Below are 72,089 nucleotides of genomic sequence, written 5' to 3'. Positions count from 1 at the left end.
CCCTCCTGAAATTTCACTAGAGGGGGGGTGAATAGTGAAATACGATGCAGATCGATAAAATAAAAAATAAGGCAATAAGGCACAACACAATAAACACAGGATTTATACTGGTTCGACCGAGTTACTGACCTACATCCAGACCCCAAGTAAAACACTTGAGCCTTCCACTATAACATCCGAGTTACCAGATAAATAGTACAACACCCTCTTCCTCAGAGGTCTACTTCTCTCAACAGAGAAGGGAAACACCCTCTTCCTCAGAGGTCTACTTCTCTCAACAGAGAAGGGAAACACCCTCTTCCTCAGAGGTCTACTTCTCTCAACAGAGAAGGGAAACACCCTCTTTCCCAGAGGTCTACTTCTCTCAACAGAGAAGGGAAACACCCTCTTCCTCAGAGGTCTACTTCTCTCAACAGAGAAGGGAAACACCCTCTTTCCCAGAGGTCTACTTCTCTCAACAGAGAAGGAATACAACAGAAATCAGAAAGTTACAACACTTTCCTATAGAACTTTCAGAATGATATGTAGAGTATGAATGCACGTATGAAGATTCTCAGAATGATCTTTTTCTTTTCTTACACACTCTTGTATTTTTCTGAGAGCTTTTCTTGACTTTTTCTCTTTCTTTTTCTAAGCTCTTTTCTCAGAGTGTCGAGCAGGATTTTTTCTCGTTGAAAGCTTGCTTGTCTTTTCACACTGTTGTGTTTGTATATATATAGTCTTTAGAAAACTAGTCGTTGTCTTTTTGAAATGATTGTCCTTTTGGGATATGAGAAGTCAGGTCATTTTAAAAGCAACTTAGTGTGAAAAAGATAAGTGTACTATATTGTTTTTTCAAAAAGTCTTCTTTCCATACGAAGTATTTTTGGAGTACACTATTCGTTGGTGTATTTTAAATGAGTTATTCTTTGTATTAGGTCTTTTCTCATAATAAATGTTCTGTAGTATTTTTGAACGTTGAAGTGTAGTTTATCATGTAGTTTTGTCTTTACTCAATTTAATGGTTTGTAGTACATTGAACGTTGGAATATATTCTATCATGTAATTTTGTCTTTACTCAATTTAATGAATATTAGTATATTAATATTTTTCTTACAAGTCGTCACTTATAATAAATGTATGTAAGTGTGATAAATGTTTGTTGAGTACTTTATTTATAAATGGTTATTTCTTAAAAGCTTTTTGGAATATCATTTAATGTTTACAGAAGGAATGATGACTTTAAGTAAGTCGACATTCTTGAGTGTGGGTTTTATTTATAAATAAATAGTCATTTCTCAAATGCTTTTTGAGGTGGCATTTAATGTTTAAAGAAATAAATGGTCATTTCTTATTTTAATAAAATAATATTTATTTTCTCAAATCATCAATTCTAAAATGAATGGTTGTGAAGTACACTAAATGCTTGAGTAATACTTATATTACAAATAGTCATTTCTCAAATAAATGCTTGTGTATTATCTTTTCATAATTTGTCTTTTCTTACATAAATGTTTATGTATTATGAACCAAAATTTCTTACGTAAAAATTTGTGTATTATGAACTAATGCATTTTGTCTTTTCTTACATAAATGCTTATGTATTATGAATCAATACATCTTTTCACATTTTATCTTTTCTTACATAAATGCTTATGTATTATGAATCAAAATTTCTTACGTAAATGTTTGTGTATTATGAATTAATTCATTTTTTCTTTTTCTTTCATATTTGAAATCATTAGCTTTTATATCTTTTCAAGTTGTCTTTTTCATAAATGCATGTTAGAAGGTACAATTAATGCTTTTGAAATCATGAGCTATTATATTTTGTCAAAATATCTTTTTCATAAATGCTTGTAAGAAAGTACAATTAATGCTTTTGAAATCATGAGCTATTATATCTTGTCAAAATGTCTTTTTCATAAATGCTTGTAGGAAGTACAATGATTTGTTTCAAAAAGGTGTTTTTTGAAATGCTACAATATACATAACGTATCCTTTTATGAAAGCTTAACTTTTTGTAAATAAATGGCTTGTATGATTTCAAAGCATATAGTCTAATATGAAATATGCATGCTTCTGAAGGTTCTGTTACATATGACTCTAAAGAAGAAAAAAATCTTCGTCTTGAGGTAGCCGATCTTCTTGGATAATCTTTATGAATGTATGGCCCATCAAGCTTTTTCTTCAGAGTAGTATGATTGCATCAAATAGTTGCACTTGATCAAGTTGTCTTCACTCTTCTTAAGTAAAATAACCTTGCATCAAATACTCGTTAAATACATAGCACATCATATTCAGTCATAATATAACATATTCAGTTTCACATATGAAAGCATATCATATTTATCATATCTCATGAAAGCATATCATGTATTTATCATGTATCATATATATGCATCATGAAAGCATATCATATTTATCATGTATCATCAAAACATAGTTTCTCAACACCTCCTATCCTCCATCATGTCGCATCCCAATATAGAAAACCCATCCATCATCTCCCCCCGGCTACATCAACGATTATCTAAATAATAGTACACGATGAGGAGTAAACAAAGCTCACAGAAGAGAACGTAGTCTCCAACACAAGGTTCTAGATGTTGGAGAGGGAGAATAAGGACATATGAAAGAAGGTGAGCAATTTGGAGAGACAAATGCAATCACTGGTAGAGATGATGACCAGTGTTTATAATAAGATCATGGAAACCAAGAGGCCATCAAAGATAGAAAGTCCTCCAAGAAAAAGAAAGAGACGATTTGTATGTCATAGTCTATATGAGTTGTCAAGTGCCACTGAATAAACGATAGCGATTCTTTTTATCTCGATAATTATTTGTTGTAATTCTATAATTCTTTGTTGTAATTCTATAATTATTTTTTATAACATGACATTCTTTAATTGTTTAATTCTTTTTTTAATAATTGTAACACACAAGTACAACTGAACAGATCGTTGCAATGTTCAACCTTCATAAATAAAAGTGATCACATTTGTTTTTTATAAGAGACCACGATTGACTTGCAATCAGTTGTATATAAGAGATCGCAATTTATTTTTTATAGAAGGTGTTCTATCACGATCTGTACAGCCATCCCACCTAAACCCATCAAATAATCGAGCCAAATCTGTTTGAATATCCTATTGCGATTTTCCTTCACGAGATTTGTCCTAGGGAATGATACTTTTCATTGCGATTTACACAATGACATTTGAAAATGATGGAAAAGAAAAAATAAACAAATCAACATGATGTTTAAAGAACAAATCAAGTTAACTTGATCGATACAGACATCATTGTGTATATCGCTCTGGGCATGGGAGCATAGTAAAGAAAAAATTATTAAAGGTTATAGTCTTACTAATATATTGATTTTGTAGACCTCGGCGTGGGAGCATATTGTAGCGTTGCGGCATAAGTGTGGCCCTGCAATTTGTGGTTTTCTAAAAATTGGCTGGTGATCTAGAATTAATGTAAAGCAAGATAATGCTAAGGTCATTTTAGATGGTCTACAATTAAATGAGGTAAATGGTTTAAAAATGTTTACAATCATTTCAGCATTTATCATATAATAGTATAAATCGTTGAAATGTCTAGCATTCTTAAGTAATCATCAGTGAAGGATTTTGTCTTCGTTCGTACAAATCGTTATCGCTTTAGCATTTATCTTTCAGTACTGTAAATCATTGTAATCGTTTTCATTCTTAAGTAATGATCGTTGCAGGATTTTATATTTCTTAGTACAAATTATTATCGCTTACGCATATAACTTTCAGTACTGTAAAACGTGGTAGTCGTTTGCATTCTTAAGTAATGATCTTTGCAGGATTTTGTATTCCTTAGTACATAATGTTATGCCTTTAACATTTAACTTTCAGCATTGTAAATCGTTGTAATCGTTTGCATTCATAAGTAATGATCATTGCAGGATTTTGTATTCCTTAGTACAAATCGTTATCGCTTAATCATTTAACTTTCAGTACTGTAAATCGTAGTAATCATTTGCATTCTTAAGTAATGTTTTTTGCAAGATTTTGTATTCCTTAGTACATATCGTTATGCCTTTAACATTTAACTTTTAGTACTGTAAATCATTGTAATCGTTTGCATTCATAAGTAATGATCATTGCAGGATTTTGTATTCCTTAGTACATATCGTTATCGCTTTAGCATTTAACTTTCATTAGTGTAAGTCATTGTAATCGTTAGCATTCTTAGTAAGAGTTGTAAGATATTTAGCACTCGTTATTATAAATAATTTGAATGATACATTACAACCACATTCATTTACATGAGTATTTAGTTATAATACATCATGACCAATGGTTTGACTTAGATACAATACATGACCATCATCATCATCGAAGAAAACAGACATCATTATCAACATTAACCCACGTCCAAATAGTGATGTGCTTCAAAACAGACATCATCATCAACATCAACACTTTCAGTTTACTCAGTGGCCTTCGCTAGTCATTGGGAACAAATGAAAGCAAATCTATCTAACAATGGAGGTCATTGTCTGTTTGCAAGTTTTTTTTTCACGATGTATATTCACAACAGATAAAGGTATGGATCCCAGCAGGCAGAGAAGATACAACCCGCGCGACTAGCATATTTGTCATGAAGTATATCGAAGATTAGGCAGATATTTTTCCAACTGAAAAGTATGGTTTGCGAATGATTGAGAGTCCGACAATAGAAATAGATCAAATAGATGGTCATCAACACCCACCTGTCAATCATGCAGAATATTTGTGCTTGCTTCGATATGGCAACAAAGATTAAGGATGATTATGGTCGTTATATACTGCATAGGCTTCGATATACTTTATGATAAATACAACAGAGTCGTATGTGTCATGAATATATCGATGTATCCACAGAAGATAACCACTATAATCATCATAAAAGATTATACAAATCTTTTCTTACGGCGTGAAACAACTAGGTTATCAGTATCAAACACCATCCATTCAGCAAAGGTAGAAGGAACATAGAAGAAGAAAGAAGAAAGAAGAAGGAAAAGAAGAAGAAGAAGAAGTCGTAAGAGAAAAAAGAAGAAAAAGAAGTTGCTTTGCCACATAAAAGAAAGAGGAAGAGAGGTTAAATAGATCAGGATTTTAGATCTGAACAATGGGTTGGGTCGGGTCACTCCCCCACCTAAACCCATCACACAAATTGAGATATTGTTTAGACTACAAATCTAGGTAACTTAATAAATACAAATCTAGGTAACTTAATAAATACAAATCGACTTACACCCACAATACTTTAAGTTTCATAATTTAACAATATTTATCCTATCGCGATTTGCTGTCACGAGTTTTATCAATGTGAACAATATGTCCTATCATGATTTACACAATGACTGATTCATAAATTGTGGAAAAGAAAATAATAAATATATCGACACGATGTTTAGACTGATACGTCATATCACGTTGACTAGTTTTGTAAAAGGTAGCTGAAATAATGTTTTTTTATTTAATTAATGTGCAATGTAATTAATTTGCGTGCAGTTTTTTAAAATAGGCGGTAGGTGAAACGACGTTTCCTTTATATATGAATGACATGTCGCACAAGTTCAGGAGGATGTTGATTCACTTTGCTTCGTGATTAAGGAACAGACAAACCTGCAATTCCTTTAGAATGATGCGTTCATGAAATGAACATAGAACCTGCTTTGTCGTGAAGAGGGTATCGATATCGATAAAGGAGACGACAACAACTACAAGGCTAGCGATGTTGACGACGACGATGACAGCTAGACGACCAACAACGGCGACGAAGGAGACAACTACAGCTATACGACCAACGATGGTGATTCGGGTGTATATTTTCTAAACCTCATGACTAGTTTCTGCAATATTTGCCTCTTATATGATGTATATTTCATTTGTGTTTTATATTGTAGAAAGCAATTCCAATGTTGAATATTGAAGATTATGCTCATGTCAATGGAACATCCATAAAAAAAAGTGTGCGAAAACATTGCAAAGAGCTTCAAGAGAACATCAATTGGATGCAAGATGAATTTGCAGAAGGAAACACTATTAATAATTTTGTACGTATGAAACCACTATCAATTATATATTTACGTATGCCATGGGTATGTATGTTAATAAGTTCATATTTGTTGCAAACAAACTATATCCGATTTTGTCATGTATATTAAAAGCAACACAACAAGCAATATTAGACGCATCGTCACCCCTTATTTCATGGTATATTGGTACTCTTATTTGTATATTTTATTTTATGATTTACTGTTGTTGCTTCATGTTTTAACCTAACTATTATCACTCTTTTGTTCAACAGACGTATGTCCGTCGAAAGCCATACATCATTAGATTTCAAGATGCACTACCATGCTGGGGTAACGATGATCACTGCGTAGACTTTTGGTCAAGTGAAAAGGTAAGTGAACAAACCTCTTGTCCAAGGTTTCGGCCTAACATTTCTAACATGATTTATCTATCGATTTCTAATATATTGTAGCGATTCGCAGATATTGATTCCTATACTCTGGCAAACTGCTGAGCATTGGGTCTTATACGTGATGGATTTACTGGAAAACAACTATGGTGCTACAACTCATTGGATACAACATAACGTTATGTATTTGGTAAGTTTCTGTCTATAAGTGTATCGTATCTTTTACGGTGGCTTGGATTTTACTATATTCTGCATTAACCACAAGAAGGATTCTTAAAAGACGTTTTGGGTGTCGACATTGGCGAGTGAAGCTTGCTTTGTGCTGACCATGCTCCTTTACAAAGTAGTGACGTCGATTGTGGCATATTCGTAATGAAGTATATTGAAGCAACATACAATGGACGAGGACCTGGTTTCGATGTTGTATGCTCTTTATTATCCTCTGTTATTGGGGACTCAATTTATATATTGGTTTCACATTATATTTTTGTTGTAGTATGATATACCGGGATTCCGCACCAAACTATGCCAAAAAGTGACTGAGTTTCAAAATGCGAAAGAGAAAAAGAATCAGCCAGAAAGAGTACTTACAAGGCAACGAACAATGCGACCCCCCCAGGATTAATATGATGTACAAAGATTACTAACAGATTTTGTAGACTGTGCATACCAAATTTTGTATACCAAATTTGTAAGACTATATGCAAATTATGTAAATCTCTCTGAGTTGAAATAAAATTTCAATTTTACTAAACACACGAATAAGTTGGACTATTATTTGTCACCTCTATAGACGACTATTCTCTGTACATGTATCTCTACTTACAATTTGAGAATGTTTGTTGTAATCATTGTAATGTTTGAGAAGTTTGTCTATATGAACAAATTGTTGTAATGTTCTCCCTCGTAAATATTCGCCCTTCGTAAATGAACATCCTATAAGCGATTAGAGATGTGTACTGTTCAGAAGTCGTTGTAATTTTTACCCTCCGTGAATGAAAATTGCAAAAGGGATTAACGATGTATGCGGTTAACAAAGGCTTGTAATGTTCTTCCTTCGTAAATGAATATCCTATAAAAGATTAGAGATGTGTATTGTTCAAAAACCGTTGTAATGCTCACCCTCCGTGAATGAAAACCGCAAAAGAGATTAGGGATGTATGCGGTGAACAAAGGCTTGTAATATTCTCCCTTCGTAAATGAACATCCTATAAGCGATTAGAGATATGTACTGTTAAAAAATCATTGTAATTTTTACCCTCTGTGAATAAAAATTGTAAAAGGGATTAGTGATGTATGTGGTGAACAAATGATTGTAATTTCATCCTTCATAAATGAAAATTCTATAAGCGATTAGAGATGTGTACTATTCAGAAATCGTTGTAATGCTCACCCTTCGTGAATAAAAATTGCAAAAGAGATTAGCGATGTATGCAGTGAACAAAGGCTTGTAATGTTCGCCCTTCGTAAATGAACATCCTATAAAAGATTAGAGATGTGTATTGTTCAAAAAATGTTGTAATTTTCACCCTCTGTGAATGAAAATCGTAAAAGCGATTAACGTTTAGTGTTTAGGTTTTAGGTTTTAGGAATTAGGGTTTGGATAGTAGGGTTTAGGTTTTGGGTTTAGGGTTGAGGTAGCAGGGTTTATGGTTTATTTTTTAGGGTTTAGGTATTAAGGTTTATGGTTTGTGGTTTAAGTAGTAGGGTTTAGGGTTTAGGGTATAGGTAGTAGGGTTTAGGGTTTAGTGTGTAGGGTTTAGGATTTAGCGTGTAGGGTTTAGATAGTAGGGTTTAGGGTTTAGAAATTTAGGGTTTAGGTAGTAGGGTTTAGTGTTTAGGCTTTAGATAGTAGGGTTTAGGGTTTAGGTTTAGGATTTAGAGTTTTGGGTTAAATAGTGTGGATTTAGGGTTTATGTAGTAGGGTTTAGTGTTTAGATAGTAAGGTTTAGGGTTTAGGGTTTCGAGTATAGGGTTTAGTGTCTAGGCTTTTGGGATTAGGGTTTATGATTAGGGTTCAGGGTTTAGTGTTTAGGGTATAGGGTTTTAGGTTTTAAGAAGCCACCGCGACAACGATATATCAATCGTTGTCTTTGCGAACGATAGCGATATATAATATCACGATTTGACAAGCATTGTGTTTTAGGTTTTGGGTTTAGGTATTTAAGTTTAGTGTTTAGGGTGACGAGCTTTGTCTATGTGAATGATATATCCTATCACAATTTACAACTTCATGCCGCTTTAAGTCATAGTTGCAAATCGATATCGATGTAACAATTTATCCTATCATGATTTGTTTTGATGAGCTTTGTCTAAGTTAACGATTTTCCTATCACGATTTACACAATGACATATAAAAGACCAAAAAGAGGTTGAAAAACAAATCCACACAAGATGTGTTATCTTGATTTGACTGCTACGTCCTATCATGTTGATTAGTTTTATAAAAGGTAGATGAAATGACATTTTTTAATTTAATTAATGCGCAATGCAATTTATTTGCTCGTGCTTTTTGAAAACTGACATTATTTTTTGAAAACTGGCGGTCAGTGAAACAACATTTTCTTTATATATGAATGACACATCACGCAAGTTCTGGATGGTGTGGCTTCGCTTTGCTTCATGAACAAGGAACATACAAACCGATGGTTCCTTTATAAACGACGTGTTCGTGAATTGAACATATAACCTGCTTCATTGTAAATGGGGTATCGATATCGATGAAGGAGACGAGGAAGGAGAAGACGATAGCTACATGACCAACGATGGTGATTCAGACATATATTGTTTAAACATCATGTCAATTTTCTTCAAAATTTATCTCTTTTATGGAGTTTATGCGATTTGTATTGTGTACTGTATAACGGAATTTCAATATCGTTTCTTGAATATTCTGCTAATGTCAGTGGAACATCTACAAAAGGCGGTGCCCGAAAAGTTAGCAAAGAGCTCCAAGATAACATCAAACGGATACAAAAGAATATATAGAAGAAAACATTATCAGTAATTTTATACGTATGAAACCACTATCAATAATATATTTATGTATGCCATGGTATTTATGTTAACAAGTTCATATTTGTTGCAAACAGACTATATCTGATTTCGTCAAGTATATTCAAAGCAATGCAACAACTAATACTAGACGCATCGTCAGCCCTTAGTTCATGGTATATTGGTTCTATTTTATGTTTATTTTATTTTTTGATTTACTCTTATTACTTCATGTTTTAACATTGCTATTATCACTGTTTCGGTCAACAGAGTATCGTACGTTGATTGTCATACTCCATTGAATTTCAAGACGAACTACCATACTAGGTTAACGATGATCATTGTAGAGACTTTTGGTCAAGTGAAAAAGTAAGTGAACAAACCTCTTGTGCAAGGTTACGACATAACAATTCTAACACCATTTATACGATCGATTTGCAGATATTGATTCCTATACTCTGGCAAACTGAAGCGCATTTGGTCTTATACGTGATGGATTTAAAAGAAAAACAACTATGGTGCTACAATTTATCGGCGTTACACAGTGGTGTACGTTAGGACATTTTGCATTTCGTAAGTTTCCATCTATAAGGATATCGTATCTTGTACAGAGGTCAAGAATTTACTTTCTTCTGCATGAACCACAAGTGAAATTCGTCAAAGATGCTTTTGGTGTCGACATTGGCGAGTGGATCTTTCGCTCAACAGAAGATGTTCCTTTATAAAATAATGGCATCGATTGTAGCGTATTTGTAATAAAGTATATTGAAGCAATATACAATGGACGAGAACCTGATTTCGATGTTGTATGCTGATTTCGAGCAATATTACCCTCTATTATTCAAGACTCAATGTATAAATTGGTGTCACGTTACATTTTTGTTGCAGGTTGATATGCCTGGATTCTGCACAGAACTATGCAAAAAATTAATGCAGTATCTAATTGCGAAAGAGAAAAAAATTCAGCCGACAAGAATACCTACAATGCAACAAACAACGCGACCCCTCCATAAGTAATATGATGTACATTGACTTCTAACAAATTTTATGTACTGTACAACCAAATTTTGTATAAAAAAAATTATAAGACTATGTATATAAATTATGTAAATAACTCTAGGATGAAATAAATAAAATTTCAATTTCACTAAACATGATAAATAAGTTGGACTGTTATATTGTAAAAGGAAATCGTTGTTATGTTCGGCCTTTGTAATTGAAAATCGTAAAAGCGATTAGCATTGTGTAAAGTAGAAACAAGTTGTTTTCTTTAACGTGACTTTCTATAAGTGTATAAATCTATTTTAATCAGTGTAGCACACAATCGTCACTGAACAAATAGTTATAATGATCAACCTTCGTAAATTAATATCGAACTAGTGTTTATATAAACGACGATCATGATTTGCAATGAGGTCTGTCTTTAAGACAATGAGCTTTGTCTAAGTGAACCATAAGTACCATCGCGATTTACACAATGATGTATGAAGGTTACGTGCTATCGCGATTTGCTTTTATGGGCAGTGTCTATGTCAACACAATTTTCTAATCGCTTTTACGGGCGATTGGGGTTCAGGGTTTAAGGATTTTGGGTTTTACTTCAACGATACAAAATGAGTTAAATTCTTAATTACAAATCATTTATGTTCACAAATACAAACAAAGACATATCGTTCTCGTCGTAACTTCGTAACTACAAATCCACATGATTTACATGATTTACAACCACATTCACATAGAAAAAATATTAGTATTTAGTTACAATATCAATGGGAGGACAATTTCGTAGAACACATATCTATCTTTTAGAGACTCAAATTTTTACAGAAGAGATCACCAAAACATCTGTATCATTTATCATTGCGTCCTTTTATGTTGAGGATACATCCTCTGCAAGCAAACAAGCTCAAGGAAAATGGCAGCTCACTGCACCATTTTCCTCTGACTGAGGACGATTCTTAGAGACTCTAGCATTGGTGCGCTCTTGACAATAAGCTTCAAAGGAAAGAAACTGTTCCCTTGAAGAAGTCGAGGGGCTACATAATAGATCACACACCCTACATATTTGTCATAAAGTATATCGAAAATTAGGCAGATATTTTTCAACTGTGAAGTATGGTTTGCAAACAATGTAAGGTCTGGTAGTAGGAATAGATCAAATAAATGGACATCTGCATCACCCCCCTATCTACGAAGCACAGGTAGAAGGAACACAGAAGAACAAAAAAGAAAAAAAAATACAAGGAAGAAGAAAGAGAAGAAGAAAAAGAAGAAGAAGAAGACGAAGGAGAAAAAAGACAAAGAAGAAGTTGCGTTGCCGCAAAAAAGAAAGAGGAAGATATGTTAAATAGAATAAGGTTTTAGACCTAGACAACGGGTCAGGTTGGGTAGGGTTTTATATATAGATCTATATTAGGGTTTTACATTTTGCAGGGTTTTAGGCACGCGTACAGGCATCGACACGATGTGTAGTCTTGGTAAAGTACAAATCCAATTAACAGTTGCAAAACGTTATGAGTAAATCACTATATTACATATTGATATCATTCACATAGACAAACAAATATATGTCTTTGTTTAGTGTTTAGTGCTTACTGTTTAGTGTTTAGGGCTCACTGTTTAGGGTTTTGGGTTTAGGGTTTTGTGTTTTGTGTTTAGGGTTTATGGTTTAAGAAGCTACTGAGACAACGATATATCTTTGTTAATGATAGCGATATTTAATACCGCGATTGACGAACTTTGTGTTTCAGGTTTATGGATTTTTGGTGGAGGAAATTGGATTTAGGGTTTAGGGTCACGATTTTTGTCTATTTGAACGATATAACCTATCACAATTTATAATTTTATGTTGATTTAAGTTATAGTTGAAAATCAATTTCGCTGCTACAATTTATCTGATCGCGATTTGTGTTGACGAGCTTTGTCTAGTTAACGATTTTCCTATCGCGATCTACACAATCACATATAAAAGACACAAAAGATGATGAAAAACAAATCCAAACAAGACTTGCTATCGTGATTTGATTGATTTATCCTATAGCTTTGATTAGTTTTGTATAAGAAAGCTGAAATGACATTTATTAACTTCATTATTGCGCAATGCAATTTATTGGCTCCCATTTTTTGGTAACTAGCGTTATTTGTTTGAATAATGACTGTCTGTGAAATGACGTTTCCTTCATATATGAATGACACATCGCATAAGTATTGGATGGTGTGATTATCCTCTATTTTGTGAACGAGTAATAGACAAACTGATGGTTCCTTTATAAACCTCGTGTTCGTGAATCGAACATATAACTTGCTTCATCGCAAATGGGGTATCAATATCGATGAAGGAGACGAGGAAGGAGACGATGACAACTACACGACCAACAATGACGATTCAGGCGTATATTGTCTAAACATCGTGTCCATTTTCTTCAAAATTTATCTCTTTTTTGTTGTTTATGTGATTTGTGTTGTGTACTGTATAATGAAATTTCAATATCATTTATTGAATATTCTGCTAATTTCAATATCGTTTATTGCAAAAATATTAATAAACGATGAAATCGATTTGCACAAGAAATGACAATGCACCTTTACCACTATTTCCGCTCATGAACAGAGCGATTGCCATCTAGTTGTGACCGACATAGATGTCAATCCGTAAATTATTATACCATCGTGATTTACAAAATGACGTATGTCTTTTAGACAATGAGCTTTATCTAAGTGAACGATACGTACCATCGTGATTTACACAATGACTATGAAGGCAACATGGTGTAGCGATTTGCTATTATGGGCAATGTCTAAGTCATCGATTTTTCCTAATCGCTTTTACGAGCGATTGGGAAAGATGGTTTAAGGATTTCAAGTTTTGCTTCAACGATAAAAAATGAGTTAGATTCTTGAATACAAATGATTTCGTTCAGAAATAAAAACAAAGATATATTGTTGTCGCCGTAACTTCGTAACTACAAATCCACATGATTTACAACCACATTCGTATATAAAAAATATTAGTAGTTGGTTACAATGTCTATGAGGAGCTGAGGATATATCCGCTCTAAGTAAACGAGCTCAGTATTAATGGCATTCCACTATACCTTATTTCTCAGTAAATGAGCTTTGCTGTTTTGTTAAACTCTTAACAAATTTGACAATGTGGAAATTGGGTCATGCAAAGAGGCATGACAACTAACTTGATGGTAATACTTAAAAATAATCCACACGCAATTCCTGTGTTCCATAGCTCGCTTTCGAATTGATCTAAGCCTATTATGAAACAGAAGATATAAGACACTGCATTAAGTTTCACAAGAAATGCAAACATCCTCCCAACATTGATTACATACCAAAAGACTTGTAAAACTGAAACTATCATTCCAGGAAATCTGGTCGGGAGGATCGAATGTTACAATGTTGAAAATTACGTCTATAGAGTATTGCTGCATGTTGGAAATTACACAAGTTAGATATTGATAAGCTTCACGTAATACAATTTACATGGGAAGCAATATAATATCTTACATACTTGTTTATGCGAAGGGCTTTGTTGCTTTTGATTAGAGGTTGGTTGTTTCTTAGACCTTTTCTTGCCAACCAATTCTAGTGCACCATTTGCCTTCCGATGACTGCGATCAGAGGTAGGTTTTCTTTTGATACCCTTCGCTTGGTGAATATTTCCATCATAATCAACAACGTTCACTCCTGACTTATTGAAGATGATATTTACGCTTTGACGCAACTTCTCAAGAGTGTCAAGAGAATCGTGATTTTCACCTACGATGTTCGATCCCATTATCTTGGACTGGTATTCATGAGCTGCAACAGACTAATGGTGAATTAACTGCACGTTTTCAAGTAACTCCCTTGATGTTTTTCTCATGCATACATATGCTTCTTCGCTTTTCGATGCCAAATCTGCAATATGCATAAATGACCTACACAATTGTTGGTAATGGGAGGCTATGTGACACTTCTCATCAACACCAGATTGACTCACATTATCCATATCCAGCAGTTCAATCTTTGCTTGTCTCTTCCATCTTCGTATTAAATATGACTCAGGTATTTCTTGTATCATCTCTTGATTAAGTATCTTTAATGCATGACGACATAAAATACCTTTGAATTCATACATTTTGCATGTACATTCAACTTTTCCATTGCCAACATTATACGTGACATGTGCTTATTGCCTTTTTTTATGCTCTTCGCCCTCCCATAAAATATGGTATTTGTGTATATTCTCGGTTTGCATGAGTCCTTCTATGTTGCAATTCATGACATGTATAACCCCTTTCTTAATCCATTCAAATACAGTTAGTGTATACAGATCTGCGGGTCATATCAATATTTTCATGCCCAAAGTTACAGGGCGTGTATTGAAGCATTTCACATCTTGTTGAAGCTCATTTTGTCTTACAATGTCTACAAATAATTCATATTATTCCATGAAGTGAAACATTATTAAACATGAATACATGGTTTTCTTCAGCATGATATGCATAAATTCAGCTCTTTGTGTGCTTATCATACCTGCACAAAAGTATTATCTTCCATATGCCAATGCCCACTTCTTTTTTTTTGCATATAAATTTTGTAACCACAGGCAATCTTCAAGGTCATATATCTGAATCATTTCCTCTCAATCTGACATAAAAGTGACCTCCTCTACGCTCTCAAGTGAAAGATATGCCATAAACATAGGCAATGATGTGCATCTGGCCACACATAAAATACTGCAGCTGCAATTGCGTGATCACCATCTGTAAGTACAACTTCAGGTTACTTCCCATTCATTGCATGTGTAAATACTCTAAACAATCACTCAAAGCTTTCCTTGGTCTGGTCATACAAAAAAGTGTCGCCTAATATACAACTCTGTGAGTGATGGTTCACTCCGACAAACTGTGCAAATGGCCATTGTTCAGTATTAATCTTCACTGTCGTATAAAAAACAAACACATCATTGAAGCATTCAAAATCTACTCTTGACTTTGAATCTGACCAAAACATATTCACAACATATTTATCTTTATCCAGTTGCATTGCACTAAAGAAACCAAGGTCAATGCTTGATTTCTTCTGTAAGTAATCAACCAAAGAACATATTTCTTCATTCTTCATGTTATCTGTCATCTTCCTTCTCAAGTGGTTTCTTAGATCCATAGGTGTGAATGACATATTCTCGCGACCACCATCTATGTGCGCAAACAAATTATATGTCTTTCTTGGTGCAACGCCAGCGCTATTAGCTATTTCAGCCATTGCAGCATGCACTACAGCTACTTTACGATGTGACTTTAACATAGGAGTTATAAATGAAGCAGATAAATCATGATTATGATCATTGATTAAAGTATGAACTACATATTTTCCATTCAGAAGTCTTCTTAACACCATTCTCGCTGGACATCCACATCTTGATTCTGGCATGCTTCTTATTGAATTTTCAATTGATTTCTTCCAACCTTCCTTAGAACAAACACATGTCTTTCTCACCATGACACCCTGTGCATTTTTTGACCAAGAAAACCTTCTAACACTGAAGCCAAATTTTAAGGCATAATCATTGTAACATTTATATACAACATCCTTAATATTAAACTGCATTCCTTCTACGGGAACAGAGTCAGGTGTACTATCATGTACATTCCCAGTGCCTGCACCTTTATCAAGTGTACTATCAGGATCGACTACCTCATTATCGAATTGCATTTCTTCTGTTGAAACATTCAAGTCAAGAGTGAATCCAATGCCTGCACCCTTGTTATCATGTGCATCATTAGTGCATGTGTTCACTTCTTCAGGTGCGTCATTAATACATATGTTCACTTCTCCATATCTTTCAAATGATTGAGATATATCATCTTCATTACAACCAGATGATAAGCTCACCACTGTTATAAGCCAGATATCAATTTGCGTTAGCAAGCGCATACATTTACTATGATTTATTCAGGATGTATATAACAACAGATACTGATAAAGTTAAGCAAGTCAAATAAACGATTTAATGAATCGTAGTATAAAAGCAACTGCGGTTTGTTATTTGCTTATACTATGCATCGAGTTGTTACTTACCATGCCAATAAAAGAAATGACATGTCGTACATGTGTGTTGACGATAGCACTTCAATTATATCTACGATACTGTGAAGCGAGTTCAATAGAAATCGCTAAATGAGCAACGATTTGAATACGAAAATCGCCACCGCAAACGCGTAAAAATGTATTTCTGCACACACACATTTTAAAAATCTTTCTACAAATATCTTACAAATATATACTACAAAACACATAATATCTTACGAATCGATATACATATCGCATAATATATTACAAATCGATACGATAATTCAGCATAATACCTTACAAATCGATATTACAAAATACATAATATCTTACAAATCGATAAATATATCGCAAAATATATTACAAATCGATACAGAAATTCAACATAATAGCAAACACATCGATATTAAAAAATAAAACAATATCTCACAAATCGGTAGTATGTTACTAAAACCGTGATTTGAGATACAATGCATATACTGAGTGAATGAAGGATACCGGATAGGGTAGATGCTCTTCCTCGCATTTGTAAACAAGCATTCTTGTCAACAGGTCCCAACGTCTTACAAATATCGATAAGTTTCCAACCATCAAAAGGACAAGATCCACCTGCAATAACAAAACAACGCTTTAATGGCACTCAAGACGACATACGTTCTTCAAAGATAGCATGATGACATGGAAAGATACTCATGATGCCTTAATGACACTGGTTGGAATGTTTGCGCGTTATTGCTTTCTTCCATAATGCCTAATGACAACGAAAAAGAAGAGAAGAGTGAGATGACCGACAAATTTGCCTATGATGCCCACCAATGATCGAACCAGTCGATCGCGAACACAGAAATGTTTTGTAACACAAGGCATGAATGAGAAAGCAACAATGTGTTGTAAAATAGGTTAAAAAAAGGCGGGAACCTCGACTCGAGCCGATGATAAAGTTTGCGTTGTCAAAGGGAGCTCCTGTTATAGCAGATGACACAAAAGTTTACTGCTTAGGACGAAAACGGAACGTTTGAACTTTGAAGAGTTAACATCATACTTCCTGGATGAAAAACTTTTTTTGTCCTTTTCTCGAACCGTCATTTTTCTTTTTTTGAATAAAGGATATTTCTGTAATTTTCTTGAACCATCATTTCATGGCGAGCATAGCAGAAAAGGATACTTAAGTCTTTGCAACCACACCAGATTATGATGCTAAGTGATGCCGACACACAAATATACGAGCTTCACAAACTCTTATACATGACACTCATTGGGAACCCCAAACACGAGATGTAGCTAACGACCGTCGTCTTCGGGCGAGAGCACACACCACCCTCTCACAAAATTCCTCTGTCCCCTTTTCTACCTTCTCCCGATGAAGTTTAGGACGTTATATCTTTAGGTGCCGTGATGTGTCTAGAAGATAAGATGGCTAAACTTAGAGACGTGTGCAATCAAAGAACAAGTAAAAAGGTGAAGAAAAAAGAGAGTAACGAAGAAGGGGATAAAAATCAGACCTAAACCAATTACTTGGGGCTGAACACGACGGTGAGTCGGTAAAAAGTTCACGATGAATAATAACTGAACGTCCTCGGTTCAAACCCCATGAACGGTTTTGAGTTTTGACTATAAAAAAACAAAAAACGTCTTCTTACCTCCACAGGCTGCTCTAGTGCTTTTTGACAGTATGAGATATCCATAGGGTCATAACCGGAAAGACCCTATTATATAATTGAAGAATCAAGCCAACCTCTTAACCCGTATTAGGGAGTTCTATATTGATCAGTAATTCATCCGTTCTTTCTCGACAAAAAATTGCCATCATGGGTCGGTGAGATTTCCGCAAATTATCGTGAAATTGAGGGTATTTCGATCTGCATGCCATTGGGACCATCGCTTACAACTTTTTTTTTTGTTGGATAGGCAAAACTGGGGTTAGGTTCATCGCTTACATCTTACAAGTGAGCTCTGTTGCAAAACGTAGCGCAACGGCTGGACAAGACTAGAGTCTAGAGCATCTCTCTCTCTCTCTCCAGTGTGAGGGTTCATTATCCCCATAAAGCCGAACTCTGATCCTTTGAGCCCCTCGACCGCCTTGCATTGTAGAAGAGAGGAAGACAGACAAGAGAGAGGGAGAGGGAGAGGGAGAGGGAGAGGGAGAGGAGAAACAGGATACGTATGGTGACCGCCATCTCTCGTCCTCCCAGGAAGCTCGTAACGAGCCTCATAAGCAAAATCTTCACCAGAAACCTCGAAACGCTCCAGCAGATGTCTCCTACGGCCTCCGAACAACTCATGAACTATGAGTCCCAATATAGCGCCCACAAGTATGCTCTCTTTCTCCTCCCTTGTTATGTTCCTTCCCTTTCTTACTACTTTTGATTCTGTTAGGATCAGCTACGACCATTGTCTTCGTTTTGGTTCTGACTGGCCTTCTTGTATTGTTGGATGCTTCTCTTTTCCCCTTTCCGTCTTTAAACACCCCCCACAAAAAAAAACCCTCGAAAAATAAATCACTACAAAAAAAGCTACCATCCGATACCGATAGTATTCTCGAAGGCTAGAGGAGCGCGTGTTTGGGATCCAGAGGGCAACAGATACTTGGATTTCCTTTCTGCGTATTCGGCCGTTAACCAGGTATAACTTACCCATCTCTCTCTCTCTCTCTTTAATGAATCCACGTATGACACCATGTATTGTTTTTTTCTAACATTTTCTCGACATATACTTAACTTTCAGTGTACCGTATAGACGCTATTGTGATGTTGTTACCTGTGATTGTGGGTGGTAGGTGGGCGCTGGTAAATTCTCTTTTACTACTTTTATCCACACCTTTTGGTGGGAATGAGTGTAACGACCCCAACTCCTACCTTTGAAAAATGCGGAATATTTTTTTTTTTTTTTAAAAGAGTCGCGGAAAACTTCCCAGAGACTTGGGGTCCCTACAGTTCCAATTTCAGTTGGATAACCACACACCACAAAGCAACTTACATTTATCAATCATAACCAATCCACTGAATTCTTTTATTAATGAATCAATAATAGTAATATGTTCCATGTCAAAAATGAAATATCAAACTGCAGGAAATCAGAAGAACTAAAAGAAAATAACAGTAGAGCCACTCTGTCCGTAAGTGAAGTCGTCTGAAACAAATGTGACCCTCGTATCTCTCAGAAGCTAGTCGACTTCACTGATCACCTGTGCCTGGGAAAAACCAATAAAATAAGAGGGTCAGAAATCCGAAGAATTCTGCGTACAGGTTTCCCTAATGAATCAAATAAGAAAAAGAGCATAAATAAGATCCATGTAATATTTTGAGGAATACAATTATACTCAATTCTTAAGTCAATTAACCATTCATGCATAATTAAACAGTTAACAGTAGGGAACACGAAATATGCAACATTGATCATAACTTAATCAATAAGGCAATTAAATGTAAAATAGATCAACATCATACAATGATCAACATAAACAACTAAGTGAACAGGTAAATATGCATGAACTAATACATAGCAGGAATATGCATGATTTGTGTGCAATGCATGACCCATTTATTATCTTCCATTTAAGTTTTTCTCTTTCCATATGCATGTCCTATTAAATGCACACATCCTTAAGTTCCTCTTTTTAATTACAGTGGCCCGCGGATACACCAAACGGGTACAATCCCCGAGGTTAAGTAGGGTTCCCGGAGTAGCTTCACACACAATTTGTATTTTGTTACCGGGTTCCAAACTTAGCCCACGACCGATATCAGGAAACAGCACCATCCATCGGAACCTTGGAAAACAGCATCCAAAGTCGGGGACACCAGGGAAAACAGCATCCACTGGCGCCACTTTCTTGGTATACCAAAACAAACTCACAGCTGTGACCAACACACCACTCCCGGGTAAAGTGGCGGATTCTCCCTAAAACCGTGGCCAGGAGAAGAACCTCAATATCGGGTTCAGGGGCAACAAAACGCACACGGAGTTTTTGTATCCTCACGGTTTCCCTAAACCGCAATATCCAAGATTCCCACGCTAAAGCAGGGACATCAAGGAGAAAGTGAATTACACTGTTCTTTATTTTCTTTTATCTGGTTATTAATTCATTTCTTTTACGTTTGCAAATTTACATGCCGAATTAATAACATAAGCTTGCACATCAGCATGCTAAGCTTTTCATGGGACCACCGCCCATGACAACATAGAACAGTGTGGTAAAACAACAAATCTCACATTTGATTTGTTGAAATGCATCAAAATAATTAAAACGGAGAACAACTAGTTCTCGAGGCTCACCCAGCCCCTGATGATCCAATTTGATCATCACAATACTCATAAGCATAAATCCTCAATCACATGCCACTATGCATTCTTTTCACATGCTTTCCAATGCGCATTCATGTATGCAAGTTGTGCATGAATCAATAATTTCATAAGCATAAGCATAAATTCACACCCCCACATTAAATGCATGTTTTCATGACATGCACGTACTCATGTCAAATGCAATAGTTCATTCATGAATCAATCCAATTAAAACATACGAACAACCATGCAGTTTTGATCTAAATTCCATATGTGTATATGCACAAGTACACTCACAACAATAATTTCGAACAAGGATTATTTATCAAGTTTAAGCACCTAAGGAAACATCACCCTGAATAGGCATAACATAACCAATAGGCATATGGAACATACATAAAAACTTAATTCTATATAAGGCAGGATTTGAACTCATAACCACACATGTACATGACAAACATGTTACCTACTTAGCTAAATGCACACTCTATGAGTCAAATTGTGGATTTAAAATAACATCTAGTTTATATAAGGTTTTTCTTGAAATTGGCTATTCAAGCTTTGCCGACTTAATTGACTAGGGTTAAACCCAATTTCATTATCCAGAGACATGTGGTCAACCCAGCATAATGGTCCGTGAAAAAGTCAATCCAACTAAATAATGAATAGTATCTGAGTTTGCACGAGTACCAATCAGACTAACTGCATGACATGATTTATAACAATCTGCAGCTTAACTGCCAATAGATAATAAACGCTCAACAATATTACTATGATGTTGGCTGAACCCAGCATTATATGATGTTGTAGCTTAGAAAATCTTTTGAACTAATAATTCTACAGACAGCTAAAAGAAATAAAAAGACCTCAAGATGCAAATCTGCAGCTATAACACCAGACCAACCAACTGATCAGAATCATCAGATGCACATGCAGTTCATAGTTGTAATTCAGCAGAAAGCATATTTTTTTTTTTTTGAAAGGGTTACCTGATTTTCTACATGTAATAGTATCAGTCACGTATATTTACTTAAACAGAATTCACACCAGTCCATCTACATACATCTTACAGAAATGGGTTTCACGATCACATGAAGAATCGGTAGATGCTGCTAGATTAAACATACTAACTCTGAATTTTTCATTGATAAACTTCTCATGACAATAGGGTGTAAATATGTGTATATTCTTTCCACTCACCGGACTGTGAGACATCACCAAAACTGGTAATGAATGGGTCCAATTCATACTAATGGATTATGATATATGTATAAGTACACACACACACACACACACACACATATATATATATATATGTATATATATATATATATGTATATATATATATATATATATTCCAAACGGACCCATGTATCTCGTACATGGTCTGTTCCAGGTGTGTTGTACAAGACCAGATTTATACCGGTATATTCACTTATGGTAAATCATATCTATGCATACATAAGGCTCTTATGCATCTACGTGTGCTGTGAACATAGGCCAGAACAGAATGTGTGTTTCAAAATAACAAAAATGTGCACAGAAATTTTGTTCTCTATCTACATGCATAAAAGGTCAACATGTTTATCTTTTAAACTTAAGACTAATGAAGGCACAATTCCCATCTTACACACGTTTTTCCCTAAATCAACAGATTCAATGTACTATACCCATAAACCACCATAAATCTATTGATTCCTCATAGGTCAAGCATAAAAGAAATTCAGATTTTTATGGATTCCTTAAAAACAATACCTAAATCGTATTTAGGTTCTTTTTTCCCATTCGAGCCAAAAGAAAAACCCGTACCTTGTTGAAGATTTCTCCGACGGTCTTTCCGGCAAATCGAAGGCTGCCGTGGCGGAAACAACGAGCTAGCTGGAGTCGCCCCTTCCCTGCTACCGTGACAGGGAGTGTGGCTATTTATAGCCGCGGCCCTCGGTGGTTGTGGGTGGCCAAAGCTCGCCGGCGACCTCCACCACTCCGATGCACGCCCCCACGAGAGAGAGAGAGAGAGACGAGGGAAGGGAGAAACGAGAAAGATGAGGGAAGAGGGTGAGACCCCCTCTTCCACCTCCCTTTATATTGCCGAAACCCCCCTCTTCCGAGAGGCGCGGGGTTCGGTTACGCCAGCCGAGCCCCCCCTTCCTTTCTGGAAATGGCAGGAATCGTGCCCTAGGCACGATTCTTGCTCCTTCCTCCTTTTAAAACAAGAGCAGCCCGATGTAGGGTTTTAAAAAACCCTATCGGGTTATGGATCCGGGTCGGGTTCGACCCGGGTCCAAGAGCTTCTTACCTTTTAAACTTAAATTCTTTTTTTTTTCTTTAACGAGAGGGCCGGGTCCGGGTCTGTGACCTGCGGCTCGGGATCCAAACCTGACCGGACCCTTGCCTTCCACTAGGTCATCCATGGATTGGATCCAAATGGATCCAATCGTGGATCCCCTAAAAATTCTCATATAATATATATTTTTATATATTTTTAATCAGGTATACGAATATATAGGGTATTTTACCTATATCCAAATGGATCCTATCTGGGTATTGGATCCGAAATGTGGATCCCACGCCCATACATACATTATATACGTAGTTATCTCTTAAATAATTCGCCAAATTGAAAATTTTTGCACTTATGTAATTACATATATGTTTTATGAGATAAATACATATATAAAGACCCCTTTATGGACCCCGGATCTGCGACTTGGATCCCGGGCCCAAATCACATTGTTAAGAAATATATATCATAATATATTTAAATAAAAACCTAAAAATTAAGGTTATTACAATGAGATTCCTGGATCACTTTGAAAAGGAAGATGTGACTTCAAAAGACGCTAGCATGGCTACTGTTATAAGCTTGGGTGCGCATCTATGTCATGGATGCACTATGATCGGTAAGGCTAAGGCCAGCAGTGGAGAGTAACCTTCCTATGGTTGCTACTCACTTGGGGTCTTGGATGCTAGCAGCACGATGCCACCATGCCGTGCTCCTCTGCTAATTTGTATCTCTCTCTCTCACCCTCAAATTTAATTGGGTGCAAACAAGACTGCGAGTGCAAGTTTTGAATTCCCATTACCAGACCAAGTTGGATTTGAAGCCCATCATGTAGATCTCCATCTTGAAAATCTAACCGTCCATATTTGTCAAAATCTTATGTCCATTTTTCTTTTCTTGAGCGCGTGACTCCCATATTCATCCTTGATGATACAGGGTGAGGTTGTGGGCTCGTCCATTTTGCTTGAGAGCTGTAGCTAACGTAGTCACTCCTAATTTAACAAAGCATATGTGTGTGTGTGTGTGTGTGTGTGTCACACCATCGGGTGCATCACTATTAAGAATCGTCTTGTGAAGAATAAATATGTTTTTTTTGCCATTCTTTGGCCCCCATCTGGAACTGATGGATTTCAGTGCTCCTTTCATGCGTTTCTTCATGTGATTTTTGCCAAGTTATCCAGCTTATTACCATGCCGAACCTGTTAAACTAGACTATATAGTTACGGTTAATCTAAACTAAATAGTTATGGGAGTTTGACATACTTGGTTGTATGGCATGCTCGAAAACAGGGTCACTGTCATCCAAAAGTGGTAGACGCTTTGATTGAACAAGCAAAGAGACTGACTTTGAGTTCGAGAGCATTTTACAATGACAAATTTCCTCTTCTGGCCGAGCGTCTTTCAAGTACTCTGGGGTATGACATGATTCTGCCAATGAATACTGGAGCTGAAGGTGTGGAGACAGCATTAAAGTTGGCTAGGAAATGGGGTTATGAAAAGAAAAAAATTCCAGACAATGAGGTAAATGGAAATTCTCCTGATGGTATCTTCTAGATTTTGTTTTCTTTCCATATTTTATCTAGATATATTTGAAGAATCTCTTATGCTTATTAGAACAGTAAAACATTCTAATACATTATTGGTGAGCACTAACAAATAATCTGAATCAAGTTTTTGGATTGGAACGGTTTGCCAAATTTGAATTCAATCATATTATTTCTGCTATTGCTTTCAAAGTGTCTGTGAGAACTAGAAAAAGTTATGTCCTTGACTTAGGGATGTAATCGTATCCCGGCAGGTTTCCTCGGCATCAGTCAGGGCAACCTAGGATCCATATTCCATAAGAAACTTTGGTTACTTGAGTCTTAGGTTGGATCCTGGAGCCACCATTTGAAAATATGGTAATCACATTACCAGTTATGAGTGCATGCATGCGCTATTTGTTCTTGTATGTTACTCATGCATGCATGCATTTATTTTTCTATTTCTGTTAATTCTTCATTTTAGGTGACAGTCAGATTGAAGCAGTCTTTCAACTGACACACATCGTTTAATTTCACTGCTATTATTATTTCAAATTCTATCATATAAATGAGTTTGAGGAGCATCCTAAGTCACACGGACTCGGCTAAAAGGTCGATGCACCCGCGTCGACACGCCCCGACACGGATGCGGCTTTGGACACGGGGCGGACACGGTCAATGCACCGGGGCCGAGTCCATCCACATTTTGGACTCGGTCAATTTTGACCGAGTCTATTTTTGTCCATTTATTTTGGTAAGCTTGTGTTGTTACTTCAATAGAATTACTTTTTTATTTTTGCTTTAAAATTTACAATCTTATTATTGTTATATATATATATATAGCCGTGTCTCCGTGTACAAAATTTTTTATTGTGTTGTTACTTCAATAGAATTACTTTTTTATTTTTGCTTTAAAATTTACAATCTTATTATATATATATATATATATATATATATATATATATATATATATATATATATATATATATATATATATATATATAGCCGTGTCTCCGTGTCCAAAATTTTTGAAATTGCTCCGCACCCGTGTCGCACCCGTACCCGTACCCACATCCATGTGACATAGGGAACATCGTATTTGCATAAAGTTATCTCAACCAATGGTGGCATTCATTTAGTAAAGGTTTGGACTTGAAGAACCTAGGACTTATAGGATTTGCCTCAGGTGTGGTCCAGTGCCAGTCACAGACTTGGTGGTTTTGAACTTATCAAGTCTTTCAATGTTAATCAGAGTTCATATGCTAGATGCGTCCTATTGTTGAACTCTTTTGTTGTGCAGCACATATATTTGACATGGAGAGTTGTATATATTTGGGATGAATTTTTTGAGTCCCTCTTTGTTATTGAGTGGCGACTCGTTGCAGCATGAAACCTAGAACAGATTCAATGATTATCAAAATGTGTTACCTACATTATTGTGATACAACAATTTGAGTACTTAGATTAAAAGATTCTCGGATATTCTCACACGGATAGGATTGTTGCGTTGGAGCACCTTAAATCTCTTTTTTTGCAGGCTATCATTGTTTCTTGTTGTGGATGCTTTCATGGCCGTACCTTAGGTGTAATTTCTATGAGCTGCGACAATGAAGCAACTCGTGGTTTTGGTCCCATGTTGCCTGGTCATGTTAAAGTCAAATTTGGAGATGCAGATGAACTTGAGCAGATCTTTAAAGGTTTGCAGGAGTGAATAAATATAATGATCCGTATACTTTAATGCATCTGCTATGAACTGATGTTTGTCATGCCATCACTCCAACTTGTTGGTTTTGCTAACTTGTAGCTCAGGGAGAACAGATTGCTGGATTCCTTTTTGAACCTATTCAAGGAGAGGCAGGGGTATGTACAATTGAGATATTATCTTGCAATATAACTTATCAGACTGTATTCACATTTGAAAAATTGTCCTCTGCAATATCTTTATGCAAATTGAAAGCTAATGAACTCCATCTTGTGCATAAGCAAAGTATCTCAAGCACATTTTATAGCTTTATGCAGCTTAGCTTAAATCTAACATGCATGAGGCATCTGATACACTAGCTGAATTGATAGAGTTTCACTATATTTGCCTGCATGTTTGCAATGGAAGTGATAAGTTGTAACATGATGTTCCACTTATTTTCATGTGCCTTGCCTAAGAAAGCTAGTAATCGCTTTGGCATTTGCCTCATTTCCTATCATATACATTGTGAATGAATATTGGTAAATTAGTCTTCTCATGTGTTTGTTAAACTTTTCTGATATGCTGTGCAAGTCAAGCATGTTGTGTGCTATGTAAGTCGCCATGATTATTTCAAAGCCAATCAAGCAGATTGATGCTATAGAGATGCTATCTTATTTGCCATGCAATGGCCAGAATCCTGGCTGGTATATATGAAGAGTTTTTTTTTTCCCATAATTTCCTCTACCTTATGGACACCCAAAAGCATCCCTTATTTGATTTTCCAAAATCATTTTTACATTTCAAAATGTTGAGACCTAATGTTAGACTTCTGGAGGAGATGTTCATTTATCCGACACTTCTGGACACCGACACTACTAGACGCTTCGCTTTTTAAATGTAGAAGTGTGTAAAAAAAAGACACTTGATCTTGCATGTCTGACATACTTGGGTGTCTTAAACATGAAGTGTTTGATGTCTGACACTTCATGCCTACCTTAATTAAATTTTATTTTCTCTCATTTTGTGTCGAAGAGTCAAACCTAGTCAGGAACTATGCCCATCAACAGCCCCTGTTAAGAGTGGACTTTCCTCTCTTTTCACAATTCTGATGCATATTAAACTCTTCAGTGCCACATATAAGGGAGGGGAATCGAGATTGCCTACCTCTATTTTTTTTAAATAGTTTTTTTATTCTTTACATATTTCTTTTTTTCTCTCGCTTTATATATATATATATAATATATATATATATATATGGATTAATCTAACATTAAACTAGTTGTGTTTAACATTAGATGGATTAAACCTTATAAAAATAACTAAAATACCCTTAAAAATGATACTTTTAGAAATGCATGGCTACTTTTTTGGGCATTATTGGTCTTTTGAACTTAAAGGGAATTGAAAAGTCAAATACCTTTTCCAAAAAAGTAACCTTATGAATCCATCAAATTTACCCCTTTGGCCTAAAAAAGTAACCATATATTTTCAAAAATGTCACTTTTAAAGATATTTTAGTTATTTTAATATGGTTGAATTCATCTAATATTAAACATAACTAGTTTAATGTTACATAACCCTATATCAGTGTTGTGAAAAGCGTTAAGGCGTAGCGAGGCCCTCCACCAAAATCTGAGGCGAGGCGTAAGCCTCGAGGCGTAAGTCTCGAGGCGTAAAGCGTAAGCCTCATTTTTTTTAACTTAAAAAAACTATAAAAATATCTAAAATTATAAATAAATAAAAAATGCTTTATTGATTAAGCAACAACCAACAAGAAATAAAAAATCTTAAATAAATACTGAAAAAATATGAGATTAACATGTAAAAGTAACATTAATGCAACAATTTGATCTATGTAAGTATCTAAGAAATAAAATATGAGAATTCATTTAATAAAAAATTAACATTAACAACAAAATGCATATTAACCTTAACAACATCATGTCATAATTAAAAAATGAATGTTAGCATTAACAACCAAATGTTAATATATTTGTCCAAAACTCTTCAAAATGAGAGTGTTAACATTCACAATTATAAATGAAAGACTCCAAAAAACATATAAATGACCATATCTCTATGATATGAATTAGGACCTAGGCTCTTCTTGTGTCTCGTCATCATCAATATTTAAGCCTTCAATGTCATCATCTGAGGAATCCATATAAATAGGTTTTCCTTCATCTTTATTCTTTGTCTCTTCATCGTCTGCACTTGCTTCCTCCACACATTCTCGATCACTTCTTTTGCTTTTCTTTTTCCTTCAATAAAAAATCATGTATTAAATACTTATTTAATGTAATTAAAAAAATATATTTATATTTCATAGCAAGGTAAAAGAAATATAGCTTTAGCTCGATCTCTTGAAGACCTTTTTTGCCTAGAACCACTTTGTGAATCATGAGGTGAAGTGACTTTTTCAATATGCACATGCTCAATGGCATTTATGTCGAAGTTCGAATCCAACCATGAATCCTCCAACCAATTGGGATCACTAGGCAACACTGGATCTTCCTTCTCCATAATTCACTCATCGTCCGAGTCTATATGATCTAGACATATAGGGTCTTGGTATCCCTCCTCCTCATATTTCTCTCTCTTAATTTCATATCGTACATGTTAAGAGAAGTTGACTACTTTAGTCAACTTAGAATTTATTTATTCTTAAGGTTGGATTTGATATTTTATAAATAATGAAGGACCCAAATGTAAATTTATTCTTTTGGCTAATCTCTATTTAAACTAAAGGAGATTAGACCTAATATGATTTTGATGTCCTTCCCTCTCTCTCGTTTCTTATTCTTCTATTCACGCTTGCTGACTACATGGTATCAGAGCCATCGACCTAGGGAGTGTGACTTCGGGTTCTGCACCAAAGCTCACATGAAGGTCATCAGATTCGAGGTGTGCCTGTTTTAATTTTTTTTTGAGGAACCATGTGGAGTTGATCTGATAACTGATCTGTAGTTTGACAGGAGTCATGACTCAGATCTGTAATCCGATCTAAATGTCGTGATGAGGCCATGTGTTTCTGTCGACCAGATCTGGTGGGTACAGGTCTGGGTGTTGGGATGATGCCGTGAAGTGGGTGACAGTCAAATCTGGTAGTTGCTGGTGTTGAGTGTCAAGGGTGAATATCAAATACAACATATGGTCGTGGATCTGCATTCTAATTTTTTTATCTGATCTGATCATACGTTCTGGATTGTTCAGATCTGATCACAGATCTGGGTGTCATGGTGTAGATCAATCATCGTCGTGGATCTGCATATCATGGAGCAAATCGTAAGTTTTGGAAGAGCTCAGATCTGATCTCTTAGTGGATCGAGAGTGTAGATCTGAACAACTATAGTGATGGTAGTTGACCAGATTTACAAAACTGTGACAGATTTTTTTTGGTGCACGTGGAAGCCTATTGTAGCAGCGATATTGGTTGTGAATCCTGAGTTAATTGTTATTCATTATGGGTGAAGTTCCAAAATCTGATTACATGACTGAGGTTATTGGGGAATATAAAGCCTTCGCAAACCCTTTCTCATATGGTTCTTCCGTGAAATTAAATAAAACAAATTATGCAAGGTGGTCTAGAACGTTTATGATGTCGGTGTTTGGACATCGTAGAAAATATATTCTGTTGGGATCTGAACCAAATGATAAAACAGGAAAATACAATACTTGGGAAGAAGATAATGATATTGTTATGTCGTGGATCATGAATAACATTGAACCTCATATTGCAGATGACCTGATTTATTACACAAGCTGCTAAACAAATGTGGGACAATCTTCGAGATACGTACTCTCAAGAGACTAATGCGAGTCGTATTCTCTAAGTTGAACAAGATATATATAATCTGCATCAAGGGGATCAAACTTTGGCTCAGTACTATGCCTCCGTTAAGGCTTCCTTTGAGAGGCTTAATGCTCATAGGCCTCTGTGTTGCTCAAAACAAAAGGATCATCAAGAACAAACTATGGTTGCTCGGTTCCTCACAGGCCTATCGTCAGAGTTTTCAGTCGCTAAAGTTCAAATGTTGACTGGGTATGATGTTCCTACTCCTGCTGATGCATACAATCGGTTGAGTAGACTTGCCATCTCACTTCCACAATCTCAACCTGTAACTCCGGCTTTAGCTGTCCCATCTGGTTATGGACGAGGAAATATTTTGAATGTTAGAGGAAGAGGTATGGGAGGTAGAGGTAAACTCCAATGTACCTATTGTGGAAAATCAGGACATTTAGAAGATCGTTGCTGGGATAAACATGGACGGCTTGCCATTCCTCCATTGAAGCCAAATGTTCCAAAAGCTAATGTTACAAAACTAGAGGTAGAGAATTAAACCGATTCCCCTAGTGATTCTATTACTCTTAGTCGTGCAAAATATGATGAGCTGGTTGCACATCGTCTTTCAAGTTCCTCTTCTCCTGTAGCTGGTGTGGCCTACTCAACAAGAGACAATCTGTCTTCTGATGATAGTAAGTGGATTATTGATTCTGGTGCATCTAGACATCTATGTGGAAACTTTTAAAAATTTTCAGAGTTAAAGGCTATTACTGCACATCAGAGTGTCTCATTAGCTGACAGGAGTTCCTCCCCTGTTGTTGGACAGGGAAATGTTTCTATATCCTCTTCCTTGCAGTTGAACAATGTCCCTTATGCTCCTTCATTTCTTCAAAGTTTATTCTCAATTAGTTGCCTTACTAAAGAGTTAAATTATAGAGTGATATTTGATCCTGCATATTGTCATTTTCAGGATTTGCTGACGGGGAAGAAGATTGGTGGAGGCTATGAAGAAAATGAAGTCTATTATCTACATCACCCAGTAGGAAATATTTATGCTGGAGTCGATTACTCCTCTAGTCCAGTTCAGTGGCATCGTCGTCTCGAACACCCTTCATTGTCAAAGCTTCGTCGTGTCATCCCTCAAATTTCGTCTACTACATCATTCCAGTGTGAAGCATGTCAGTTGGGCAAGCATCATAGGAGTTTGTTTCCTTCTAGTCAGAGTCACTCGAGTCATAAAGTGTTTGAACTTCTTCATGCTTATGTATGGGGTCATTATGGGGTCATAGTAAGATTCCTACTAGGACCCAATGTCGCTATTATCTTGTTATTGTCGATGATTTTTCTAAGTTGTCTTGGGTGTTCTTAATAAAAGAAAGATCTGAAGTTTCGAGTATCTTAAAATCCTTGGTTATTTAAATAAAAACTCAGTTTGAGTCCATTGTCAAGATTATTCGCAGTGATAATGCCCTTGAGTTTAAAACCAAAGAATTGTTGCAATTTTATCGAGACCATGACATTCAACCTCAAACCTTCTGTGCCCCTATACTTCCCAACAAAATAGGGTGGCTGAGCGAAAACACAGGCATCTCCTTGATGCAACTCGCACCCTTATGATCCAATCCAATGTTCCTGCTTCATATTGGGGTGATGCAGTTATCACAACTTGCTATTTGATTAATCGCATGCCTTCATCATCTATGGAAGACCAAATTTCTTTGCAAATCTTGTATCCTAATGCACCTCTCTTCCCTCTTTCGCCCAAGGTATTTGGGTGTGTTTGTTTTGTGCACAGACTTGGACCTGTCCGTGATAAAATAGAAACTCAAGCCACTAAGTGTATTTTTATAGGCTATCCCCAAAATTAAAAGGGGTATAAATGTTATGATCCAATTTCTCGTCGGGAGTATGTTAGTGCGGATGTATCCTTCTTAGAGTCTCTTCTATATTATTCAAGTTCTGGTGCTAAGAGGCAAGTTGATCAAGATGACTCCTTTCTTCTTCTTGTTCCTGTGCTTTTGATAGTATTGACACTTTTGTTGATGATGACATGCCAATCGCTCTGCGAAAAGAGAAACGACAATGTACCTTATATCCTATGTCTCAGTATGTGTCAGATACTGAATCAGATGAAAGCATTTATTTCAGCTTTATCTGCTGAAGCTATTCCTCTGAGTTATCAAAAGGCCGTACTCGATAGCAGGTGGAAGCAGGCTATGCAAGATGAGATGAAAGCTTTCCTTTTTCAATGGACATGGGACCTAGTTGATCCTCCATTGGATGCGGACATTGTTGGATGCAAATGGGTATATACCATTAAGTACAACCTAGATAGCTCAATTGAGAGGTACAAGGCCAGGTTAGTAGCAAAAGGTTATACTCAGACATATGGTGTTGATTTTTTTGAGACATTTTCTCCAGTTGCACGGATGGGCACCATTCGTCTTGTTCTTTCCGTAGCCATTCACTATGGATGGTGTTTGTGCCAGCTAGATGTGAAAAATGCATTTCTATATGGGGATCTGTCTGAGACAGTCTACATGCAACAACCTCCTGCGTTCGAGGTTGAGGGGCAGTGTCAGAAGGTGTGCAGATTAAGAAAGACGATATATGGTCTAAAACAAAGTCCTCGTGTGTGGTTTCAAAAGCTGTTTGAGGTGATGTCAAAGTTTGGTTTTGATAGGTCAGCGTCAGACCACACATTATTTATTAAGAAAACTAACTCAGGCATAGTAGTTATGGTAGTATATGTAGATGACATCATACTTACAAAAGACAACATGAAAGATATTGCAGCTACGAAGGCTCATTTTCAAAAACATTTTGTTACAAAAGATCTTGGTTCCCTTAGATACTTTCTAGGCATAGAAGTGGCCAAGAGCTGTGAGGGTGTGGTTTTGTCTCAACGGAAGTGGAATTCTGTGTATTTGTGGGAGGTAACTTAATTTCTTGGAGGAGCAAGAAGCAAACCGTTGTTGCTAGGTCTAGTGCTGAATCAGAATATAGGACTATGGCCCAAACTGCAGTTGAATTGATGTGGGCTCGAACTGTGCTAACAGATCTTCAAGTAAAGGTTTCATCTCCTATGTTGATGATGTGTGATAACGAGGCAGCCACATATATAGCCAATAATCCGATATTTCATAAGAGGACAAAACATATTGAAGTTGACTGCCACTACATACGAGATATGGTTCAAGCTGGACATATCTCTACCAAGCATGCAATCTTTGAGGATCAAGTTGCAAATATTTTTACAAAGCCTCTTGCCAGGTCCAGTTTCTCTAAATGTTGCGGCAAGCTGAGCATGCTTGACATCTATGCTCCAGCTTGAGGGAGAGTGTTAAGAGACGTTGACTACTTTAGTCAACTTAGAATTTATTTATTGTTAAGGCTGGATTTGATATTTTATAAATAATGAAGGACCTAAATGTAAATTTATTCTTTTGGCTAATCTCTATTTAAACTAAAGGAGATTACACCTAATATGATTTTGACGTCCTTCCCTCTCTCGTTTCTTATTATTCTATTCACTTTTGCTGACTACAGTACATTACAAAAACCAATGCATCCATCTTCTCTTATTCAAGTTTATTCCTCCATTTTGTATGCACCTATAATTTGAAATCATTGATAATCAATTATAAGATAATTACACTTATAAAAATGTATTTCAAAAATAAAATGCAAAGTCACAACCCAATGAGAAAGCACTCCAATTCTTCTCACAGCCCGATGCACTGCACGTCAAACTTAGAATTCAAATTGCAAAATTCATCAACTCAGGATTTTCGTGCCCAAATGAACTCTACCAGTTAACTGCATTCAAATAAAACAATAAAAGTTTAATAAAAACATTAAGAATGTCATAATTAACAAAAACATAAAAAATATTAACAAATAACAATATAATTGCAAACTTACTAGGACTTTTTAATTTTGTTGTTGTAACAACTGCCTCTCTACCAAACAACCCCTTTGCCTTTTTGAATGCATCGATTTGTGTTATAATTTTCAACCGAACATTTGCATCAGAAACCAATTTTTCAACACCATCATAAAAGCCACTTATAACTTCTCTATCCGGGTTGAAGTTGTCAACATAATGAAAATGAGGATTTAAATAATAGGCAGCTGCATGCAAAAGGCTTATGAAGTTGCAAGTCTCATCGTCTATCAATGATATCCCAAATAGGTTTATATTTTTCTCTCAAGTGCATTAGTATAATTAAAGATATGTACGAAGGAGTAATAACCAATGTCCGCACTTGTTGAGGGGTGACAACCAATTTTCTTATAACGGTTGGGTTACATCAAAGATCTGCATTAAGCCCTTTCCTATTTGTTATAGTGATGAATGAGCTTACGAGATCAATTCAAGAAAATGTGCCGTGGTGTATGTTGTTTGATGATAATATTGTTTTGATTGATGAGTCTAGAGCTGGGGTTAATGCTAAGTTAGAATTATGGAGACATACATTGGAAGCAGGAGGTTTTAAGTTGAGTAAGAGTAAGACAGAATATATGAAATGTCAGTTTAGTAAGCAACGAAGTAGTGATGGGAGTGTAGTGAAGCTTGGTGAGCAAGAAATACCGGTGGATGACTGTTTCAAATATTTGGGATCTATCATTCAAAAGTATGGAGAAATTGATGGAGATGTAAATCATAGGATAAAGGTTGGGTGGATGAAATGAAAAAGTGCAACTGGAGTGTTGTGCGATCGTAGAATGCCATTGCAGTTGAAGGGAAAGTTTTATAGGACGACTATTAGACCCGCTTTACTATATGGTACATAATGTTGGGCTGCTAAGAGACATCATATTCAAAAAATGAGTGTAGCTGAGATGTGTATGCTTAGATGGATGTGTGAAAATACAATAAAAGATAAGATTCAAAACGAGGAGATACGTAAGAAGGTAGGTGTTGCATCCATTGAAAATAAGATGAGAGAGAATCGTTTACGGTGGTTTGGACATATTCGGCGAAGGCCTAATGATGCTCCAGTTAGAAGGATAGAGAAATGGGAAAATATACTAGTTAAAAGAGGTCGGGGTAGGTCTAAGAAGACTTGGATGGAGATGTTAGGAAAGGATATGAATGCTTTTAACCTCATCGAGGACATGACATTGGATAGAAATGATTAGAGGAGAAGGATTCATGTGGAAGACCTAGAATGATTTTCTTTTTTGGTTCATATCGTCGACCCCAATTGTTTTGGGATAAAGGCGTAGTTGTTGTTGTTGTCAAGGTTTGAATCTATTTTCTTCATTGCTCTATCTATTGCCTCGTACAAAAATCCCATAGCAAGCTCATCTGCATCCACTAATTGCAGCACTTTCACGAGCAACAATGTAACTATAATTGCATATGATATAGCAACCCAAAACTTATGATCATTAAGAACAATATAAGAAATGTTCTTAGCTTCAAATTTATTATAGTAATTAGATGATCTAAAATTTGAAGACAAGAACATCGACTTCAACTCTTTCTTATAACATCCAATACTATGAAGCGTGAGATATGTTGTAGCAAAATGAGTGATGGCTGAACGTAGAAGTTCTTTCTTCTTTGTAAACTTTCTCATCAAATTTAATACCCATGCATGACTATAGATATATCTTGTAAATTTTTTTTTGCCTTTTCCACTGTATCTTTAAAAATTAATATCTTTTCAATATCTTCTAACATAAGATCCAAGCAATGCGCCGCACATGGTGTCCAAAAACATATTTTTCTTGTTGTTAACATATTCCCAGCTGTCACATAATTTGGTGCATTATCTATAATGAATTGCACCACATTATTTTCACTAGCTTCTTCAAACAACTTACATAAATTTGCATCAGTTTTTTCTATGTTGCTGATGTCAGCGAACTTCAAAAATACTGTCCCAGATGAGGTGTTCACAAGAAAATTAATTAAGTTTCTTCCTTTTTCATCTGTTCAACTATCTGCCATAATGTTGCAACCAACCTTTGGCCATTCTTTTGAACTCTTTTAAAATTTTGTGAGTACAATGTACCTCGTCCTTCATAATCCAAGTTCTGATCTCGTGATAAGAAGGTGGTTTGAACCCTCGACCATAATTTGCAATAGCTTCTACCATTGCACCAAAATATGGACTGTTGCAAAGATTAAATGATAAGGCATTTGCATAAAAAAATCTACCAATGACACGACATACATTTTTTCTTTCATTTATTTTGAAAGCAATGTTTATTGTGGTTTGTCGTGCTTCTTTGTTCACAAAGAGGTTCATAGGACCACCTGTGTTTGTTTTTGCATCACTACATGATCCACTGGTTTCTTTGTTCACATTATCGCCTGTTGATGATCCAAAATAAACACTCCTCTCGATATCCAACTTTTTTTGTTCTTTCTCTTGTTTCTTTTGCTTCTGATCCTTTAGATGATTCTGAAAAAATCTTTTCAGATCAGGTGGAACTGCTTCACACATGCTTACACCATGTTTTGTGCCAGCTAAGTGATGTTTTAACCTATAGATGCCTCCTGTAGTCTGTTTATGATAGTAATTGCAAATTACATGTCCTACGAGTTTGAGATCTTTAGTAGAATTTGAAACTTTAACTCCATGATCCCATCCTACATCTTTTCCCATTGTTCAACTGCAAAAATATATATAAGAAAATACATATTAAAAAAAAAATTAGATTCATATTCAATAAGAATCAACATATATAAATTTAAAACTAATTAAATAACTTGGTGTACTTTCTGGTGCCTATCAGACAGTGAATGTGATTGCACCTGATTTCTTATCCCAGCGAGCCAAGTGTACTTTCTGGTGGGCAACCAATTCTACTTTCCTGATAATTGACCCCATATTTGAACTATTGACATCCCCACTTTAAACAAGACTTATATATATATATTCTAGACCGTGTCATGTTTTACTCATATATTAATGAAAATAGAAAGGTGATTTATGGATATAAATCAATGTTCAATAAGGACCGTGTCAAATTTTGAAGGTTCTTATTGAACATCCTGGAGTGCATAGTCAGTGAAATCACACATTAACATGTAACTTCTTGAATTGAAATCATAAACAAAAAAACTTATGTCAGAAATTTCACAAAGGAAAAAAAATAAAATAATAACTCAACCAAAATAAGCATATGAGTAACTACATAATTTTTAGGGCTTCATGTGATAGCTTCCAGCTGTTGCACTATCTTTAACCCAGGTTCTCAGGGTTGAATCTCATCCAAGGGTATCCTCCGGCTTAGTTTAAACTCACCAAGCAGAAAAGGTGACTAACACATGCTTAACAATATGGTTAGCTACCATTTTCAATTCAACTTTCATAGATACATTAATCACAAGAATAACAAGCAAAATAATTCAGATATCAATTCATCCCAGTGGTGGAAAAGAGCATACCTGACCTCCGGGAGAGCGAGCGAGCGCAACGGTGGAAGTGATGGCGACGTGGGTGGTGGTGGCGAAGGCGGAGCGTGAAGAGAGGGAGAGCGAGTGGGAGAGGAGAGGGAGAGCGTGCGTGAAGGAGGAACTAGGTTAAAATTGCTTTTTAACCTAGCCAAAACCCTATTTTGTGGTCAAATGAACCCTCATTTGACCACAAAAACTTAAAGCGTGTACGCCTTAGCGTGAGGTGCGCCTCGCCTCGAGGCGTGCGCCTCAAGGCGTGTGAGGCACACACCTCGGGGCTTTTGCGCTTTGTACGTGCGTCTCAAGGCTTAAAGCCCCTCGCCTTGAGGCAAGGCGTGCTTTTTGCACCTTGAGGCGTGTTTTTAATAACACTGCTCTATATATATGTATGAAAAAATATTTGCTAATAATAAAAGTAAGGAACTAATGAGCTAGAAATCATAGGTGCAACTTGTATCGACTCAATCTAACCACGTAGAAGTGTTCAGCATGGTTTGTTTGCTAAGGATCGAGCCTTGGATTTTGCTTTTGTAATGTAAAAATGTGACCTTTTGAGTTATGAAATTTTGACGCATTGTGGGCCGTTGATTTTGGACCCCTTTAAAAACCTAATTACTTGTCATAGTCACATGATTCAAAACAAGTTTCCTACTAAACAAACCATGTAAATCACATCCGTAACATTTGATCTACAAAAAATAACAAAAGTTTGAAGAAAAAGTGATTTCTGCTCATTAGTTCCTTACCTTCATTAGTAGCCAATATTTACCCTATATATATAACCACTTTTCTAGCTAACCGCCTTGCTAACTGGGCTTTCAGAGGGTTTTCCCCATGTATTACTTAAATCTGACTGTATAGATGTGTTCAACACAATCGATTGCTAGGAAATGTATTTTTTGATGAAAAACATGAATTTTTAACCCTTGAATATGTAGATAAGTCTTAGACCATCAATTTTTTAAACCTTATAAAAACCTACCTGCATATCGGAATCAAATGATCCAAGAGTTGATTCCTATAAAATCAAGCACGGAGAATGCATCTGTACGATCAGATTTGAGAAAAACATGAAAAACCCCTTCGAAAGCTTGGTTAGCACCACGGTTAGCTAGTAAAGTGGTTAGCAGCTATCACCTCTCTCTCTCTCTCTATATATATATATATATATAGCATTTGCTATTGTCATGGGTACATAATCCTCTAGTTGGAACTCATAGGGGGAGGTTGTTTTGACCAAATCTGACCTCATGGATGTGTTCAGCATGCTCAAATAGTAGGGATCATAATTTCCGGTGTAAAATTTATGTATTTTTGAGGTTTGTAAATTTGGTATACTGTAGGCTGTTGATTTTTTAACCCTCATAAAAACTGTCATATACGTAGGAAAAACATGATCCAAAGCTCACTTTCTACTAAACTTAATATGTAGATAACATCTGGAGGGTCTGATGTGCAAAAAAACTAAAAAAAATAAAAATATCACATATTTTCACTAGGGGGTTTCTTACCCACGAGGGTAGCAAATATTACCCCTGTATATATAGTTATAATTATTAATCATGTTCAGGTATCTAATTTTCCAATGCCCATTATGTCTGAAACTTCGAACCCATGCCCGACACCAACATCCATCTCAGTGTCCAAGTGACATAGCTTAAGACCTATGTCACATGGGTGCGGGTGCGGGGATGCAGCACTTCCAAAAAACCCGGGTGCGGGGGTGCGGCAAATATATATATATATATATATATATTTAAAGTCCAAAAGTTGGACATAAATGACCCTGGGTGCCTTTACTGCACCCAGGGTCAGGTTGACCGCATCGGGTTCGGGTGCGGCACCTAGTTGGAGAATCCCTGTGACATATAGGGCAAAAAATTTTTTCTTGGCAAAATATTTTTTTTTAAGTCCGAAAAATTGGACCAAAATAACCCTGGGTGTGTTGACCGCACCCAGGGTCGGGTTGACCGTACCCGGTGCCGCACCCTCACCCGTGTCGCGTCGACGTCGATGCGGGTGCGGCACCCTGCTAGCCGAATCCCTGTGACATAGCTTAAGACAAATGCACTCTTCGGTCATGTGACATCTAATTACCTTAAGGATGGTTTTGCTGTGGTTGGCAAAAAAAGGAGTTTTCATTTTAGAAAATGGGAAAAGGGAAGACTGGGTTTGGCTTTGCCGGAGGGCGATTTTGAAAGATATAGAGAGAGGAACAAAGATTTGCATATGGTTTTTATTGATTTAGAGAAGGCATACGATAGAGTACCTAGGGACGTTCTCTGGTGGACAAGAAAGGTGTTTCTCTCAAGTACATTAGTATAATTAAAGATATGTATGAAGGAGTAGTAACCAATGTCCGCACTTGTGGAGGGGTGACAACCAATTTTCCGATAACGGTTGGCTTACATCAAGGATCTGCTTTAAGCCCTTTCCTATTTGCGATAGTGATGGATGAGCTTACGAGATCAATTCAAGAAAATGTACCGTGGTGTATGTTGTTTGCTGATGATATTGTTTTGATTGATGAGTCTAGAGCTGGGGTTAATGCTAAGTTAGAATTATGGAGACAGACATTGGAAGCTAGAGGTTTTAAGTTGAGTAAGAGTAAGACTGAATATATGGAATGTCGGTTTAGTAAGCAACAAAGTAGTGATGGGAGTGTAGTGAATCTTGGTGAGCAAGAAATACCGGTGAATGATTATTTCAAATATTTGGGATCCATCATTCAAAAGTATGGAGAAATTGATGGAGATGTAAATCATAGGATAAAGGTTGGGTGGATGAAATGGAAAAGTGCAACTGGAGTGCTGTGCGATCGTAGAATGCCATTGCGGTTGAAGGGAAAGTTTTATAGGACGACTATTAGACCCGCTTTACTATATGGTACGGAATGTTGGGCTGCCAAGAGACATCATATTCAAAAAATGAGTGTAGCTGAGATGCGGATGCTTAGATGGATGTGTGGAAATACAATGAAAGATAAAATTCGGAACGAGGAGATACGTAAGAAGGTAGGCGTTGCACCCATTGAAAATAAGATGAGAGAGAATCGTTTACGGTGGTTTGGACATATTCGGCGAAGGCCTAATGATGCTCCAGTTAGAAGGTTGGAGAAATGGAAAAATATATTAGTTAAAAGAGGTCGGGGTAGGCCTAGGAAGACTTGGATGGAGATGATAGGAAAGGATATGAATGCTTTGAACCTCACCGAGGACATGGCATTGGATAGAAATGATTGGAGGAAAAGGATTCATGTGGAAGACCCAAAATGAATTTCTTTTTTGGTTCATATCGCTGACCCCAATTGTTTTGGGATGAAGGCGTAGTTGTTGTTGTTGTAATCATGACTAATAGTTGCCAGTTTGAATATCTGATGGTTATATAATTCAGCTACCTAAGAACAGCTATTTGGTAAAGTGGTAGGATATGGTTACGAAGCAAAATGTTGAGGGCATGTTTGTATCCTGTGGGACACTCGTTAGAAATCCCTGTGGAGTCTGATTCCATGGAGAGAAGGTTCAGACCACCTCTAACCACCAACAGGTCATGTGGAATCAAGAGTGACTTTCCTTGAGCAATGTTTCTCCAATGTTCAAGTAAGTTTTATGTAGGGCTTGTTAAAAGGGGACCAATTCTCTGGAATCATTGGCCTTTTCTATTGGATACAAACACACCCTGAGTTAAAACATTAAACAACCAAAATTGTTGCTTATAGATGTGCACATTCGTGTTACTGGATGTGCTTACTGTGTGACAAGTAAACTGCTATATGAACAACTTTATGCACACAACAACAGTCAGATCTAAGTTAAACTTGGTAATAAGAGTTCTAGTAGCATGAACATTTCAATTCTGGTGCTTAAAACTCAAATCCTGCATAATTCTCATTTGTCTAAAACCTGTAGACATTTCTGCCAAAGAAACTGTAAATGTGTATATACGTCATTGTTAGCTTATATCTTGTTATTGCTACAAACCTTCCTTGAAACCACAAGAAAATAAAGTTTTGAAAATTGTTGGTATTTCGTGTGTATCATTGAAAACTAATTATTTGTTTTTCATAATATTGCTTTAAGTTGACATTGTATGCATGATTGATATTTAAGGTAGCTTTGAAACATGTCATTGGTTTTCTAAGTCATAAAGTTCTTACTGTCTTCTCATAGGTGGATTACTTGTATCCACTTAAACTTCAGTGGATATGTATTAACTGGAAATAGGAAGGAAATGAATTTAACAGTAAGATTTGCAAGCAGGAGACAACAAACGTGTTGTCAACAAATCATTTGCCTTCTTTAAACATCATGATTAATTGATGACTAAAACATCTTATCCAGTCACTAGTGGAAAATTTCAGCATTAGAACTAATTAATGGCTTATTCATATTTCAGCCCCTGGGCATCTGCTTTTTGCCTGTATGCATGTTCAATCATGGCTTGCTGATTTTCATTGTGGACCTTATTAATTTCAGGTTATAATTCCACCAGATGGCTATCTGAAAGCAGTCAGAAGCCTTTGCTCCAGCCACAACATATTGATGATTGCAGATGAAATACAAACTGGTATTGCACGAACTGGAAAAATGTTGGCATGTGACTGGGAGAACATCCGGCCTGATGTTGTTGTGAGGCTATTTCTCTAACTGAATCTCCATAGCTTTGGCAGACTTTAAATTAGTAAAGTTTTGCATTTTTTCTTGCTTTCTCTAAGCTCATTCTCATCACTTCATCCAGATACTTGGAAAAGCATTGGGCGCTGGAGTGCTACCTGTGAGTGCAGTGCTGGCTGACAAGGATGTCATGCTCTGTATCAGGCCAGGAGAGCATGGAAGGTCTGCATCACTTATGTTAAGCAGTTGTGCTTTAATGTTCATAGATCTTGGATATGTATCAACAACAACAACAACAACAACTACGCCTTCATCCCAAAACAATTGGGGTCGGCGATATGAACCAAAAAAGAAAATCATTCTGGGTCTTCCACATGAATCCTTCTTCTCCAATCATTTCTATCCAATGCCATGTCCTCGGTGAGGTTCAAAGCATTCATATCCTTTCTTATCATCTCCATCCATGTCTTCCTAGGCCTACCCCGACCTCTTTTAACTAATATATTTTCCCATTTCTCTATCCTTCTAACTGGAGCATCATTAGGCCTACGCCGAATATGTCCAAACCACCGTAAACGATTCTCTCTCATCTTATTTTCAATGGATGCAACGCCTACCTTCTTACGTATCTCCTCGTTCCGAATCTTATCTTTTATTGTATTTCCCCACATCCATCTAAGCATACGCATCTCAACTACACTCATTTTTTGAATATGATGTCTCTTGGCAGCCCAACATTCTATACCATATAGTAAAGCGGGTCTAATAGTCGTCCTATAAAACTTTCCCTTCAACCGCAATGACATTCTACGATCGCACAACACTCCAATTGCACTTTTCCATTTCATCCACCCAACCTTTATCCTATGATTTACATTTCCATCAATTTCTCTATACTTTTGAATGATAGATATCAAATATTTGAAAAAACCATCCACCGGTATTTCTTGCTCACCAAGCTTCACTACACTCCCATCACTACTTCGTTGCTTACTAAACCGACATTCCATATATTCTGTCTTACTCTTACTCAACTTAAAACCTCTTGCTTCCAATGTCTGTCTCCATAATTCTAACTTAGCATTAACCCCAGCTCTAGACTCATCAATCAAAACAATATTATCAGCAAACAACATACACCACGACACATTTTCTTGAATTGATCTCGTAAGCTCATCCATCACTATAGCAAACAGGAAAGGGCTTAAAGCAGATCCTTGATGTAACCCAACCGTTATAGGAAAATTGGTTGTCACCCCTCCACACGTGCAGACATTGGTTACTACTCCTTTGTACATATCTTTAATTATACTAATGTACTTGAGAGAAACACCTTTCTTCATCATTGTCCACAAGAGAACGTCCCTAGGTACTCTATCGTATGCCTTCTCCAAATCAATAAAAACCATATGCAAATCTTTGTTCCTCTCTCTATTTTTCTCAATAAGTTGTATAAGAAGATGTATAGATTCCATAGCTGATCTTTCAGGCATAAAACCAAATTGATTCTCCGATATCATGACAACCTTTCTCAACCTAGACTCAATCACCCTCTCCTAAAGTTTTATAGTATGACTCATGAGTTTTATACCACAATAGTTTGTGCAATCTTGTATATCACCCTTATTCTTATATAGAGGCACCAAAGTACTCTTCCTCCACTCATTAGGCATCTTATTTGTCCGCCAAATCTTGTTAAAAAGATTTGTCAACCATTCTAAACCTTTCTCTCTCTAGCATTTCTAAGCCTCGATAGGTATACCATCTGAGCCAACTACCCTTTTTTATTTCATTTTCTTCAAAGCCTCTGCAATTTCTTTATTTTGAATCTTGCGCATGAAGTCACGATTCATCTCATGAAAAAGAATTGAGAAGTCTCCCAGATCCTGAGCATGACTTTCATTAAATAGCTTATCAAAATAATCTTTCCATCTCTCCTTAATCTCCTCATCTTTGACTAAAACCCTTTGCGTTTCATCTTTGATACATCTAACCATACCCAGATCCCTTGATTTCTTATCTCTCATCTTTGCAAGCCTATAAATATCCTTCTCGCCCTCTTTGGTATCCAACTTGTCATAAACCTCCTTATATACCTTATCCCTTGCGTTTCGAACTACTTTTTTAGTTTCTTTCTTTGCTATCATATACTTCTCCAAATTCTCATTATCATGACTCTTACTTAGATTTCTATAATACTCTATTTTAACCTTAATAGCTAATTTGACATCCTCGTTCCACCATGATGTATCCTTACCTAGCGGTGCACTGCCTTTAGACTCACCTAATACATCCTTAGCCACCTTTCTCGTGCCACCCGCTTGTTAAAATGTATCATTCAACATTTGTAATATATATATATATATATTTTATATATATAAAGCATAATACATATTCATATATGGTATATATGCATATGTATTATCCTAATTATATATATAAAATATATATTTTTCTATTTATAGGCATAGGGGTAGTTTAGACATTTCACTATTTTACGCATATTCTATTGGGAATATGTTTGTAATTTTCCTTTTAAATTTATTTTTTATTTTTTCCTTTTTCGTGGTTTGCACAACCTTGGGTGGCTCCCCAAAGAGTCGTTGGGGGCTCCCAACAACTCCTTTGGGAGCCCCCTAGGTGGCTCCTTTCTTGTGTTATAAATAGGGGTCTCCCCCTTTGTATTTCTTACTACTTGAGGGAGCTTATGCTCCATTTGTAATGGGGTTTTTACCCCTTGTCCATTGTTTCTTCAATGATATGCAACTTATGACTTTATGTCATATTTTTCCCTTTTTATGGGTTTTATGGGTTAGCACATTATGTGCTTGTGTTGTTTCCCTTTAATGGGTATATTTGCACTTCACGTGCATATGTATGGGTTCATTATTGAACCCAATGTATTCCAACTCACTTTCTAACATGGTATCAGAGCAAGGTTGAGATCGAGTTGCTCTTTGGTGCATCGGGAAGCGTGGTGTTCAAGAATTTTAAAGAAAAATGGTGAAGTATTCATTTCTCTCTATTGTTTTTCTTATAGTTATTCGGTATGCATTCTATTTCTTTGAAGTATTGTATGAAGAATTTAATATGTTCTTTGTTTTTTTTATGTGTGCTCTTTGTCATTAAGTCCTTTTATAAAAATTTGAGTTACTTACTACTCCTTTGAATCTTTTTCGTATGTTTTTCTTTGAAAATTTTTAAATGATAACTTGTTTTGCGAAAAATTAGATATATGATTGCTCAAAACTTGATTTAATCGGTCGGTAAAAATTTATGACCATTGGAACTTTGAATCTACTTTTTAAACCTAACCTTGTTTATGAGAATACCTTTATATGAATGTTTAGTCTTTAAAGAAAGGTATGTTAAGATTAAAATGTTTGTGAAATGTAGCTTTTTTGAAAATTGTTTGTCATATATGAAAAATTCCATATTATGTTCTCTTACCCAATGTGTCCGTTTTATATGAGCAACATTTAATTAAGAAAGTTTTTTTTTTATATATAATACCGGTTGAATTAAATTTTAAAATGGTCTTATGGAATATGGTGATTTTCTTTTCATCTTTACACTCTTAAGGATGTTTTCAACAGCTCTCTCTCTTTTCAATAAGAGATATTTATATTTTTATGTTGTGTTGTCTCTTGTGGGTTTGGGTGTTTGCCCTTTTGTTTGTTCATTAGTGAATGTTGTAAGTGCTTAATGCACTCCTTGCTTTTCAGCATATTTCATTATAAAAGTTATGATCTTCCCTAATGTTTATTGCGTACTTATTTCATTAGGAGTAGGTAAGAATCTATTAAGTCATGTTTTTTGATAAAACTAAGAGTTTTTTAATTTTTCCCTCAATAAATGTTTAATTTTTATTTATGCCATAGTACAATCTTATTTTATCATAAGGTTTTGTTAATGAATCTATTTTGTTGGGATTTCTTCCACTTTAATGGAGTTTTCCCCTTCGTTGGGAGTTTTATTTGTGTTTAAGCTCTCCTTAAGGAGCCTTTCGGTCCTTATAATCTTCTTGTGAGTATATACTCTTTTATGGAGATCTCATGATTGTTTATGAGTATCATTTTTAAGTTGCAATAGTAGATTTCATAAGTTTTTTGAACTTCACCATCTTTATGAATGCCTATATTGGCCTAAGTTTGTTATTTTCGAACTTCACCAACTTCACCGCTTAATTGCACCTTATATCTTTCATAATTAAGGCTTGTTTGTTCCAAATCGGTTCGTACGCATGATGTTGCTTAATATTTCATGTTATGTTTGTTGCATAATAAGCCTTTTTGGTGTACAAGACTTCTTTTGAAGATTAAGCATAATTTGTGGTTATGCAAAATTGTTTTGATGGATTATATTGGACCTTTGATTCAATTTGTTAATCGATCCTCTTTGTAAAAAAAAAAAAAATTTATTTTGAAAATGATTCCTTATGTGTTTATTGCCCTTTTGTGGCATTTATGTTTGTCCATCACATGTTATTTAATGCATCATTGTTTTGGCCTTATTATTGTTTTATTAGAGATGTTTGTTGAGGTGAGTTATGGGCACCTCGTGTTATATCATTTTAGATTGTCCAAATTGCCATATTATAGATGGTGGTTGAGGTGAGTTATGGGCACCTTGGGACTCTAGAATGATTTGGTATATGATCTCTAATTATGAATGTGACACTCGTTGTTATGTCTTTTTAGATTGTCCACCTACCATATTATAGATGGGGGTTGAGGTGAGTTATGGGCACCTTGGGACTCTAGAATGATTTGGTATATGAGTGTGTGACTAGTTTGTTCTTGTGCCATTGATATTATGGATGCTTCTAAGTAAATGTGATGGACATATGGTATTTGAAACCTTAAATGTTTTAAGGTACTTTTAAAATCAAGATGTTTTGGGATTATAGCCCAACCTTTTATTTGTTTATGAATCTTATGAGTGCATTTGCACATTTGTGATTCCGTATGTGGTTCTCGTTGTGCACATGTGTTCTTGTGATTTTGCACAAGTATTCTAAGTGTTCTTGGTGTGTGTATGTTCACACATTTGTTCTCAAGAATTTTATTTTATCGATTATAGTATCTTGTTGAAGATATTTTTTTACATGCATGTTATTGTTATGAGAATTCATTTTAAAAGGAGTATTGTTTTATTCGAGGTTTATTTTCATTACAAGTTTATTGCCTCAAAAGTCTTTTTCTTTTATGCCCATTATCTAAGTGTCATCATATGTAGACAAGAATTTTATTACACCTTCGTGTGTTTTTAGCCCTTTGTTGGCTTTTGCTCTCTTGGTCTAGTAGCTGAACACACTTGTCTTGAGTGTTTTTATATGTAGACAAGGCACGTTGATTCACACCATGGTGTGTGATTTTTAGCCTATGTTGGCGTTTGTGTCCTTGTTCTAGTCGCTTTAGATGTATGCCCATGGTTGGCTTATTTCACTCATTTCAAGTGCTATCATATGTAGACAAGAGATGTATTATGTTTTAGCCCATGGTTGGCTTATTACTCTTGTTCTAGTAGCTGAACATACTTGGTTTTAAGTGTATTTTTTACGTAGACAAGGGATACTTTTTAGTCCATGTTGGCATGTATTCTCTTGTTCTTGTCGTAGATGCACTTATTTCAAGTATTATTATATGTAGACAAGAGGTTCTTTTACACACCTTTGTGTGTGTCTTTGGCCTTTAATGGCTTTATATTCTTGATCTAGTAGCTTATACACTTGATTTATGGGTTTTGGAGGACTAATGAGGAAGATGTTTGTAATGGATAAACTATTGTTGAAATTTGCAAAATTTCATTCATGACTTGTGTTTTTCAAGCAAATCATATTTTTGATATGCATATCAAGTTGATTTCTTAGCATTTAATCTATATATTAAGTGCTTATTGTTTTTGCCACCCTTATATGCAAAATGTGTATTAAGTATGTCTTTCATAAATGATTTTAAAACCTTGTGAACTCTTGGGTTTATTTTGCCTAAAGTATGCTTGGAGACTTTGTTTCTCTTGTTTGACACTTCATTACATGTTTGAAGCATGATCATTAATGAGTTCTTTGAGTATTAATTCATTTCATGATAAGTATATGCATATGCTCTTTATGGCTTTTTTGGGCCCTCATTCAATAATGTTTATGTATATCATGCCTCTTCGTAGGCTTATTGTGGTGTCCCTTAGTGGACCATTTTGTTATTCCCCATTATGGGGTTATATTTGTCCAATGGTGGACCTTATGAATGCATTATGCATTCTTGCAATTTACTTTTACATATTTTTTGCTTCCGCTCATTTTGTTTTAACATGATGTATGATTTAGAAACTTTTGGTTTTCTAAATTTCTTCGGTTCATGCTAAGGTAACCATCTTATTATGCATAAATTTTTGCACCTTGTTAGGAATGTTCTTTTTTGAGTAAAGTGCAAAGATATTGTTTACTTGTTCTTTTGTTGTTTTTTCTCAGGATCCTGAAGATAAGAGGAAAAGAAGTACCTTGGATAGAAGGTGCTCATCGATAAAGACATTGGAGGAAGACATTTACAATGGCATTCGTACTGAAGGGTCTTGAAGCTTTGAGATTCTCCTTCTTGCCGTCTTCAATCTTTTTGTTCCCCCACGCAAAGCTTGAGGGGGGGTGTTAAAATGTATCATTCAACATTTGTAATATATATATATATATATATATATTTTATATATATAAAGCATAATACATATTCATATATGGTATATATGCATATGTATTATCCTAATTATATATATAAAATATATATTTTTCTATTTATAGGCATAGGGGTAGTTTAGACATTTCACTATTTTACGCATATTCTATTGGGAATATGTTTGTAATTTTCCTTTTAAATTTATTTTTTATTTTTTCCTTTTTCGTGGTTTGCACAACCTTGGGTGGCTCCCCAAAGAGTCGTTGGGGAGCCCCCAACGGTCACAAATGTGACCGTTGGGGGCTCCCAACGACTCCTTTGGGAGCCCCCTAGGTGGCTCCTTTCTTGTGTTATAAATAGGGGTCTCCCCCTTTGTATTTCTTACTACTTGAGGGAGCTTATGCTCCATTTGTAATGGGGTTTTTACCCCTTGTCCATTGTTTCTTCAATGATATGCAACTTATGACTTTATGTCATATTTTTCCCTTTTTATGGGTTTTATGGGTTAGCACATTATGTGCTTGTGTTGTTTCCCTTTAATGGGTATATTTGCACTTCACGTGCATATGTATGGGTTCATTATTGAACCCAATGTATTCCAACTCACTTTCTAACACCGCTATCTTATTCCACATTGATTCTGAATCCTCCTCGAGACACCAATCAGCTTCCTTAACTACCTGCTCTACAAACATACCTTGTTTAGCTCCTTTCAGTGTCTACCACTTAATTCTAGGATCTATCCTATGTGTATCCCTTTTGCGGCATTGTCTAATTCTAAGATCTAAAATTAAGACTCTATGTTGTGTAGCTATACTTTCTCTCAGTATAACCTTACAATCGATGCAACAACCCCTATCTCTCTTTTTAAGTAGGAAAAAATCTATCTGACTCGTATTAACCTCACTTTTAAATGTTACTAGGTGAGACTTCCTCTTCCTAAACACACCAAGTGTTTGCTAAGATCACATCATAGGACAAACAAAAATCTAAAATCCTTTCTCCACTTTCGTTTCTTTCTCCTATACCATAGCCTCCATGGATACTCTCAAATCCATTCCTACTAATGCCTACATGTCCATTAAGGTCACCGCTTGAAAAACTTTTCTCCATAAGATATCCCTTGTAATACTCCATTTAAATCTTCTCAAAATTGATGCTTAATTGAATCATCTAAACCTACTTGAGGTGCATAAATACTAATAGTATTAATAATATTCATACCTAATATTAATTTAATAAGTAAAATCCTATCACCCTTCCTACGGACCTCAACTACATTATCTATAAACTCATGACTCATAACAATCCCTACTCTATTTCTATTCCTATTTATTCCTGTATACCAAATCTTATATCCCCAAGGTTCTATCACTTTTGCTTTCTCACCTACCCATTTGGTCTCTTGTAGACATAAAATATCAATCTTTCTCCTACACATAACATCTACTAACTCTACCAACTTACCAGTTAAAGACCCTATGTTCCAAGTAGCTAATATAATTTTATGGTCTTGGGCTAACTTCTTTACCCCCACCCGTCCAACAAAGTGAGGGAACCCTTGCCTATTTGACACCACACTTGGGCGCCGGTGTGATGCGTCGCTTCCGAGTGACGACCTAGCAACCCTTGCCCATTTATCACTGCCTTCGGGCCTATAGAGTACAACGCGTCGCTCAGTAGGGAACGCCCCAACGAAATTCTCATATTGGTTCATATTCATAAGGTATGACTAAGTTTTTATGCTTGCTGTCACTGGCCTACCGCAACCCTCCTCCTTTATTCGGGCTTGGGGCCGGCAGTGTATAACTAAACAGTTGTACACAGGCGGAGTTATCTTGAATATGTATATTTATATATATTCCTGTTTGTGTTACAGAATTTTTTATATGGTCTAAGTTGTTAGGGTCAAGTGTCTCAAGTTTAACACAGATAGAATGAAATCACAGAACTGAGAGCTAAAGTAAAATAGTAAGAAAAGTTGAAAGAACAACTGAAATAGACAATGCTTTAAAATTTTGAGAAAACTTTTTACAATGAGTCTGTGTTTGATGGCGCTGGTTTTTTCTTCCCCCCCTCCCCCCAAAAAAAAAGAAAAGAAAAAAAAACTTGTACTTTTTGGTGGGGCCCACTTGCACCATCAAACACTTTAAAAGTTTCCCCCTCAACATGTGCCTTTTTGATGAGGTTATTCTGCTCGAAAATAGCGGTAAAAAAGTCGTATGGGGGACCATGCAACTTTTTTACTCTGGAGAAGTTTCTCCTGAGCTGTTTCAAACATGCCCTTAATAGAGAAATGTAACCCTTACTGCTGTGGATGATTTCCAAATACTGTCTTTTTTCTTATTCTTGGAGGAACTTATTTTTTCAGAATATTTCATACAGATCTAGTTGAAGTCTTTGACCACTGTTTTATGTTCCTGTTTGTTATTTTGATGCTAATGTATATATATATTAAGGATGTATTGGTTCTGGTATTGTCATCAGCACGTTTGGAGGAAACCCTTTGGCAAGTGCTGTTGCAATAGCTGCTCTTGATGTTATCAAGGACGAGGGGCTTGCTGAGAGGTAAATATCTTATCACCACTATAAGTCATAGGTCATGACTTGCTCTGTGTGTATTTTAGAACCCGTAACACATGATTATATTACTCCAGTTTCTGCGAGTAGACGTGCATATTTTTTAGTGGATTTTTTGTCTTCAATTGTTAGATAATAAAATCTATGTGCGAGGGTTTTGTATTTGTGTGTTTTTTATTACTGGATCATCAACTTTATGAGTTATACCCCAGTAAAAGTGTGTACCATGGTCGCAAATAACTCTCTTTTTTTAAAATATTCATGCATTATTGTGAGATCTTCATATAACAATATGAAAGATTCTTTGTATTGACGTTTTGAACATATGCTTTTTCCTGTTATGTCATGATAATGTGAACAAGTTAGCGTTACATTTCTTATTCTTTGTTCCAACTTAAATAAGGTTTTTAGGTCTTAATTTTCATAATGTTGTCTCCATATTATGCTGTTTTTCCTACTTTTCTATATTGTTTCAAGAAGCATCTTGCTTACACTTGCTTTTACCTCTCGTATTTTTCATGTTCAGAATTGCTAAAACTTTTTTCTGTTTTTCCTGTAAAAATATTCTTGTTAGATGACCTAGAAAATGCTGATACTAATATTTGTGTGCTACTTAGAAATCTTTCTGATGGCAAAAGGATACCAAGTATGATAATTGGTATAAACTATACAGTCATTACCTTTTTGCTGGTTGTGGAAGCATTACTTGTTCGTCTGCCATACATGTGCAGGGCACTTGAGATGGGAGATGCATTCAGACAGCTGCTGGGTGCAGTCCAGCAGAGATTTCCTCAGATAATTAAACAAATTAGAGGAAAGGGATTGCTTAACGCAGTGGAACTCAACAACCAGGCACTTGCTCCTGTCTCTGCTTATGATATCTGTCTCAAGTTGAAGGAAAGAGGAATTCTCGCAAAGCCCACACATGACACCATAATTCGTTTAGCTCCTCCACTATGCATAAGGTATGAGTTCATGCCATCTTATAGATCTCGCTATGCGTTTCTTAAAATTTTGGGGTTCCCTAGCCTTTGCCTTTCAAAGTATGTAGAATTATCGTGTGCATGCGTGTTTTTGTGTGCTTGCCTGGTCCGTGGTGAAACTTTGATTAGTGCAATTTGATTGATTGTGTTATGTTTTCTGTTTTTTCCCGTCCTGTTCTTTTCCATGTCTCCTGATCAGTTTGGAGGAGCTACATGAAGCGACAAAAATACTAAATGATGTTCTGGAAATGGATTTACCCAAGATGAAGAAAGAGATGCCTGCAACAGTTACTCATGCTAGCCCTGATCCATGTGACCGATGCGGTCGACACTTATAGCACATAAGTTGGAACTTTTTGCTCTAGAAAAATGTCTAAAGTCCCACATAATTAGATAGAACAATTTTGTTTCTTCTAGCAGCATAACATTTGCAGTACTCTCCAATAATCTTGCACTGGGCCTGCTTTTAATTATGGTTTTACTTTTGTAAACATTGAGTCGTTCTGTGATACGAATCTCACGTGCCTTCTAATCTTCTTGAATATTTGCACATCCAAGGCATTGTTTAGTTTTAAAGAATGCTGCCATATCATTACCTTGTTTTTGAAGTTGAACTTCATCTATGTTTCTGAGTAATAATCTCCTTCGACTTGCAATTCTAAATGTAAGCTTGGCAATTGCGTGCCGTTTGCTATTTCTGGATGATAGTTATTCGACATGATCTTTTTCATCAGTAAGGATGAGCTGTACTGCAGATGTGGCTCTTAACATCAAGACCATCCTCCTGTAATCATTTGCAAAGTCTGATACTGAAGAAGACTTTTACCAGGAATAGTACAGGGTGTTACAATCAATTTACAAGTAGTCTTGGTGGGGAAACCAGTAATGCTGTTTATCTTTCCTAATTTTATCTTTTGAAGCTACGTCTAAACCCCACAAAGTACAATCCTTTGGGGATATGAACATTCTGACTGAAAAAGAACTTGCACATTTGAACTTGTCCCTTGGAACTTCAAATGACAACAGAAATGCAGATTAAATAAGATAGCAAAATGCATAGAGAAACAAGAAACTTCAACCACTGAAGACAGCACATAAAAGGGAGGGTGTTGCGTGTTCTCCCTCGAACATGCACTGTTTGCTACAGTGCGTGTTCGGGTTTTGAATGAGTGCCACAAATATAAGCACGTGGGGCTCGTATTCCCGTGTGTTGGCATCACTTAGCATCGGAGTCCGGTGCAGTTGCAAAGACTTGAAGTACCCTTTTTTTGCCATTCTCGTCATGAAATGACGGTTCGAAAAAAGGACAAAAATGTCTTCCATCCAAAAAAGGAAAACGACTGTTCAAGAAAAGGATAAAAATGTTCATTCGGAAAGTCGAGGATGATGTTAACTCTTCAAACGTTTCTTTTCGCCCTAAGCAGTAAACTTTTGCACCATCTGCTATAACAGGAGCTCTCTTTGACAACACACCTTTTACCGTCGTCTGCTGTCGTCAGAGCAGCTTTTGTCGTCCTCTCGAGTCCAGGTTCCTGCCTTGGTTTTTAGCTTGTGTTACAACACATTGCTGCCTTCTCGTTCCTGCATTGTGTTACAAAACATTCTCGTGTTTGTTCCTATCTCGTGGAGATAACTATAAATCGATTGACTGGTTCAATCATTGGTGGGCGTCATAGAGGCATTTGTCGACCATTTCTTTTTACCGTCTTCTCTTCTTTTTCGTTAGGCAGTATGAAAAAAAGCAATGATGTACAAACATTCTAACAAGTGCCATTAAGGCATCGTGAGTACCTTTTCATGTCATCATGCTATTGTTGAAGAACGTATGTTGTCGTGAGTGCCATTAAGGCATTATTTTGTTATTGCAGGTGGATTTTATCTTTACGACAGTTTAAAAATTAAAGATATTTGTAAGATGCTATGACCTGTTGACAAGAATGCTTGTGTACAGATGCGAGGAAGGGTCTCTACCCCATCCGATATTGTTCATTCACTCAGTATATGCAATGTATCGCAAATTGCAGTTGTAGTAACATACTATTGATTTGTGAGATATTGTTTTGTTTGTTAAATCAATTTGTAAGCTATTATGTTGAATTTTCATAACGATTTGTAATATATTTTGCGATATGTATATCAATTTGTAAGATATTGTGTTTTATAGTATCAATTTGTAAGCTATTATGCTGAATTGCCGTATCGATTTATAATATATTATGCAATATGTATATCGATTTGTAAGATATTTGTAAAAAAAATTTTAAAACATGTGCGTGCAGAAATACATTGTTGTGCGCTTGCGGTGGCGATTTTCATATTCAAATTGCTGCTCATTTAGCGATTTCTATTGAAATCACTTCACAGCGTCGTAGATATAATTAAATCACTGTCACGTAAATCGCTATCATCAACACACATATACAATAAATCGTTTCTTTTATTGACATGATAAATAACAACTCGATGCATAGTATAAGTAAATAACAAATCACTGTTGCTTTTATACTATGATTCATTCAATCATTTCTTTGACTTGCTTAACCTTATCATTATTCGTTGTTGTATGCATCTTGAATAAATCATAGTAAACGTATGCGCTGGCTAACACAAATTGATATCTTATGACAGTTGTGAGCTTATCATCTAGTTGCAATGAAGATGATCTATCTCAATTATTGGAAAGTTATGGAGAAGTGAACGTCTGTACTAATGACACACCTGAAGAATTGAACATGTGCACTAATGATGCACATGATAAGAAAGGTGCAGACATTGGATTCACTCTTGACTTGAATGTTCCAGAAGAAGAAATGCAATTCGATAATAAGGTACTCGATCATGGCAGTACACTTGATAAAGGTGTAGGCACTGAGAATGTACATGATAGTACATTTGACTCTGTTCCCGTAGAAGAAATGCAGTTTAATAATGAGGAAACTGCATATAAAATTTACAATGATTATGCCTTAAAACTTGGCTTCAGTGTTAGAAGGTATGCTTGGTCAAAAAATACACATGGTGTCATGGTGAGAAAGACATGTTTGTTCTAAGGAAGGTTGAAAGAAGTCAAGTAAAAATCCAACAAGGAGCAAGCCAGATTCAAGATGTGGATGTCCAACGAGAATGGTGTTAATAAGACTTTCAAATGAGAAATATGTAGTTCATACTTTAATAGTAACCATAACCATGATTTAACAACTTCATTTATGACTCCTATGTGAAGGTCACATTGTAAATTAATTGAAGCGCATGCTGTAATTGTTGAAATCGCTGTTAGCGTCGGCATTGCACCAAGGAAGACATACAATTTATGCATGCAGATAGATGGTGGTCACTAGAATGTGCCATTCACATCTATGGATCTAAGAAACCACTTGAGAAGGAAGATGACAGATAACATGAAGAATGGAGAAATATGTTCTTTGGTTAATTACTTACAGAAGAAATCAAGTATTGACCCTAGTTTCTTTAGTGCAATGCAACTGGATGAAGATGGATATACTGTGAATATGTTTTGGGCAGATTCAAAGTCAAGAGTAGATTATGAATGCTTTAATGATGTATTTGTTTTTGATATGACAATGAAGATTAATACTGAACAGTGGCCATTTGTGCAGTTTGTTGGAGTGAACCATCACTCACAGAGTTGTATATTAGGTGACACTTTTTTGCATGACCAGATCAAGGAAAGCTTTAAATGGTTGTTCATAGTATTTGCACAGGCAATGAATGGAAAGCAATCTTAAGTTGTACTTACAGATGGTGATCACGCAATTGCGGCTGTAGTGTCTCATGTATGGCCAGATGCACATCATCGCCTATGTTTGTGGCGTATTTTTTAAAATGCAACAGAGAACATAGGACACATATTTAATCAGAAGACAGAGTTTGACAAAAAGTTTACAAGGTATGTACTTGAGAGCGTAGATGATGTCACCTTTATGTCTGATTTGGAGAAAATGATTCAGATGTACCACCTTGAAGACTGTGTGTGGTTACAAAATTTATATGCAGGAAAAAAGAAGTGGGCATTAGCATATGGAAGACATCTGAATAATTTTCCATATGTCTTGCAGTCCGTGGGGGAAAGGAGATATGAAAAAAAGATGTGGGCATTAGCAATTGCGTGAGCCGCATACTTGCAGTCCGTGGTTTCTCCTTGACCTTTCTCAATGTGGGCCTTCGACGTGGTAGACCCAATCACTCCTTCAGCTTCTAACGACCACAAATATTTCATCGCAGCTACAGAATACTTTACCAAATGGGTCAAAGTCGTGACTCTACGAACAGTAGAAGGCCGACATGTGGTTTCTTTTGTTCATAAGAACCTTCTTTGTCGCTTCGGCGTCCCACATGATATTGTTTCAGATAATGACAACCATTTCAAGAATGAGAGGATGAAGACCTTTTGTTCGAAGTTTGAAATTCATCATAATTTCTCGACTTCATATTATCCTCAAGGGAATGGCCAGACAGAAGCCACCAACAAGATTTTGATCCGCATTCTGGAAAGAACTGTAGAGACAGACCGTGATTGACACGAGAAGATGCATGATGCACTTTGGGCTTATCGAACCACTATTCAGACTCCAACCAATGCTACTCCCTCAGAGCTTGTCTACAGGACCGAGGTGGTATTACCTCTCCACGTTCAGAAACCTGCATTCAAGTTCGCGTTACTCATTGAACTCTCGCTTGATCAGTATCAGCAACAAAGGTTGGTACAACTAGATCTGCTAGACGAGCGAAGACTCAAGTCTTCAAGGTGGACTTTGAATTTGAAGAAATAAGGGGGAAAGAAGATTTTAAAACTGAGGTAGGATTTTTGAAGTGAAGATGAGTTTTCAAAGTTAGAATGAACTTTGAATTTTGATTTTGAATCTAGGATTCAGAGATGGAATCTTGGAAGGGACTTGAATTCCAGATTAAAAGTATGAAATTAGAATGGATCTTAGATCCAGGTAGAATTTGAAAACAGAATTGGATTTTGAAATATGAATTTTCAGGATGGATTTGAATTCGAAATCTGAAATCCTAAATAGAATTAGATTCGAAGTCTGGAATCCAAGATGGAGTTGAATCCGGAAGTCTGGCTCCTAAATGGTATTTGATTCGAAGTCTGGGATCCAAGATGGAGTTGTATCTAAGGTTTGGAATTTCTAAATGGAATTGAATCTAAAGTTTGGAATCCGAGACAGAGTCAGATCTGAAAATCTAAATCCAAGGTGGAATTGGATTCTAAATCTAGAATTCAAGATGGAATTGGATTTTAAAAATCCAAATGGGACTTGTCGATGGATCTGGATTTTGGAAATACAGTCTTGAATTTAAAACTTAGGAAAAATCAAATTTTGAGATTCAGAATCAATCTCAAAACTTTGATTTTGAATTTGAGAATCAAGACTTAATAAAGGATAAATGTGATTTAAAGCTTGAGTTTTGAAATCAGAAGATGAATAAAGAATTTTTGAATTGAATTTTGAAATTTGATCTGAAATGCTAAATTGAATTTTGAAGTTGAATCCTGGAAATGAAAATGGAATTCCAAAGTCGGATTAAACTTTGAAATTTGGTTTGAATTGGAAATGGAATTTTGAAAAAATGATTTTGAAATTTCAAAGTCAAATTGAACTTTGAAATTGAATTTTGAATCTTGAAATGAGATAGAATTAAATTTGAATTTATAAATAAGAATTGATTTGATAAATGAAGAAGGTATTTGAAGAATTATCTCAAAAATCACTTGGATTTTGAAGTAAAATGAAAAGAATTTTGAAGATATGATGTAATTCTATCCTAAATGTTGAATGAATTTAAAGAATTTTGAAATTGAATTTGAAAAGCATATTTCATTCTTTAAATGAATTGAAATAAGATTGAAGATATAATACATTCCTGACTATGGTCATTGAATGTATCATATAGTAATCATATTTAAATTCAAGTGAAGAATAAAACATATTTTGGTCATTTTATAGAGTTTAAAATGAAATTAACTCTCAATATATCCTGACTATGACCATTGATATATATTTTGAGTTAATTTTAAGTTAAACCTTAATAAAAAAAGTTTTTTTTTTTAAATATGATGATTTTTGAAGAGAGATCCAATGTGGATCCAGTGTTATTCCATAAAAGATGAAAATCTTAAGTTTTGTTCACACCCTGACTATGGCCATTGATGCAAATCATCAACTTAGGATTTAATCACCTTTTATAAAATGGTGCATGTGCCATTTGTATTCCCATTCATGAATTTTTGAGAAATAAAAAGAAAAGTAGTATGAAATAAGCCATTCATGATATTTACAATGCTCATTCATTCTATCTAATACAGGAAATGTAAAGAATTCTTATTAATGTTTAACTATTACAAACTTAGATTGAAAATTGAAAATTGAAAATATCAAAATTCCTAGTTTATGAAGGAAAGCAACATTTTCTTACGTATTTACTGTAAAAAGAAGGAAAACATCATATCAAAACCCAGAGACATATGATCAATGGTGACAGTCTATGCTAATGAAGGACACGTATATGCAAATATATACATGCTAGGGCTAAAATGCATATGATTATACCCAAATCATAAGGGAACTGCACATGGGGATATGTTTATCTAAGCACCTATAAGGATACACCTGCCTAGGTATGAGTCTAAATATACATGAAAATGCAAACCTAACATGCATATATAACATTTATGTATAATATGCATATACAATATGTATATATACTTTTAAAGGAGATGCCTATAGAAGGATGAGAATACCAGGGTGAATGAATATGCATGGGGGAGTGATGGTAATGTAGTGGGTGAGTGTACATGCAATGGTGTACATAAGTGATAGGAAACAGGTAGGTATGGCTGGAAAAGATGGGGGAGTGATGGTGAAAACATCAATATGCAACCTGTAAATAAAAAAATGCACAAGTTTAATGTTCATGTATAGTGCAACAAATATGCAAGATACAAAGGTGATTTGTGTACATAAGTGAAAATATGTGCAGATGGTGGGAGTGTATAACAGTGAAGTGGAGGTTGTGGCAGAGAGTGAGATATGTGAAGTGTAATAAGTAGGGCATGAATGATGATGACAATATACAGTGCAACTGAAGCTAAGTATATATATATATATATATATATATATATATATATATATATATATATATATATATATATATATATATATATATGCAAAGGAAATGGAAACGGGTACTAGTGTAATGTGAAATGTAATTCTATTTTTGATTGCTCAAGGGTAATGAAGCAACGAGGTGTTGTAAAAGGCAGAATTTTACAGAGCAGTAGACTCAGCCTTAGGAGTCTAAATTGGTAAAGTATCTTGAGAAGAGGGAACATCTAAGGCCTGAATGTGATCACAAACAGGATTGGCCACTGTATCCATGACACCTATGTCACAGGGATTCGGCTAGCAGGGTGCCGCACCCGCGTCGACGCGACTCGACGCGGGTGCGGGTGCGGTCAACCCGATCCTGGGTGCGTTGACCGCACCCAGGATCATTTAAGTCCAATTTTTTTTTTGGATTTTTTTTTTAAAAAAAATTTGCCCTATGCTGCGAATTTTTTTTTTTTTAAAATATCTGTTGACAGCAGCTGTCTGTCAGCTGCTGTTTGTCAGCTGGCTGACAACAGCTGTCAGCTGCTCGATTCTTTTTTTTAAAAAGCAGCTCTGTCAGCTGGCTGACAGCAGCTGCTGTCAGCTGCTCGATTTTTTTTTAAAAAAAGCATTAGACAGCTGCTTTTTTTAAAAAAAAATCGATTCGTAAGGGAGGGGAACCCCGACCCCCTATATATATATATATATATATATATATATATATATATATATATATATATATATATATATATATATATATATTTTTTTATTTTGACATTTTTGCCCCTGCCGCACCCCCGCACCCAGGTTTTTTGGAAGTGCCGAATCCCCGCACCCGCACCCGCGCCCGCACCCGCACCCGCACCCGCACCCATGTGACATAGCATGACACCGATACTGCCAGCAACTTGTCTACTACCATTTTCTCCAAGCCCACACATTATAATATAAGGCTCAGAATTGAAATCATATGCTACAGGTTTGGTGATGAAACTCGTTCAACATTGGTGAATGAATATGTGATGAGATTCATTGTATTAACTGATCCCATAAGAGGTTTAAACTTGATTTTACAACAAGGAAAAGAGCATTTTTACAGTAATATTTTGGAAAATTGTTACAGAAAGTGGAATAAAATATCATGGCAAACAAATTTCAATAGCAAGAAATAAGGATTCACAATAAGTGAAAGAGGCATTTACAATAACTCAAATGCAGACATCGATCCTTCAAAACTAATGCAATAAACAGATTAGAAATCAATTTTAGATGTCAGACTCTCAAAATTCGAATAGTAAATTGGTTAACCGATCAGTTTCAGACATAAAGCTTAAGCATTAAATCGATTAGCAAATCAACTCTGGCATCATGCTCTCAAAGCTTAAGCAGTAAATGGGTTTCTGCTATTAAGGTGAAGGGGCTGGGATTGTGTGTCAATGAAGGATGCTACAAAAATTTACAGCAATAACTGACAAAATGATCTAACGTATGCTTTTTGTAACAAAGTATGAGAGATGCAGGAACACAGGAAAAAAATGACACAATGGAATAGGTGGTGCAAAGCAGAATGGACTGATTGTAAGTAGCATGAAGCATAGGGGTTGCTGGGGATGACCAAACCAATTCAGACAGTTTCTTCAAGAAGCCCAGAAGCTACCAAGGCATCGGTTGCTGCCCATCTCATGTCTACAGGCTCAGATGATGAACTACATTGCCTTACTTGGACGATAAAACAATGAATATTGTCATAAATTACAAACCAGCTTTCACCTTTACCAAAGGCAGAAAGATCAATGGGTCCCTCTCCATTAAATGACATCAAGTTCCTGAATAGCATTGTCCATTTCTTCACATACACTTCCATGCAGCATATTAATATTTCTTGTTTCTTAATATGTCATGCGGTTTCCATAATGGAAATTAATTTTGCCCAGAATTGTGACAAAGATTTGCAAGTCCATCTTGCCTATAGCAAATGGCTTCTTGGCAATACAACTCACCTGACTTCCAAAATTGTATATAGTTCCAGTAGAAAATTATTCTAAGTATGCAGCAAATGCACTTAGGATTCCCTTTAACATCTAACAACTGCATTAACGTGAGATAAAGATTGATATTTAACCAATAAATAAAAAAAATGCCATCTATCTGTTCCCCATAATGAACATAGGCAACCCTGGGTTCTATTGATCTCAAGAAGAGTGAAAGCCCTTTGAAGGTTGTGAGCCTAACTTCACGTGATGCATCTGAAATGCAAGTTTCAAACATAACATGAAAAGGCATCAGACTTTTTCTTTTCCAAAATCCCTGACGAAGAGTCCAAGGTTATGCTATCCATTTCCAAAGATAATCCATCACCTGGGAGTTCTGAACTTCCAAGTACAAAGTCAAAAAATGAAAACCAGTTGCATTTCAATGTAATTCTGATATTATGGAATCACAAAAAAAAAAAAGTTAAACATGGAATAACTACATTGCTTCATCACATATGTTTGTGACTCCTAAGAAAGAAATGTAATAAAATCTGAGTCAACCTGTTCATTAAAAAAAAAAATGATATCCCAACATGCCATCAGGTTCATCTTAGAGTAGTATAAGACAATACCTAGTATGATCGAACCTCCTTACCATTTTCTGCCAGGTGAGGCCCCTTTTGGCAGTTTCTGTTCAGATGCAGTTAGCAAACCACAAAAGAAGAAAACACACGTCTATGCTATGGAGAAGCATAAACATGGGTTATACTGAAATTCCATGAGTGAAAGCAAAGGCTTATACTGTACCAGAGCATAAGCATATGCTTACCACGAAACTGCAAAATTGAAAATATACACCTATGCTATAGTAAGGATGAACATTCTGCCATGATAAAATGTATATATGTGAGAAAAAGAGGGAAATCAAAGGACAATCACACAAAGAGGCAGGGCAAGTAACAAAACAATGCAATTATGATGAGATTTTAGTAGAATTATCGATTTTATGAGAATTCAGAGATCTCGAAATGAGACCAGGCGGAGTATATCAAAATAGAATAAAAGTGACAATACTGGACCGAGAGAAGGAAATTCTCAGAAAAGAAATCACAATAAACAAAGATATTTAAGTAACCTCTCAGAAAATCAAATAAGAAATCATTCGGGATAATGAAGGCCCTACATATGTAGCCTCAAATGCTGTGAGCATAGGGGCAACCTTAATGTTGCAATGTGTATCGTCAAGGCTGCAATAAGCAGACCGATGATACAAGGTTGCTTTTGAATAATAAAAAAAGAAAAAAAGAAGAAAAAAGAAAAACCGTGAAGGATTAAAGAAAATGCAGCAAGGAAAATAAAACAGACGATGGGGATGGATCACTTACCTTTGATTATTACGACTGGTGGTTAAAAAAAATTCTTCGATCCTTCCAAAGAAGAGGGGTTCGGATGGTTTGCAGACGTCTTCTCTGATTACTGTCGCTGGGGTTGAAGGGTCTTTGATCGATCAAAAGGAGGGGAAACACCAGGGAAAGGGGAATGACGATCAAAGGAAGCTTGCTGGATGGTGATTAATGGATGCTTGAGCTTGATGAATGATTAATGGATCGAGAAAGGCGTAGGGAACATGTGAACAACCGATGCCCTTGCTTCTCCCCCTTGCGTCTCTTTTATAGAGAGGGGAGGAAGGCTCTGGAACGGGTTCGTTGGAGATGAATGGAAGAGAAGGCATGCGATGGTGATGGGCGGACGAGGCCTGTGGGAGGAAGATCGACGGCTGGTAGACGCAGGGAACTCTCTGGAAGGGATCGAGAGAGGGAACCGAGACAGCGAGACAAAGGGCGAAACCGAGACAGAGAGAGAAAATGAGGCAGAGAGAGAAAGAGCGAGACAGAGAGGGAAAACGAGACAGAGAGAGAAAATGAGACAGTTGCAACTTTTTTTTTTGTGATTTTTCAAAAGGCGGGTTCTTCGATTTTTTAAAACAAGGTTCTAAACTTTCTCTAAAAGAGGTTTTTGTACTTTCCTTTGTATTTTGAATTTCTTGTTCGTTTTCTTGGTATCTTCTGATTTTTTTTTGTTATTTTTGAAATAAGACTCTAAAATTACGAGAAAATAAAAGGATTTTGACATATTTTTGTAAAAATTTGAAAATATTTACAAAAGAAGAATTTTTCGAGAATTCAAGGCTATTCTCTAAAAAAAATTCTTCAAAAAACGGGTTTTTGATCCGGAATTTGAAGAGACATATGAGTTTTTAACCTCGAATTTAGAAATATAGAGCAGTGAATCCAAACGAATGCCAGATGGACTGTCCAAGCCATTTAAAACTATTTTTGATATTTTGTAATTTTAATTTGAAAGTTGGACAACAAGGCTCAGATTTGGATTTTGATATTGAATTCGGATCTGAAATCGAGTCAGAGATATACAAAAATAGAGTTTATTCCATAAAATTCAAAGAATGTTTGGAATTTAAATTGAAATTGACTCGATTTACTCAAAAAATGGGGGTCAGGGGCAAAAAAAGGGAATATTTACAAAAATTTTAAAAAATTTGGGGTGTTCACAGATGCCTCTCTTTGCTACTAAGCCGATTAAAAGCCGAGTTTAGTGGCAAAGAAAAGACTCCAAATTTTGAAAAATGCCCCAGTCAGTAGATCTGAACTGGGTGTGAAAGAATTTGTTTGGAAAGATTTGATTTTCTCAAGCTTATCACCTTATCCTGAATGGTTCTGGGGGGACGAAATCCTCGAAAATAATATGACTGAATAATAGAAATGAGAAAATTGTGATGGGACTTTGGGTGAAAGTCTCCAAACAACAGAAAATAAGAATTTTGATCAAGTCTTAGGGGTGAGACAAGATCAACTTTTTGGAATGAGTCAGGTTTAGCCCTTAACCTGGATGATACGAAGATATATTAAGATGATTTTTCAGGTTCCACCCTAACCTGAATGGGAAAAGAATATACGAAGACCTTGACGGGACATTTTTGAAAAAATGCCTCACGAAATGAAAGCTCGAGTATGATTCTTTATGGATGGATATACAAAGCATGAATTTTTCAATGGGAAGAACCATGATGGGACTAGTAGGATTGCCTCGTAGAAACGAGGCTCAGGTTTAACCCAAACCTGAATGGAAGATACCCCATGGAGCAAGGTTCAGGCTTAACCCTTAACCTGAAAGGGACGATACCTCGAGGAACGAGGTTCAAGCTTAACCCTTGACCTGAGTGGGAGACCATACGAAATCCTTAAATGAAGAAATCGTGGTGGGACTAGAAAGGATATCTAGTCAAAACAAGATTCAAGTTTAACCCTTACCTGAATGGAAAAATACTTCGTGGAGCGAGGTTCAGGCTTAACCCTTAACCTGAAAGGGGCGACCATACGAAATCCTCGAATGAAAAAACCATGATGGGACCTTCGGAGTTTGAACGAACAAATCTGAAAGGGGTCTTGTGAGAAGAGAAAAATGAGGTTCCCTAAAGCTTAAAAAAGGGATGATCTTGGGCGCCTCATTGCTGAGACTAAATCAGTTTTTTAAAAACAGACAACCTCTCGCAGAAGGTTTGGGCGATACCTCGAGGAGCGAGGTAACAAGTTTAATCCTTAGCCTGAATGGATACAAAATCCTCGAGGAGCGAGAAAACTGTGATGGGACCTCTAGACTTCGCACAACAAGTTCAAGAGGGGTTTGCAAAAGGATGAAAATGGGGGTCCCTAAAACTTGAAAATGGGTTGATCTTGGGCGCCTCATTGCTGAGACTGAAATAACTTTTAACAATAACAAACATTTTGCAGAAAGTTCAGGTTTAACCCTTATCCTGAGCATAGACTGTCTATGACGGGACAGTGGGGAACACAAGAAAGTGCGCAAATCTGAGAGCGCTCTGATTAGACGGAAGGAAATGACTTTTCAGTCCTAATGAGGGATGACGTCAGGATACGTCAAAATGAACATCAAGTTCTCGTTTCATGTTGGGATAATTAGAAAACATTGCCAATAAGATGCCAAAAAATGCATTTGATTCAAAATGATTGAATTGTGCATATATGTGTGAGAATATCACCTCTTTCTACCTAGAGTATTAACTCCAATTGGGCTAGCTCCGTAGAATCAAGAATCAAATTCAAATTTGTCGCTGTTGAGTTTCTTCAAGAAAAACATCAATTTCCTTGATATGAAAAAAGAGGAAATATTCTTAGCTTCATAAAAGCAATTGGGTGAAAAGATATTGATAAAAGAATTTCACATAGGTAAAGATAATTCCTGGCAATTTCGGGCAGTTTGATATCCTGAGGTTTTTTCCATGATGATCTTTTTGCATTCTTTTGAGTCATGGAGCTTTCTTGGGTTTTGGCGAGAAGCTTATTACATCATCCTTTATATTGGAGATGTCCTAACTTTTCTCTCTTTTTCGGGGAAGGGTATGTCACAAACTTATTCATCTTGGAGATGCTTTGATCCTTCTTTGTCTCAGGAATTATACTGATGATATTGTTTCTTGGTTAAAAATTCTCTAAATGATAGCAGAAATCAAATATTCTTTAGGGTTTGTAAGGAGGTTTATCGCAGTTGCCTTCATCTTGATGGTGATCTGAACATTCTCTGAAAGGATTCATCACAAACTCCTTCATCTCGGAGATGATCCAAATCTTCTTTGGCCCGGGGGGTCTAGCTCACATATTTGTCTTCATCTTGATGACAATTGAGAGATCCCTTTTGCAGATATTTGATTTGCAGCTCAAATGACTGAGGAGATACAGATTGGGTAGGTTCTTTTTACTGCGTAGGATATTTCCACTGTCTTACTGCCAGAACGATCTTTAAGGATGTGCCATAGCTATGATCAATATCAATTCACTTACGGCTTTTCAACATCATTGAATTTTTCTTTGTCGGTCATATCGAAGATTTTTCTTCATCCTCTTGGTAGACCAACAGAAAAGGCTTGAATTTTGTTCTTTATTTCGCAAAAGTCTTGTCCTTTTGAAAATAATACTGAAGGTAGTTCAAGGTAATCCTTTGTGCGATGAAAGCTTTGAGATCAACAATGGTTTATGATAGAAAATTGGCAAAATATTATAGAAATTTTTGATGAAAGGAGTCGCTTGACATCGAGTCGACACATCTATGACAAAAATTCTCCTCTCTTTTTCCCCAAAAAGAGAGACTCAGACTTAACCCTTACTTGAATGGGAAGTTGGAAATACTCCTCTCTTCCTTAAATAGGAGGTGTTTGCAAAACGGAACTTTCGAAGAGAAATTAAGTTTTCGTCAAAACTCCCTATCTCTAGGTTTCTCTTATGGAAAGGCGGCCGACAATAAAGGTTGAAAAAGTATCACAGAGGAACGAGTCCATCACACTCTCCCTAGAAGAGGGTCCTCTGTGAAGGGGTTGACCAAAGATGAGAAAAACGGGGGCCACAAAAAGAAACGAGCTTCCGTCGAAGCTCTCCCTAGAGAAAGAGTTCTTTTGTGTAAAGTTGGTTGTTGTTTTGCAAACTGTTCGCGAAGAAAATGAGTCCCTTCAAACTTTCCCTGGAAAAGGGTTCTTGCGAACAAAAGATGGTTGCATGCGAAAGAAACAAGCTCCCTTGAACTCTCCCTAGAAGAGGGTCTTTTGCAAGATAAAAAGATTGATTTTGACAAAATGATAATCCGAAGGTTGAAATTGAGATTTAGAGCTTGAATGTTGATGAATGGTTAGTACAAAGGCTGAACTTTGATGGCTAACTGATCAGTTAGCCAGACACTAGCACGAGCGCTAGATGTACCAGTACGAGCACTAGATTTTGACAACGCACCAGCACGAGCATTGGATTTTGAAAATGCCCCAGTACGAGCACTAGGCTTTGAAAAATGCGCCAGCACGAGCACTGAGTTTTCAAGACGCACCAGTACGAGCACTGGATTTTGAAAAACATACCAGTACAAACACTGAGTTTTGAAAATGCACCAGTACAAGCACTGAGTTTTGAAAATGCACCAGTACGAGCATTGAGTTTTGAAAATGCACCAGTACGAGCACTGGGTTTTCAAGATGTACCAGTACAAGCACTGGATTTTGAAAATGCACCAGTACGAGCACTGGATTTTCTTAAAAATATACTACTACGGGTACTAGATTTTGAAAAAGCGCCAGTACGAGCACTGGATTTTTGAAAATGCACCAGTACGAGCGCTGAATTTTGAAAATGCACCAGTACGAGCACTGTATTTTGAAAATGCACCAGTACAAGCACTGGAATTTTTTAAAAATGTACCAGTATGAGGAATGGATTTTGAAAAAACACCAGTATGAGCACTAGATTTTTTGAAAATGCACCAGTACGAGCGCTGAAATTTGAAAATGCACCAGTACGAGCACTGGATTTTGAAACAGAGAGTTGAAAAAGAGACCGACATTCTAAGATACTTGAGAGTTGAGCGGGAATAATTGCCGGTGTTTCAGGATTATTCCTTATCCTGAAGGAGAATTTAGATTCATCCCTTAACCTGAAAGGGAAGAGAAAGACAAAACTTTGGTCCAAATACGAGCATCGGATCAAAGGGAGAAATCCGAGTCAGAATTTGAAATCGCAAAAATGGAAGATAAAGGGGGAAAACCCAAGTCGAAACCCGGATCTTCAAAATGAAAGAAGAGAAAATCGAGTTTGAAAACTTAAATTTTCGAGGTAACAATTGGTCCAATGCGAGCATCGGAACCAAAAGGAAGCTCGAGTCGGAACTCGAAACTCCGAAAATAAGAAATATATACAAAAGAGGAAAACCTGAGTCGGAGCCAAGTTTTTCAAAATAAAAGATGAAAGAGAAAATCGAGTTTGAGAACTCGAATTCTCTGTGTAACAATTGGTCCAATGCGAACATCAGATCCAAAAGGAAGCCTGAGTCGGAACTCGAAACTCCGGAAATAAGAATATAAAAATGAGACCCGAGTCGAAACCCAGATCTTAAAAATAAAAAGAGAAAATTGAGTTTGAAAACTCGAATTTTTGAGGTAACAATTGGTCCATTGCAAGCATTGAATCCAAAAGGAAGCCCGAGTCAGAACTCGAAACTCCGGAAATGGAATATAAAAATAAGACCCGAGTCGGAACCCGAATCTTAAAAATAAAAAGAGAAAATCAAGTTTGAAAACTTGAATTTTCGAGGTAACAATTGGTCCAATGAGAGCAATGAATCCAAAAAGAAGCTCGAGTCGGAACTCAAAACTCCAAAAATGGAATATAAAAATAAGACCTGAGTCGGAACCCAGATCTTAAAAATAAAAAGAGAAAATCGAGTTTGAAAACTTGAATTTTTGAGGTAACAATTGGTCCAATGCGAGCATTGAATCCAAAAGGAAGCCCGAGTCGAAACTCCAGAAATGAAATATAAAAATAAGACTCGAGTCGGAATCCGGATCTTAAAAATAAAAAGAGAAAATCGAGTTTGAAAACTCGAATTTTCGAGATAACAATTGGTCCAATGCGAGCATTGAATCCAAAAGGAAGCCCGAGTTGGAACTCGAACCTCCGGAAATGGAATATAAATAAGGAAAATGAGACCCGAGTCGGAACCCGAATCTTATAATAAATAAAATAAAATAAAATAAAATAAAATAAAAACAAAAACCTGAGTTGAAACTCAGATAGGAAGAAAGTGATTCCAACCCGGGAGTCAGATTTTGGAAGGATTGACAAAAGGCATGAATAGACTCCGCCGATTATGACAAAAATGAGAGATTTATTAAAAAATTCTTGACCCAAGATGGCCTAAGATTTGAATTTATTTATGATGGTTTCTAGGATTATCCCTTATCCTGAAGAAGAATAAAATTCTACAAGATTGATCAAAATTGATAGAGATTAGTAGAGGACAAAAGGAATCGACAAAAAAAAAAAGAATCCATAAAGCTGATGGAATTGACAATAAAATTGAGAAGGATTGGTAGAAATTGGCAGAATTTTGAGGAAAATTGATGATAAAAGATTTCAAGACTATCCCTTATCCTGAAAGAAGAAGGACCTCGCAGGACGAGATTTAGGTTTATCCCTTAACCTGAGAAGGAAAAAGAACAAAGGAGTAACCTCATTGAAAAGAGGCATCAGGTTTATCCCTTAACCTGAAAGGGTACAAGAAAAGATTGATAAAATTTAATAAAATTAATGATAAATTGATAAAACTTGACAAAAATTGATAAAATAGATAATAAATTGATGAAAATTTGATTAAATTTTAAAAAATGTAATGAAGTGAATGTAATTAATAAAAATAACAAGATTAACTGAAAATTGACGAGATTTGAGAAAATGAGTTTTTGTCTGATCCTGCCTGCACATGATGAAGAAAGATAAATATAGATCAAAATAATAATAATAATAAAAAAATGCTCCAGTATCATGGAGAAGAATGTGAGAATTGATAAAAGATCATTGCTTTATTGAGAAAGACTCTTTGAAGAGTACAAAAGGCTAGGAGAAACATTTTAAGCATAGAACTTCTGCAGATGCAGAGCATTGATTGGATCTGGTAGTTCTACCCCATCCGCGTTGATCAGACGGTATGAATTGCGAGGTAGCACTTGCTTAACCACATAAGGGCCTTCCCAATTGGGTGACCACTTGCCCCGTGGCTGATGCTTGAGGTGAGTTGTCGATCTGAGCACCAGATCATTAACTCAAAATCTTCTCTCAATAACTGACTTGACATAGTGCCTAGCTATTCTCTGCCGATAGGCTTGAGCATGCTCTGCTACCTTGAGTCTTCTCTCGTCTAGCAGATCTAGCTGTACCAACCTTTGTTGCTGATACTGATCAAACGGGAGTCCAATGAGTGACGCGAACTTGAATGCAAGTTTCTGAACGTGGAGAGGTAATACCACCTCGGTCCCGTAAACAAGCTTCGAGCGAGTAACATTGGTTGGAGTCCGAATGGTGGTTCGGTAAGACCAAAGTGCACCATGCATCTTCTCGTGCCAATCACGGCCTGTCTCTACAGTTCTTTCCAGAATGCAGATCAAAATCTTGTTGGTGGCTTCTGCCTGGCCATTCCCTTAAGGATAATACGGAGCTGAGAAACGATGATGAATTCCAAACTTCGAGCAGAAGGTCTTCATCCTCTCATTCTTGAAATGACTGTCATTATCTGAAACAATATCATGTGGGATGCCGAAGCGACAAAGAAGGTTCTTATGAACAAAAGAAATCACATGCCAGCCTTCCACTGTTTGCAGAGTCACGACTTCGACCCATTTGGTAAAGTATTCTGTAGCTGCGAGGAAATATCTGTGGCCGTTAGAAGCTGAAAGAGTGATTGGGCCTACCACATCGAAGGCTCACATTGAGAAAGGCCAAGGGGAAACCACAGACTGCAAGTATGCGGCTGACACATGAATGGAAGATGCGTGCATTTGGCATTTGACACATTTCCTTACGAATCGATGGCAATCCTGCTGCATGATTTTCCATTAATATCCTGCCAGAATGATCTGCTTGATGAGCGTTTGGTAGCCGATGTGACCACCACAAATTCCCTCGTGTGCCTCTTGGACCGCTTCCATGGCTTCATCTCTGTCTAAGCATCTGACATACTCAGAACTGAACCCATGATGGTAGAGAGTATTGACAAGGATGAAATAGTGGGCTGACATGCGCTGAATCACACGTTGCTCCCTTCTTGGCATCTTCGGTGAAAATTCACCAGTTTCAATAAAGTTTTTGATGTCTTGGTACTAAGGCTTCTCTTTCTGAGTGACTTGGTTCACTTGCTCAGCTGGGATAAAGGCATGTTGATCAAGTCTGCTAATCTCGAAGGAACGACAGGATTCACTGTCTTTGAATGACAAAATGAAGCCAAGACAGGCCAAACCATCGACTATATGGTTGTATTCCCTCTCGACATGATTGAGCTGAAATTCTTCGAAGTTGCTTATGAGAGCTAAGGAAATCTTCTGATAGGGGATCAGTTTTGAATCCTTGACTTGCCATTCAACATTAACTTGACTGACAACAAGCAATGAGTCACCGAAGGCATGTACTCTTTTGACATTGAAGTTTTGCAAAATATTAAGGCCTTGTATTAGAGCTTCATACTCGGCCATGTTATGAGTACATTGGAAGCTAAGCTTGAGGGAATAAGAGATCATCTCTTTTTCGAGAGTGATTAACAAGACCCCAATCCCTATACCAGACATGTTTCTAGCTCCATCAAAGAAAATGTTCTAAACTGGGGACTCCTGAATATTGCAGATGCGATCATCGAGAAAATCGTCTTCCGCCTTGACCTATTCTATCAACGGGAAATCTGCTAACTGATCTGCGATGGACTGACCCTCGACTGACTTCTGAGATACATACTCCATGTCATACTGCATCAGGAGGACTTGCTATTTTGCAATTCGTCCGGTAAGAAATGGCTGCTCAAGGATGTACTTGAGAGGATTAAGCCTTGACAAAATTTTGATTTCTTAGGCCAGCAGACAATGTCTTAGCTTCTGACACATCCACACTAAGGCTAGACATGTCTTTTCCATCTGAGAATATCTCTTCTCATAATCGATGAAAGTTTTGCTTATGTAGTAGATGACATGCTCTATCCGGCTGCCTTCCTCATACTGTGCAAGAAATTCGCCACAAGCATTCTGGTTGACAGAAATGTATAAGAGAAGCGGCTTTCCCAGTTCTGGTGGCTTCAAA

At 36.3% G+C, this 72,089-nt stretch overlaps 1 protein-coding gene across 1 annotated transcript; it reads left to right on the top strand.

Moving 5' to 3' along the window:
- The first annotated feature begins 18,552 nt into the window (after window positions 1–18,552).
- On the top strand, window positions 18,553–52,963 carry DELTA-OAT (ornithine-delta-aminotransferase). The gene is made up of 10 exons (XM_089981472.1): window positions 18,553–18,802; window positions 19,004–19,112; window positions 24,346–24,576; window positions 26,116–26,275; window positions 26,383–26,438; window positions 41,939–42,091; window positions 42,201–42,298; window positions 51,232–51,312; window positions 52,056–52,289; window positions 52,507–52,963. The coding sequence occupies exons 1-10, from the start codon at window positions 18,654–18,656 to the stop codon at window positions 52,643–52,645; spliced, it is 1,410 nt and encodes a 469-aa protein (XP_089837598.1). The 5' UTR covers window positions 18,553–18,653; the 3' UTR covers window positions 52,646–52,963.
- The last annotated feature ends 19,126 nt before the right edge of the window (window positions 52,964–72,089 follow it).

Source organism: Nuphar pumila, chromosome 11 (genome assembly GCF_984573655.1).
Source record: "Nuphar pumila chromosome 11, dmNupPumi1.hap1.1, whole genome shotgun sequence".
Lineage (NCBI taxonomy): Eukaryota > Viridiplantae > Streptophyta > Magnoliopsida > Nymphaeales > Nymphaeaceae > Nuphar > Nuphar pumila.
This window is presented reverse-complemented; position numbering and strand designations above follow the sequence as displayed.

What these genes read in the sequence shown, in the direction of transcription:
- DELTA-OAT (XM_089981472.1), top strand. Translation starts at nt 18,654, where the DNA reads ATGGTGACCGCCATCTCTCGTCCTCCCAGGAAGCTCGTAACGAGCCTC. An exon ending in CGTATTCGGCCGTTAACCAG is followed by an intron (nt 19,113 to 24,345) that starts GTATAACTTACC and finishes GCTCGAAAACAG; the next exon opens with GGTCACTGTCATCCAAAAGT. An exon ending in AGGCCAGGAGAGCATGGAAG is followed by an intron (nt 42,299 to 51,231) that starts GTCTGCATCACT and finishes TATTGTCATCAG; the next exon opens with CACGTTTGGAGGAAACCCTT.